The sequence below is a fragment of the Chlorocebus sabaeus genome, chromosome 2 (assembly GCF_047675955.1).
Source record: "Chlorocebus sabaeus isolate Y175 chromosome 2, mChlSab1.0.hap1, whole genome shotgun sequence".
In the NCBI taxonomy this organism is placed as follows: Eukaryota; Metazoa; Chordata; class Mammalia; order Primates; family Cercopithecidae; genus Chlorocebus; species Chlorocebus sabaeus.
The window spans coordinates 36551781-36623173 of NC_132905.1; the positions used below are offsets into that span (position 1 = coordinate 36551781).

General features: G+C 46.5%; 2 protein-coding genes across 5 annotated transcripts; one reads left to right on the forward strand and one right to left on the reverse strand.

Annotated features, from left to right (window-relative positions):
- Positions 1-10266: 10266 nt before the first annotated feature.
- C2H20orf96 (chromosome 2 C20orf96 homolog) lies at positions 10267-35728 on the reverse strand. Of its 4 annotated transcripts, XM_073007523.1 has the most exons (12): positions 35535-35727; positions 35207-35255; positions 34503-34620; positions 28539-28657; positions 23906-24064; positions 23235-23334; positions 22133-22290; positions 21951-22052; positions 21698-21784; positions 20873-20991; positions 11112-11186; positions 10267-10869 (listed from the first exon to the last, which is right to left on the reverse strand). In XM_073007523.1, exons 1-12 carry the CDS (start codon positions 35552-35554, stop codon positions 10770-10772), a joined length of 1206 nt encoding a protein of 401 aa, XP_072863624.1. In that variant the 5' UTR covers positions 35555-35727; the 3' UTR covers positions 10267-10769. The 4 variants fall into 4 exon arrangements, with proteins under 4 accessions (XP_072863624.1, XP_072863619.1, XP_008017994.2 ...); XM_008019803.3 differs by lacking the exons at positions 10267-10869; positions 11112-11186 and adding an exon at positions 15795-16186 and having other exon boundaries at positions 35535-35721; XM_073007525.1 differs by lacking the exons at positions 10267-10869; positions 11112-11186 and adding an exon at positions 19749-20175 and having other exon boundaries at positions 35535-35725.
- An 11628-nt stretch (positions 35729-47356) lies between these two features.
- ZCCHC3 (zinc finger CCHC-type containing 3) lies at positions 47357-50340 on the forward strand. Its single transcript, XM_008019788.3, has one exon. It carries the CDS (start codon positions 47625-47627, stop codon positions 48831-48833), a length of 1209 nt encoding a protein of 402 aa, XP_008017979.1. The 5' UTR covers positions 47357-47624; the 3' UTR covers positions 48834-50340.
- Positions 50341-71393: the final 21053 nt, after the last annotated feature.

A 71393-nucleotide genomic window follows, 5' to 3' on the forward strand; every position in this document is an offset into this window, starting at 1 on the left:
GCCGGGCCTCCCTGTGCTCTTGCGGGTGCTGGGAGCAGGCGGCAGCCCCGCCCTTTTTGATGTAGCTGCAGGTGCCCAAACCACGGCTGCAGAACCAGGCATCTCTACACTCTTGAGGGTCAGGGAAGTCCCCATTGCCCTCACAGGTTTAGAAGTGCCTGCTCCCATAGCCTGGCATCTCCTTGCTGTCGGTGCCGGCTCTAATCTTGGAGCAAAGTCGAGGCCAAGCCCAGGTGCTGTCATAGCCTGCTGGGTGTGCACACACTTGGGGCAGTGCTGACATACCAGCCCCCTGCCACCTCGGACCCCTACAGACTTTGGGTGCTGATGAGCATAGAAAGGAAGCCCCACTTCCTTTCTATGGGCTGAGGGCAACTTGGCATTGGCTTATAGGTGCCCCTTGGCACCTACAGCCTGGGTGCCATGAATGGCAGTAAGAGTCTTCTCAGTTCTGTCTCCTTCCCTTCAGTGTGGATGAAGGGGTAGAAACGAGGTATAGCATCTCTCTTTCCCAGGGGTCGAGTTGCATCTTTTAATGGTTTACCACTGACAGTGCCACCAACGATTTGGGGATTGTGTCTCTAGGAAGCAATTTACCTAAATTTCATGTATCAATGAAACTGTTTCTCCTTATCGTTTTATTTATTTATTTATTGTGTAAAATAAATATGCTTTTAATGTATACTGAAAGCCTGTTGATGTTAACATGCAAGGATTGAAAGAACACCTTGTTGGACTGCAAGATGGCTCCTCCCTCTACCCTCAGCTGCAGCTGGCCTGTCAGCCAAGCTTTGATTTCCTTGGCAGAATATAAAAGAATTCCTCTCTGTGGTGGTCCAGGAGACCAAGGGAATTTGGGGAGGTGATAGAATTGCACCCTGATCATGCTGGTGGTGAAAACTCGTGCAACCGTACACCCAAATGTTGTCGTTTTTACTGTATGTTAATTTTAGAAATCAAAAAGTAAAAGATACAATCACAAAAATATCATTTGGTGGGGCAAACTTATTCAGTATATGAAGATAATAGAGAACTTTTAATTTATACAAACATGGCTCTTATAAAATAAAATATTAATATAAAATATTAAAATATAAATTCTCAAGAGCTATAACTTAAACTTCTATGTTAATTTAGGTAAGCAATTCTCCTATGAAAAGACTTAAGGATTCTTTCCTTCTCTTTTCCTGTCTTTTCATTTTTCTATAAGGAACAGCATTAAAGCCGACTGAAACAGTTACTGTGACCAGCATGTAATGCTTGAAAAGATGAAAATCGAGCTTTAAATATGCTCAATCTCAATAACTTTTTTTTTTTTTTTTTTGAGATGGAGTCTTGCCCTGTCGCCCAGGTTGGAATGCAATGGCACGATCTCAGCTCACTGCAACTTCCAACTCCCAGATTCAAACGATTCTCCTGCCTCTCGAGTAGCTGGGATTACAGGCACCGGCCATCATGCCCAGCTATTTTTTGTATTTTTAGTAGAGATGGGGTTTCACCATGTTGGCCAGGCTGGTCTCGAACTCCTGACCTCATTGTCTGCCCGCCTCAGCCTCCCAAAGTGCTAGGATTACAGGCGTGAGCCACCACGCCCAGCCTCAGTAACTTTTTAATATTTGTGTGCTTAGTTTATTCTTGTTTCTTTGCTAGTTTTTTTCCCTGCAAAGAAAAAGAAGAAAAATAATTTTAAATCTTATTTGAAGGATGACTGTACACTGATTGTGTTCTTGGCCTTTGAAAGGAGAGAAGGAGGAAAAGGAGGAGGAAAAGGGAAAATATCTCAAGAGGTTGTACTGTTAATCTACTTCAAGGCAGATTTTAACCACTAATGCTAAAATGCTATTATGAAATCGAATATTTCAACTGAATATTGAAAATGGTCTACTGGTGCTGGGCGCAGTGGCTCACGCCTGTAATTCTAGCACTTTGGGAGGCCAAGGTGGTTGGATCACTTAAGGTCAGGAGTTCGAGACTAGCTTGGCCAACATGGTGAAATTCCATCTCTACTAAAAATACCCAAAAATAGCCGGAAGTTGCTTGAACCTGAGAGGCAGAGGTTGCAATGAGCTGAGATCATGCCACTGCACTCCAGCCTGGGCAACAGAGCAAGACTCCATCTCAATAAATAAATGAATAAATAAATGAAAATGGTATAGTGACTTGAAGATGCAGGGGCCTGTGATGAAGAACGTGGATGGCCCCTAGAAACTGAAAGCAGCCCCCAGGTGGCAGCCAGCAAGGAAGTGAGGTCTTCAATTCTACACCTGCAAGGAACTGAATTCTGTCAACAACCTGAATGAACTTGAAAGCTGATTCTTATCCAGAGGCCTCAGATAAGAACTCAGCCTGCTGACACTTTGTTTTCAAATTCATGATACCCTGAGTATAGAACTCACCTGAGCTTGCCCAGGCTTCTAAGTTAACAAATAGGTAATGTTTTAAGTTGCTAAATTTGTGGTAACTTGTTATGCAGCAATGGCAAACTAATACAGATTTCCAGCTAAAATATGTTTTGATTTCATGAACTGGCACCTTACAAATTTTGCTTCAAACAACAGAAGGAATGGAAGATGACAAAGAGGTTTTCATCACACTCCTTTTAAGAGACCTCCCCTAGTCCAGGCACAGTGGCTCATGTCTGTAATCCCAGCAGTTTTGGAGGCCAAGGCAGGAGGATCACTTGAGCTCAGGAGTTCAAGACCAGCCTGGGCAACATAATGAGACTTTGTCTCTACAAAAAATACAAAACTTAGCTGGGCATGGTAGCATGCACCTGTAGTTCCAGCTATTCGGGGGGCTGATGTGGATCCTTTGAGTCCAGGAGGTCAAAGCTGCAGTGAGCCATGATCCCACTGCTGCACACCAGCCTGGTCAACAGAGGGAGACTCCATCTCAAAAATAAATTAATTTTAAAAAGGGAAACCTTCCTAAAAATTGCATATGGCATCTTTGTGCATACCACTGGCCAGAACTTAGTCACACGGCCACACTAGATTTAAGGGAAGCTAGAAAATGTCTTTATTCCTAGAGGCAGTGTCCGGATAAAATTTGGAGGTCTGCCCTTTTCTCTAAGATCTAGAAAAAAACAAGGATGCCCACTCTCACTGCTTCTATTCAACATAGTATTGGAAGTCCTTGCCAGAGCAATAAAACAAGAAAAACAAAAGGCATCCAAATAGAAAATAAAGAATTGAAAATATCACTGCTGATGACACAATCTTTTATGTAGAAAACCCTAAAGATTCCACCAAAAAACTGTTAGAACTGATAAATTCAATAAAGTTTCAGGATACAAAATCAATATATGAAAGTCAGTAATGCTTATCTACACTAATAATGAGCTTTCCAAAAATGGAATCAATAGAATAGTTCCATTTATGATAGCTACCAGAATAATAAAATCCTTAGGAATAAATTTAACCAAGGAGGTAAAAGACCTGTACACTGAAAACTATAAAACATTAATTAAAAAAAAATTGAAGAAGACACAAACAAATAGAAAGATACCCTGTGTTCTTGAATTGGAAGGCTTAATATTGTTAAAATGTTCATATTACCCAAAACAATACACAGATTCAATGCAACACCTGTCAAAATGCCAATGTTATTTTTCATAGATATTTTTAAAAATCCTAAAATTCATCTGGAGCCTCCAAAAAACTCAAATAGCCAAGGTAAACATAAGCAAAAAGAACAAAGCTGGAGCCATCACACTACCTGATTTCAAATTACACTACAAAGCAACAGTATTTAAAACAGCATAGTACTGGCATAAAAATAGACACATTGAGCAATTGAACAGAATAGAAAGCCCAGAAATGAACCCACACATCTACAGCCAATTGGTTTTAAACAAAGGTGTCAAGTATATGCAAAGGAGAAAGGACAATCTCTTCAATAAATGGTGTCGGGAAAACTGTATATCCATATGCAAAAGAATGAAACAGATCAATGGTTGCCAGGGGCTTGAGAAAGGGGAAAGTGACTTTAAAAGTGTAACTCAAGGGAGTTCCAAAAGGCTAAGTGATTCGGTGAATCTAATAAACATGTTAAAATGCATAAAGTTCGGGTGTGGGGGCAAGGGGAGGGAAAGCATTAGGACAAATATGTTCTTTTCTGGGTTCTGGCCAGGAGGCTTCTTGATCAGTTCAAATTGTTACAAAGTTCAGCTGGAGGTTTCCTTCTCCCTGTGGCCTCTCTGGGCCTCTGGCAGCCCTCCTCAAGGAGCAATCCGTTTCCTTCAGAGGGTCTGTGGGTTCTCTTGGCTTTCCTAATGCGTTCCTACAGTCCTTCCGAAGCAAAACTTCATGATGCGAGCCTCCACACGCTGCTCTGTCCATCTGAGTGGGAACTGCAGTCTAGTCCTGCCTCCCATCTGCCATGATCCCTGGTGGTTTCTGACCACAGTTCAATTATTTTAGATTCCATATATAAGTGAGAACATGAAGTATTTGTCTTTCTGTGTTTGACTTATTTCACCTAGCAGAATGTGTAATAAACATTAAAAAAATGAATGTGTAAAATCAGGTAGTGATCATAGCTACAAAGAAAATAAAACAGAGTGATACATGGAAAATGATAGGGAGGAAGAACCTCGTTAGAAATGGTGGTCAGGCAAGACCTCTTTAAGAAAGGAAAAGAGCTGATTGCATGATGAGCCAGCCACGTGAAGACCTTGAGGACAACATGCAAAGCCGGTGACCCACCGGCCCTGCAAAGGCCGAGCAGGAAATAAGCTTGGTTGGCGCGAAGAAGGAAGGCTGGAGGGAATAGAAATGGGGACAGAAGATGAACGCTGGGAGAGGGGGCTCAAAGCCAGCTCGTGTAGGCAGGGGCCGGGCACCAGCAAGGCTCGCAGAACAAAGGCCTCTCTCTCTTTCGCCACACTAAGGGCCAAAATGGTCTTCTCCAATTGCAAATTCTGCAATAAAATGCGCCCTTGGCGACTTACAACCAGGATGCATTCCACACCGCTCCCCCACGCCCTACAGCCCGCCCTTGAAGCCGTTAGCTGATTGATTTGCGTCAGTCTTTACTGCCATCTGCCGGCAGTACTCGGTATACCCGCGCCTTGGCGGTCGCACACGTAGGCTAAACGCAGGTACACCGGACTGAAGGGGTCGGACCCCACTGTTCAGGGCCTTGCCAAAGCCTTCCCAATGTCTACTGGTGTCCCAGACACAAGAGATCCAGGTCAAGACTCACACTTCACAAGACATACAGACGTGGGCCTTAGGGAACAGGAAATTCCATGGAACGTCCATTTACCCAATTAGTCAGACTCACTGAGCCCCAGAATAGGGTTTTCAATCAACTCCTGCTAAAATTAAAAAATAATGTGTGGTGGCCGGGCGCGGTGGCTCATGCCTGAAATGCCAGCACTTTGGGAGGCCGAGGAGGGCCGATCACGAGGTCAGGAGATCGAGACCATCCTGGCTAACACGGTGAAACCCTGTCTCTACTAAAAATACAAAAACAAAAAATTAGCCGGGCGTGGTGGCGGGCGCCTATAGTCCCAGCTACTCCGGAGGCTAAGGCAGGAGAATGGCGTGAACCCGGGAGGCGGAGCTCGCAGTGAGCGGAGATCGCACCACTGCACTCCAGCCTGGGCGGCAGAGTGAGACTCCATCTCACCAAAAAATAATAGTAATAGTAATAACAATAATGTGTGGTATCGATTGGAATAATAGACATTGGAGGCCACAAACGATGGGAGGGTAAGGGGGGGCGGGGGTTCAAAAATTACCTATTGGATGCAACATTCACTATTCGGGTAATGGGGCACTAGAAGCCCGCTCCACCACTATGCAATATATGCACTTGTACCCCGTAAAACTATAAAAATAAAAAATAGATTAAAAATAATAATAATGTCTGGTCATCTAAATAGTACTTCTACAGCTTATTAAGTCCTCTGCAGATGCCCCAGTTGCCTGTCCTTCCCATTAAAGGTGATACCCAGTGCTGATTTCTCCCTCAACCTCCGGGTTCCCATAAACCTCTTCTTTCTCACTCCTGCTGCCCTCCGGTACTCCAATAAAGAATGATAGACCGGCGGCGCGGTGGCTCATGCCTGTAATCCCAGCACCTTGGGAGGCTGAGGCGGGTGGATCACCTGAGGTCAGGAGTTCAAGACCAGCCTGGCCAACATGGTGAAACCCCATCTCTACTAAAATGCAAAAATTAGCGGGGCATTACGGCGGGCGCCTGTAATCCCAGCTACTCGGGAGACTGAGGCAGGAGAATTGCTTGAACCCGGGAGGCGTAGGTTGCAGTAAACCGAGGTCGCGCCATTGCACTCCAGCTTGGGCAACAAGAGTGAAACTCCATCTCAAAAAAAAAAAAAAAAAGAATGGTAGATGAACTGAAGACAGACATTAGAGCACCCCTGACCCTGGCCCCTCAACACATATACACTCCTATGGCCCCAAGCATGCTGATTTAGAATCCCAGTGATCCTAATTTGCCTAGCCAGAATCTTCGCCTGAATTTCATTAGTACATGGGGCAACACAGAGCTGATAATAATGATGAGCTTTTGCTTGTTTGTTTGTTTTTTTGAGACAGAATCTTGCTCTGTCACCCAGGCTGGAGTGCAGTGGCACTATCTGGGCTCACTGCAACCTCCACCTCCTGGGTTCAAGCAATTCTCCTGCCTCAGCCTCCCAAATAGCTGAGATTACAGGCAGATACCACCATGCCCAGCTAATTTGTGTATTTTTAGTAGAGACGAGGTTTCACCATGTTGGCCAGGCTGGTCTTGATCTCCCGACCTCGTGATCCACCCGCCTCGGCCTCCCAAAGTGCTGGGATTACAGGCGTGAGCCACCGCGCCAGGTCCATGATGCGCTTTTACAAGAGGTAGAGGTAATTGTACCCCTGCCTAACAAACAATAGGGTGTAGATAGTAACAGTGATTAAGGGGCAGAGTAACTTAAAACCGACACACATGAGAAACATCCTTAAATAATATGACATTGGACCCTCTCCACAAAGTAGTGTCACCCTGGTCTACACTCCTGTTAACCCATGGGCAACTCCTTGTGCCCTTTGCCCCCTTCCTCTGAACCTGACAATGGTGGGGAAACGGGGGATTCTGCCATAATGGCCAAGATTGTGAAATGTCATTACATGGCCTTTTTTTGTTGTCATTGTTGTTGAGACAGAGTTTCTCTCTTGTCTCCCAGGTTGGAGTGCAATGGTGCAATCTCAGCTCACTGCAACCTCTGCCTCCCGGGTTCAAGTGATTCTCCTGCCTCAGCCTCCTGAGTGTCTGGGATTACTGGCGCATGCCACCATGCCCAGCTAATTTTTGTATTTGTAGTAGAAACAGAGTTTCACCATGTTGGCGAGGCTGGTCTCAAACTCCTGACCTCAGGTGATCCACCCACCTTGGCCTCCCAAAGTGCTGGGATTAGCAGGCGTGACTGCTGGGATTACAGGCGTGAACCACTGCGCCCGGCCGCATGGCCTTTTTGCCATGCTTGCCTTTGTTGATGCTTATTTGGTTCCTGAACTGGGTACCCACAGAGAGCTCTTAGGTGGAAATTAAGACACTCCCATCCAAATCCCAAGTCCACTGGTTCATCTTTTGCCCTCACTAACATCAGGTCTTGGCCAGGCACAGTGGCTCCCACCTATAATCCCAGCACTTTGGGAGGCCGAGGCAGGAGGATCACTTGAACCCAGGAGTTTCAGACTAGCCTGGGTAACATAGTAGGAACCTGTTTCTACAAAAAAATTATTTTAAAATTTGTTTTAAAATTATTTTTAAAAGTTAGCTGGGTATGGTGGCACATGCCTGTAGTCCCAGCTACTTTAGATGCTGAGGTGGGAGGATCACTTGAGCCCAGGAAGTCAAGGCTGCAGTAAGCTATTATTGCACCACCACACTCCAGCCTGGGCAAAAGAGCAAGACTCTGTCACAAAAAAAAAAAAGACAGAGACATCAGGACTGGCCCCTTCTAGAACCAATTCTACCAGATAGATGAGCTCCTCTCACACACACTAGATCACCTGACAAGCTTGAGTGCAATGCCTGAGATTCCCCATACAAGAGCTCCTTAGGGCGAGGCACAGTGGCTCATGCCTGTAATCCCAGTACTCTGGGAGGCCAAGGCAGGAGGATCACTTGAGCCCAGGAGTTCAAAACCAGCTTGGGCAACATGGTGAAACCCTGTCTCTACAAAAAATACAAAAATTAGGTAGGCGTGGTGGCATGTGCCTGTAGCTCCAGCTACTCCAGCTGAGGTGGGAGGATCACTTGAGCCTGGGAGTTCAATGCTACACTGAGCCATGATCACACCACTGCATTCCAGCCTGGGTGACAGAGTGAGACCCTGTCTAAAAAATAGAGCTCCTTAAAACAGTAACCTCCCAGACTAACGAGAAAGCCATTAATGCACCGCATTGTGCCCGAGTCTGTGACTCTCTATCTAACAAGGTTTTGTGCCTCAATGTCCTTTAAAAAGACTGATTCCCACTGGGCGCGGTGGCTCAAGCCTGTAATCCCAGCACTTTGGGAGGCCGAGACGGGCGGATCACGAGGTCAGGAGATCAAGACCATCCTGGCTAACACGGTGAAACCCCGTATCTACTAAAAAATACAAAAAACTAGCCGGGCGAGGTGGCGGGCGTCTGTAGTCTCAGCTACTTGGGAGGCTGAGGCAGGAGAATGGTGTGAACCCAGGAGGCGGAGCTTGCAGTGAGCTGAGATCTGGCCACTGCACTCCAGCCTGGGCGACAGAGCGAGACTCCGTCTCCAAAAAAAAAAAAAAAAAAAAAGACTGATTCCCATTATTTTCTCTGCCCCTGGGTCCAATCAGATCCAAATAACTGAGATTTGGGATGTGTCCACCTTCACACCTAAGATGGTGTCGCCTCTGCATAGGATTTCACCTGAGATGACACAACCCCTCCAGAAGAGTCCACGAGACGGCATTGCCTGGAACCCTCACCATTATCTGGAATCCTAACTTGGACTTTAGCTTAAAGAGACCCTGCCTCACAAGCTCCCTGTGCATGCCCCCTTCCCTCACAGGATCTTCTGCCTGTTGGACTTGCCCTCCCGATGACCCTCAGGGACAACTGCAGCCATTAGAGCATACAGGGGCTTTCCCCAACCAATCTAGGTTTGTCCGATATTGCTTGCAATGGAGAATGGCACTCACCACATGCCAGCACAAAGACATTCAATTAAAACAAGTAGTGTCCAGGCACAACTGTCTTACAACCCTGCTGCCTAATGTAGTGACACAGGTGGGTCAGATCATTATAAATTTAAGCTTTAGTTTCTGCACTTAGCTTTTGACTGTATGCTTGCCTGCCCACCCAAGGTACCTCCTTTCTTTTTAGCACCTCTTCTGTGCAGCAGAAAAGCAGAATTCCCAAAGGATGCAACACCACCTAGGCAAAGACAGTAAGAGAAAACAAGCAGACCAATCTGGGATAATGACTCCCTGCTAAAGAGCTTTACACAAACCCACAAGACCAGAGGGCTTTAAAATGTTTGGGGGCAGGCTGGGCGCGGTGGCTCATGCCTGTAATCCCTGCACTTTGGGAGGCCAAGGTGGGCGGATTACTTGAGGTCAGGAGTTCAAGACCAGCCTGGCCAACATGGTGAAACCCTGTCTCTGCCAAAAATACATTTAAAAAAACAAAAATTCAGCCAGGTGTAGTGGCGAGCACCTGTAGTCCCAGCTACTCGGGAGGCTGAGCCACGAGAATCGCTTGAACCCAGGAGGCGAAGGTTGCAGTCAGTCAAGATCGCGCCACTGCACTCCAGCTGGGCAACAGAGCAAGACTCCACAAAAAAAAAAAAAAACAAACAGAAAAAAGAGAAAAGATGTGTTGATGAGGATATGGGGGAGGATATGGAGAAACTGGAACCCTCATGCATTGCTTGTGGGAATGTAAAACAGTGTAGCCACTGTGGAAAACGGCTTGTTGGTTCCTCAAAGATTTAAACAGAATTATATGATCCAGCAGTTTTGCTCCTAGATATATGTCCAAAAGAATTGAAAGCAGGGACTCAAACAGATATTGTACACCAGTGTTCATAGCAGCATTATTCACAGTAGCCAAAAGGTGGAAATAACCCAAATGTACATCAACAGATAAATGGGTGAACAGAATGTGGTATATTTATGCAATGGAATATTATTCAGCCATAAAAAAGAATGAAATTCTGATAACATGCTACAACTAGATGAGCCTTTAAAACATCATTTCAAGTGAAATAAGCCACACACAAAAAGGGAAATTTGTATAATTTTACTTATATGAGGTACTTAGTATTGGCAAATTCACAGAGACAGAAAGCAGAATAGAAATTACTGGCCGGGCTTCCACGCACTATGACGGCCAGCACAGAGCTGCGGGAGCCGTGCCCGGAGTCAGAGTCATGGTGACCAGCTGCAAGCATCCGTGTTGCGTCCTCCTCGGGAAGAGAGGAAAGGCTCGGTTGGAGTCAGCAGTTTCCAACTCCCTGGAGGTCATCTGGAATTCTGTGAGACCTGAGAAGAATGTGCTCAAAGGGAAACCTGGGAAAAAACAGCTCTTCACCTGAAAAATGTTCGCTTTGCCTCAGTTGTGAATTCTTTCATTGAGAAGAAGAATTACCATTCTGTTACTATATTAACGAAGGGAGAAGTGGATGTGACTCATGATTCAGAATGAAAGAATATAGACTCTGAAAAAAATGAAAGTTGGGAGTGGGTTCCTTGGGAAGAATTTCCTCCTCTGGACCAGCTTTTCTGGGGACTATGTTGTTTAAAAGAACAAGGCTTTGATCCATTTGTAGAAGAGTTGAACCATCTGGTGGGATACAAAGGAAATCATCTCTAGGTGGCTGAGAAGATTTCTCGATTTTCTTTAAAAAGACAAAAATAAGGTCTGGTTAAGGAATGAAAACTATCTACATTTCAGAACAACTCCATTTTATCTTAAAAAAGTTCCTGTGATTGCCAATTTATTTGCAGTCTCTTAATGTACCCACCACCCTTTCAGCTAGTACTTGAGAAAAATTTTCTGAAATATGTTATTAAATTGTATTCCAGACACAGAATATATGATAAATACTGATATTATGGGTAATTTGCTTTCCATATTTACCTATGATATGTACTGTGCGGTTTGTCATTACTAGCTTGCATGGAGCAGGATGCAGTCAAATTTGCCTTAGTATTTCTGTTCAAATAGAGACCCAAATTCAAATATTGTAGTTTAGATTCAAACACAGTATGCCTGTTGCAAAATTTACCAAGTTTGTTGATTACCTCTTTTATTAAAGAAATGGTGGGGAGGGTAATATATTGTGACAATCTTTGCAACTTACAGGGAATAGGACAGGTCATTAGGGTATATTTCTCAGGTTTTCAATTGAGAACCTAAACCAAGAGAAGTGAGACAAACCATCTAATGTCTGTATCCTACTATTAACAGGCTGTGTGATGTTGAATTTCTCACTTACTCTCTCTGAGGTCCATAGTCCTTATATGTAAAATGAAGAGATTCGTCTAGAGCAGTTCTCAAAGTGTGGTCTGGGGCCCTCAAGAGCTTTTCAAGGGTATTCTAGGTCAAAGCTATTTTTATAACACTAAGACATCATTTCATCTTTTATTGTTTTTCTTTTTTTTTTTATTTGAGGAGTCTTGCTCTGTTGCCCAGACTAGAGTGCAGTGGCACGATCTCAGCTCACTGCAGCCTCCGCCTCACAGGTTTAAGCAATTCTCCTACCTCAGCTTCCTGAGTAGCTGGGATGACAGGCACCCGCCACCACACCTGGCTAATTTTTGTATTTTTAGTGCAGACGGGGTTTCACCCTGTTGGCCAGGCTGGTCTGGAACTCCTGGGCTCAAGTGATCTGCCCACCTCAGCCTCAAAAAGTACTGGGATTACAGGTGTGAGCCACCATGCCCGACCATCGTTTATCTTTTTCACTCTCATTTTTTCATGAGTGTGCAGAGGAGTTTTCAAGAGGCTGTCTGGTGTGATATTGTAATAGGCTGAATGCAAAAGCAGATGAGAATCCAGCTTTCGTCTGTTGTCAGACATTGAAGAGATCTGGAGAAAGGTAAAGCAGCCGTACTCTTCTCACTAATGATTTTTGTTGTTGTTGGTTAGAAAAATGGTTATTTTTAGTGGGTTTTAATATGTGAAAAAAATAAAAATAGCTATTTGTCAAAAATGTTATTTATGTGTTAATACATATTGGGTTTTTGTTACTTGTGATTAATAAAAATTTTAAGAAATTTAAAAAAAGAAGAAAGTACTGGCCAGGCATGATAGCTCACACCTGTATTCCCAGCATTTTGGGAGGCCAAGACAGGTGGATCGCTTGAGTCCTGGAGTTCGAGACCAGCCTGGGGAACATGGCGAAACGCCATCTCTACTAAAACTACAAAAAAAATAGCAGGGCATGACGGCACCTGCCTGTAGTCCCAGCTACTCATGAGACTGAGGTGGGAGGATCACCTGAGCCTGGGAAGTTGAGGCTGCAGTGAGCTGTGATGATGACACCGCACTCTAGCCTGGATGACCGGAATGAGGCCTGTCTCAAAATAAACGAAAAAATAAGTTACCAAGGGGCTGGGAGCAGGAGGAGGAAATGGGAAGTTATTATTTAATGAGTGCAAAATCTCTGTTTAGGATGATGAAAACTTTCTGGAAATAGATAGTGGTAGTGGTTACACTACACTGTGTATGTACTTAATGTGATTGAATTGTACACTTATCATGGTTTAAATGATAAATTTTGGGCCGGGCGCGGTGGCTCACACCTGTAATCCCAGCACTTTGGGAGGCCAAGATGGGTGGATCACCTGAGGTCAGGAGTTGGAGACCAACCTAGCCAACATGGTGAAACCCCATCTCTACTAAAATACAAAAATTAGCTGGGAGTGGTGATAGGCGCCTGTAATCCCAGCTAATAGGGGGGCTGAGGCAGGAGAATCACTTGAACCCAGGGAGCGGAAGTTGCAGTGAGCAGAGATTATGCCACTGCACTCCAACCTGGGTGACAGAGCAAGACTCCATCTCAAAAAAGAAAAAAAGAAACAGTCCCAGGATGCATCCATGTGCATGTGCATGCAGGTGTATCTGCCTGTGAGAGCTGCACACACGGCTCTGAGTACCTGGGAAGATACCCATGTGCAGTTGCTGTACATGTGTGGGGTCACTCTCTGGCACATTTGGAGGCATGAGGGCTACATGCAATGTGAGGGAATCTATGTCCAGGCGTCCTTTCTTGGTTTTCCTCCTCTGAACTTATGCATCCCTTCACAAAATGTCCAGCTCCTGGCTAAAAACCTATGTGTGATTTTTCAGCTCAACCACAGGCAATGACAGGTTTTACCTGGCAGGCCTCACAGCTGAGTTGTGCACAGCGGATGCATTGCAGTCTTTAAAGACCGTTGCAGGCACAGACTCAAGCCTCCTGGACAGTCGACCTCTCACACACATCTCCGCTCCTACCCCAGGTCTTCATTCAGATACGTCTTCATTGCAGTGGGGTAGGCCTTTGGCCACGACCTCCTTATCATGGGGAGTGGGGAATCCTTGAAGACACTTTCCTCCATGCTGACTCAGAACTTTTCCCACTCTCCCTTCCCCACCCCATCCCTGGCCCCCAGGTCTGTACAACTGCAGGAGCCTTTTGTTGGAAGCTCTTCTGCAGTGAGACCAACCCCACACCTGTGCTCATCCACCTGACCCCAGATGGCATCATTCTATGAGGAAATGAGAACAGGGTGGATCTGCGTTGTACAAAATAAAACAAACCGGGTTCTCTGGTTTAGCCTCTTCCTTGTACTGTAATAATAAGAGATTTGGGGCTTGGCTATTGCTTTCATTTTGACTCTTTTTGTTGTGAGACAGGGTTTCACTCTGTCACCCAGGCTGGAGTGCAGTGGTGTGATCTCGGTTCACTGCAACCTCTGCCTCCTGGGCTCAAGCAATCCTCCTACCTCAGTCTCCCTAGTAGCTAGGACTACAGGCGCATGCCATCATACCCAGCTAATTTTTATATTTTTTATAGATACAGGGTTTCACCATGTTGCCCAGGCTGGTCTCAAATTCCTGAGATCAAGCAATCCACTGGCCTCAGCCTCCCAAAGTGCGAGGATTACAGGCATGAGCCACCATGCCAGGCCATCATTAATCAGCTACTCCAGCACTTGGCAGTTCAGCTCTCTCCTGCTCAGCTGAGCTCCTGATTATACAGAGGTTAACAGCAAACTGCCTCTGCCACTTAGTAACCTGGTGACTTTGGAAAAATCACTTTGCCTTTTCATCGTTTGGTTTCTTCATCTGTAAAATGAAAATAACAATACCTATTTCATAGGGTTGTTGCTGTGAGGATGTAGTGAGTCAATATATGTAAAGCATAAAGTAGGTTCTACTGAAGTGTTTGCTATTGTATTCAACATGGTCCATTTCTGCTTGGAGATACATATGACTCTGGGGAGTATCTGTTGGCTCAGCCTAGGTCACATGTTCCACCTTAATCATCCCTTCCCTGCTCCAAGGTAGAGCTGGTGACCTGAACTAAACCAGCAGACACGCTCCACCTCCAAGACCGGCTCAAGATGGGCATGTAATATAAGCTGGTTCAATTAGAGTGAATCTTTATTTTCTTTTTCTTTTTTGAGATGGAGTCTCATCCCATCACCCAGACTATAGCGCAGTGGCACAATCTCAGCTCACTGCAACCTCTGCCTCCCAGGTTCAAGCGCCTCCTGAGTAGCTGGGATTACAGGTGCCTGCTGCCATGCTCAGCTAATTTTTGTATTTTTAGTAGAGACAGGGTGTTGCCATGTCGGCCAGGATGGTCTCAAACTCCTGACCTCAAGTGATTCATCCGCCTCGGCCTCCCAAAGTGCTAGGATTACAGGCGTGAGCCACTGTGCCCAGCCCAATTATAGTGAATCTTAATACACTGGCTAAAAATTCTGGGACACAGTCTCTCTCTTTCCAACAGGACATGTACAAGGACCTGCACAACCCTGGGAGATGCTGGCATATTGGGGCCACAAGCGGTGCTGACCTTAAGGAAAGGGCAACACCTCAGAAAACAAAGTAGATAAATAGAAATCAAGTCCTTAGTGCCATCACTTGATTTCTGGATAAAGCCTCATCTAAGCTATTTATTGACCTGAGTCCTTCATAGTTTAGGCCAATGTGATTTGGTTGTTTTGTTACCTGTAACCAAAAGTCTCTTAACACAAAGTGGATCTGTGAGTGACCGGAGTCTCTTGGGGGTTGTAGCAACCTAGATCCCCAGAGAGGCCAACTCTGAGATGGAGTGTAGGGTGTACAACGTTGATCATTGAGTGCTCTTGGAACCAACAACTGAGGAAGGCAGAAGCATGCAGGATTGGGCACAGGGAGAAGTCCAGCTGCAATGCAGGCCCAAGGGTAATTGCAGCTGAGCCTTCAGGAAGTTCTGGAGCCACAGTAGCCCTTCTGAGTTGTTCCAAGCACTGAAGGCCTAGCAAGTTCCCAGGGGTATTAAACTCAATAAGCGTGTCAGCCTCCACAATGCCCGCAACAGGTCTGGGCACAGATTGGAGAGAAGCTGGGCTCCCAACTGGAGGGAGTCCAACCAGGAGGGAGTGGCCCAGAGCCACAGAGCCATGGAGACTCAGGCAGGGGGTTGCTCCAGCACTTCTTCTGGAGAAGTTTTGAGCCCCAGATGCAGTTAGCACAGCTGCCCGCCCCTTATCTTAAGACGAAGTTCATTGCCAACGTATCTTCTGCAAGGCCCAGCTGGGGACCCCAAGATACTGGCAAAAAAGCAAATGTAAATCCAGCTTTATTGGTAAAAAAGGAACAGCAGATTTAACTGGAAATTCCCACCTGGCCCAACAGCACCAACCAGAAAGAAGGAAAGAAGAGAGGAAAAAACTGCAGGAAGGAGAGAAAGGAGGGAGGGAGGGACAGGAGGAAGGAAGGAGGGAGGGAGGGAGAAAGGGAGGGAGGGAGGGAAAGAAAGAGGGAGGAAGGGTACAGGGAGCAGGGAGACTGTAGATCAGGGTCTGAATGGAGACTCGGTCCTGGAAGTAAATGATCCAAGGCTCCAGGTGCTGGGGAGAGAGCAGGAGGGGATGGCAGCCCATAGCACTGCCATCTAGAAGGGTAGCGGCTCTTCCACAGGAATGTTGAGGACAACATCCATGTCTGGGGTGCACCTGGTGGGAGGCAGCACAGAGGGCCATGAGAGACCAGAGGTGGGGGTATGGGAGCACCCGCTCAGGGGAGCCCTGCTCTTTAGAACTCTGGTACTTACTTGGGTTGGGGGGCAATCCCAAAATACAATCTGTGACCTATCTGTGACCTCAAAGCCCAAATGTGCATACACAAGCATGAACACACACACACATCAAAAATGGAAAATAAATGAGTTTGGCAGGACGAATGTTCCCCTGACAAGTCTGAGGTCAAGAGGCAGCAGGAACTCAGCTCTGAAATGCTGGGGGCCCTCAAGATAATCACTGGCTTTGGAGTGAGGATGACAGATTTGATAATTTGACTCCGTGTCACCTTGAGCAAGCTATTTCTACTCTCCCAGCCTCACTCCTTCAGTTGGCACTTAAGTGAAAAGCACTCTTGAAGTGCCAGACCCCAGGTGAGCCTCAGTTTCGTCATCTGTCAAATGGGTTTAATATCCTAACCTCAGTTGGCCGAGGACAGTGGCTCACGCCTGTAATCTCAGCACTTTGGGAGGCCGAGGTGGGTGGATCACTAGGTCAGGAGATCGAGACCATCCTGGCTAACACAGTGAAACTCCGTCTCTACTAAAAATACAAAAAAATTAGCTGGGCGTGGTAGCAGGCGCCTGTAGTCCCAGCTACTCGGGAGGCTGAGGTAGGAGAATGGCATGAACCCAGGAGGTGGATGGAGCTTGCAGTGAGCCGGGATCATGCTACTGCACTCCAGCCTGGGTGACAAAGCAAGACTCCGTCTCAAAAAAAAAAAAAAATCCTAACCTCAGTTACGGGTGGAAAGATTAAATGAGACCATGCCAGCATATAATAAGTGTTCAGTGAATGTCAGGCATTATTATTTCCATGAAAGTAGCAAGAGAGATGGATGCCCATCAGCAATATATTCCCCATCGCAGGGACCAGCACAAATATTTAAGAGGTTGAAGAATTACACTCTCTTTTATTCTTTCTCTCTTCCAAGGAGACCATCCTCTCTTATAGTTTCAATAATCTACTGATACACATGAAGTATTTAGGCAGGAAATGTCAGGATACTTGCAATTTACAATACCATTCACCAAAAAAAAAAAAAAGAATGAACATGAAACCAATATGGGGGGGAAAAAACAATTTTTAAATCTAGATGGGCAAAACTGGCTATTCATTATATCATTCTCCCTACTTTTCTTTATATTTGAAATTTTTCATAATAATAGTTTTATAAAAAAGGGCATCTCTATGCTGGCAACACCTAAATTTCTACTTCCAGCCAATATCTGTCCTCTGAGGTCTACACTTATCTTGTCAATTGCCCACCCAATGACTCCACCTTGATACCTCATGTAAACCAAACTTACTGTCCAAGTCAACTGTATGGTTTTTTGTTTTGTTTTGAGACATGGTCTCACTCGGTCACCAAAGCTGGAATGCAGTGGTGCGATCACAGCTCACTGTAGCCTGGAACTCCTCAATCAATCCTCCTGCCTCCCAAATAGCTGGGACCACAGGCATGTGCCACCACATCTGGCTAATTTTTTTTATTTTTTGCAGAGGTAGAGGTCTCACTATGTTGTCCCCTGGTCTCGAACTCCCAGCCTCAAGCGATCCTTCTTCCTCAGCCTCCTAAAGCACTGGGATTACAGGTGTGAGCCACCATGCCTGCCTCCAAGTAAACTTTTGACTGTGCCTACATACACATCCCTCACCCCATCCCAGCCTTCCCAATCTCTGCATTTGACACCACTACCACCCCATTACAAAAGTCAGGAACCCAGGGATTATTCTTGATATCTCCCTTTCCTGTACGTCCCAAGTCATACAAGTCCTTCTTACCTTCCTAAATATTTCTCCAATCCATCTATTTCTCCCACCTCTTCTGCCACACACTTGGCCAGGCCACTCCCCATGTTCCCCTGGACAACTGCCCTCACACCCAGTAGAATTCCAGCTGCCACTCTGGCTCCTTGCCAAGCTCATCCCCATGCTCTTTTATTTTCTTTTAAGAAAGAGTCTTGCTCTATTACGCAGGCCGGAGTGCAGTAGCACCATCTTGGCTCACTGCAATCTCTGCCTCTAGGACTCAAGCAATCCTCCTGCCTCAGCCTTCCATGTAGCTGGGATTACAGGCACACGCCACCATGCCTGGCTAATTTTTGTATTTTTTGTAGAGATGGGGTTTCAGCATGCTGCCCAAGCTGGTCTCGAACTCCTGGACTTAAGCAATCCTCCCACCTTGGCCTCCCAAAATGCTGAGACTACAGGCATGAGCCATCACACCTAGCCCACCATGCTCTTTTCAAACTGACTTTTTCGGAATACAAATCTGATCATGTCACCACGTGGCTTAAGATCCTTTGCTTCTGGGATCAGGCAGAAAATCTGGCCCTATAGGGCACTGCACAGAGGTCCCTGGGGCTGAGTTGCCCTGCTCCCTTCCCGCCACTCTCCCTGTCACTCTTCGTTCCAACCACACTGGCCTCACCAGCTCTGTGTCAATGCCAAGTTCCTTCCAACCACAGCTCCTTCACAGCTCAAGGCTCAACATGTGGTTGGTTCATAGAGCAGTAGCATAAGCATCACCCGGGAGCTTCTTAGAAATGCAGAATCAGGCTGGGCATGGTGGTGCACACCTGTAATCCCAGCTACTCAGGAGGCTGAGACAAGACAATCACTTGAACCCAGGAGGTGGAGGTTGCAGTGAGCTGAGATGGCACCACAGCACTTCAGCCTGGGAGACAGAGTGAGACTCTGTCTCAAAAAAAAAAAAAAGGAAAAAAAGAAAGAAATGCAGAATTGTGAGCCCAACTGAGACCTACTGACTTGGAATCTGCTTTTTAACATGATCTCCAGGTGTTTCCTGGGCATGTTCCAGTTAGAGACGCTCTGGTTAACAGCGTGCCATTTCCACTTTTTAGGAGTGAAAATCTGCTTCTTTACTCCTAGTGTTCCCTTCCGTGTGGACGGGCATCCATGAGTATATTGCTCCTGGCCTCTCTCTGCCCCTTCATATTCTGCTTTTGGAAAGCGGGTATGACCACCAGAATAGTGAGTGTGAGGAGAGGAAGGGGACACAGGGAGCCCAGTCCCTTCCTCTCTCAGCAGCGAGCAACCCAAAAGGACTCCACTCTTCTCTGCCCCAAGGCCTGGCTCCACGTGGGTCCAGCTCCACCACGACTGGGTGGTTCAATTTGCCTAATTCTGGGTTCACTATTCAGAGACCAACATGCCTAGAAATATAAGCCACAGTCTCTAAAATCAGCTTCACCCGAACAAAGGTGATAACCTGGCCTGCATGCACCTTACCTCTTTCAATCTCATTCACTGTGTTCAGAGCTCAGGTAAAGACAACAGGTGACTATACATCCCCTGGAGACCCTAGCACCATTCCCTAGAATTGCTCTTCCTTCAGCTCCCCCATCAGTCTCCTTTGCCTAGTGAGTTTCTATGCATCCTTCAGGCCTCAGTTCAAATGTCACATCCTCAGGAAAACCCTCTTGACTGCCCAGACTCACTGTCCTGAGTCACTTTTATTTTTTTGGAGATGGAGTCTCGCTCTGTCGCTCAGACTAGAATGCAGTGGCACAATCTCGGCTCACTGCAACCTCTGCCTTCCAGGTTCAAGCAATTCTCCTGCCTCAGCCTCCCAAGCAGCTGGGACTACAGGCACCCGCCACCACGCCCGGCTAATTTTTGTATTTTTAGTAGAGACGGTGTTTCACCAACTTGGCCAGGCTGGTCTTGAACTCCTGACCTCATGATCCACCCACCTCGACCTCCCAAAGTGCTGAGATTACAGGCATGTGCCACCGCACCCGGCCCCTAAGAGTCACTTTCACAGTGGCATGTACTCTACTCTGTAGCTCCAGGCTCCGCTGCAACTCCACAGTTACTTGCGGCTCATTATCGACTCACGTCCAGTTCCCTCTTTGGCTCCATGAGGGCAGGGCCGAGAACTGTTTTCATTCACACGGTGCCTGGCATTCAGAGGCACTTCATAAATCCAATAGCATTTTGTTTTGGGGTTTTTTTTTTTTTTAGAAAAAGAAGAAAAGGAAAAGATGGCAATAGGAGAGTAGAAGGAAGGAAAAGGATAGGAGGGAGAGATAGATACAGACGAAGAAGAAAAATTAAAGAATTTGCAAATGCTAGGCTCTGCCACACATGGTCCTGTGGTGTCATCATGGAGAGGTAAGCCTGGGGGACCCCCAACCCAATCGCAGAGGGCTGGCCCCAAGGGAGGGTAGGCAAAGAATTGGTTTCTGGGGTCCAAAAACCTGCCAAGTGAAGAGGACATCCTTCTCTCCTTGTGGAGTGTCTTCCAGGCTATTCTTCCCTGAAGCCAACCACCCCACTCAACTCTGCCTTCCTCAAGAACCCAGAAGTGAAGGGCTGCACCCACTTGGTTGATACATGGAATCTGGGAACTAGAAGAGCCCTTAGAGATTACACAACCCAGCCTGCTGTGTACAGATGGGAATCGGAGGCCTCTGCAGAGATGGGAAAGGTCACATCTGCCCCTGGTCAGTGGCAGGTCCAAGGTGGAAACCTAGGCCCCTCCCTCCCTGTACTGGGTTCTGCCATCCACACCAGGCTGCCTTCCCCAAGAACAGAGAGCCTCTGTGAGCTCAGAGTGTGGCTGGTTTAAGAGGCAGTGGCAAAAACATCACATACTTGGGTCTCCGAAGCAGAACATCCTCAAACACGACCTCTCGGGGTTCCCGGGTCTGGGCTTGGAGCTCTTCCACCTCGGCCCTTAATACGGGCATGTTCTCCTCAAACTGGTCAATAAACTGAGAGGAAATGCATAGCAGGGGAGAAGGGGAGAAGCCAAACGCCCCCCAACCAAAGGGAGAAAGGTCAAAATGAACAAGGAGCAAAGCTATCTGGGGAAATGGTATGGGCTCTGTTACTGGGACTTGCTGGACTCCAGAGAGGGGACCTCCCCATGCAGGGTGGGGCTGGCTTCCAAGTGAGTGACAATATTCAGTGGTGCTGAAACAGGTGAGGGATCATGGAGAATGGAGACAGGTTACAAACTGGCTGAGAATGCTCAATCATGGGAATAAATGGAGGCTGGCAGAGATAGCGAAGGGCATGCACATTAAAAACCGATGAAGAGGCAAGATAATGAAAATTAATTCAAGAAGGCAGTGATGGTGAAGTTCATTAACACTGATAATGGGTGGTGGGCAGTGACAAGAAGCAAGGGGTAAAGATGCAAGGTGGCTAATGGCTGAATAGGTGATGCTTGATGATGTTGCAAATGGTTCATAGCCAGCGATGCAGGCTAACGAGGCAAGGCCTAGGTCGGTGCCAATCACCTTCCCAGATGAAAGACAAGTGACAGTAATGGCACCGGCAAGGAGGCAGGCCAACACCAGAGTTAGAGACCTCCTGAGCGCCATTTCAGAAGAAGCCTGATCCATTCCCACAGGCTGTGGGGACTGCCCACCCACTGCTCCCCTACAGGGACCACCACCTTCCTCGCCCACGCACTTCTCTGAACCTTTGCATGCATTTCAGGAAGTCCTGGTTTTCCCATATCTTCTGTAGGAGAGCCTCCTCATAGGGACGCTGGGTTTTCTGTGGAGGAAGAAGAGGTCTGGCCCCCAGGTGCCTCTTCCTGGGCAGCAAAACATGGTAGAGACCAATAGGGCTGCAGTGGGCCTGGAGGCAGAGGATGGGGAAGAAGGGGGGGTGGGAGTGGGACCTGGATCCCCCGCCTCCCACACAGCAACTGGCTACTCACTGCCACCACAGAACTCAGAATTTTTTTCTTCTTCTTCTGAATTTTGTCAGACAAGGATTCCAGGACCTTTCTGCGCATCTCACTGAGGTCATCCAGCTCATCCTGGGATCCAGCAGAAGGGTGTTGGCCACCAGCCCGGACTCCCACACAGTCTGGTGGGGGAGGGGCAAGGGGTCCCCTACCTGCTGGCTGTCCTTATCCTGCTGCAGCTGGCGCACAAGGGTGGAGATCTGGATAGACTTGATGGAATACTCACGGTCCATGTAAGTGCTCAGGAAGTTCACTTCCTCCTGGGTCTTCTCAATCTTGGCATTCAGCTGCTCCGCCTGCTGCTCTAGAGCTGGGGAGGGGTTAGGGAGGTCGGCAGGGAGAGGAGACAAGACCTTCCCTCAAGCACCTGGGCCCCAGGAGGCCCAGGAGGCAAGGTCTCCTTGGCCAATAACTGGGGTCTGGGCTGAGGCGAGCTCACACAGGGCAGGGAGGTGGTTAAAAGATAAGGCTCTAGAGGGTTTTCCACCCCTGCAGGAGAAGAGGCAATGCTGGGTAGGAAAAAGGAAGGGAATTGGTGCACGATCCCTAGACTAGTCCCCACTCTGCCACTGACTTGCAGTGGGGCCCTCACCAAGACTGTCCCTCTCCAGACTTCAGTCTCCTCAGAGACACACTCAAGGAAGTAAGACCAGGCAGATGGGGTGACAGTGGCTCCCAAGACACAACCCATGGCAGGATTAAGACAAAGTCTATCCTGTCTTCCTCCAGAGAGAGATCCCCAATGTCTGGGGTTGCCTGATCCACTGCCCCTCTGCTCAGCAGCTGTGTAGTCTGCTCAGGGAAAAGGAACCACAGGCCAGGCAGGATGGAAGCCAGGAGACCTAGGTTCTAGCCCAGCCACTGACTCCCAGAAGGACCTTGGCAGGAAATGGAGCCAGGCTAGAGTTGGATTCTGGCTCCTAGCTATAAAACCTTCCACAAGCTACTTCACCTCTCTTAGTCTCGGTTTCCTCACCTGTAAAAAGGACAGTTTCCCTGCCTCCAGGTAGTTGCAATGACTGGGTGTGTGCCTGTAACAATGCAGACATTGGTAGAGACTCAGACATGGAGCCTGGAAAGACCTAAGTGCTGGGTAAGTAGGCTATTCGCTCTGTATCTTAGCCTTCCCATCTGCCTAGAAGAGAGACGATGGGGCTGAGGGTTTCTGAATGGCAAGTACAAGATGAATGCTGTGCTGCTAACTTCCCCAGGGTGCCACGGGGAGGGTCACGGAATTCGCCCAGGGATTCTTACAGCTCATCTTGCATTTCTTCTTTTCTTCCCACTCCTGAAGCTCAGACTTCAATTGCTGCAGCCTCTTCTTGTTTGAATACTCCAAGATGTCGATGATGGTCTGTGGGAGGGGTGGGGTCAACTCACCCACAGGCTCTGCTGGCTCTCAGAAGCGGCCACCCAGCACTTCCTGAAAGGAGTCCCGAATCCCAACCTCACTCCCAGAAACCTGACCAGAGGCTAATCAGGACAATAATAGAGTCTACCCTTAGGATTGTTGTAAGGACTATATAAATACATACAGATCGCTTGCTATTACACGTAGAGGTGTTTGCAAATGCTGGTGGTGGTAGCAGCTACCTCTTGCACGGGTACAATATGTGCCAGGTAAACCCCTTCTGGGACGGGTGCTATTGTGCCGCATTTCACAGAGCTCAGGGAGGCAAAGTTAACTCAAAGTCTCCTGGCCAGTGAGTGCTGGCGCGTTGGGATGAAACTCCCATCTCCGTCCTCTTGCAAAGCCCAGGTGAGGGGAGTGAAGTTGAAGAAATGCGTCTTCCAGTTGGAGGAAGCAGCATGTGCAATGGGCAGGGAAGGGCAGGAGAGGGCGCACGAGCACGTGGAGGGAGGGAAGGAGGGCGGGCGGATGCCGCGGGCACTGCCGGCACCGAGGACAGAGGCGCGGGTCTCACCGCTAGGACGTCCTGCTGCTGCAGCAGGGCCCGCACGTTCAGGGTTGTGCTGTTCTCCATGTCCTGGATGGTCTCGATCAGCTCCTCGTTGAGCTTGGTGAGGAAGTTCTCATGGCTTTGGAGCTCTCGCAGAGCAGTCCTCCCGTTCCTGAGCATCATCTGCGGGCGGAGGGAAGAGTAGAGAGGCGGCGCAGCGCCCTGCCCGGCCGGAGCCTCCAAAAGCCGGTGGACCGCCGCCCCAACCCCGCCAGACTCCCGCCCCCTTGCGGCCTTCTGCTGGTAAATGCGGCCCAAGCTGGGCGGCCGTTCCCCATTGTCTGCGCCGCCCGGGAACTCCAGCACTCTCCTCCGTTCGGAAACGCACGTGTACCCATCATTTCACATCCCTGAGGTGCGGGTGCATCTTACACTTGGTGGCGTGTCACCATATAATCAACAAGTACATTATTAGTGGGTAAATAAAGATGTGCCTTAGTATCAATGGCTTCTCAGAATCAATGAAATATATAAATAATAATAAGGGCCGGGCAGAGTGGCTCACATCTGTAATTCCAGCACTTTGGGAGGCCAAGGTGGGCCGATCACGAGGTCAGGAATTCGAGACCAGCCTGACCAACATGGTGAAACTACGTCTCTACTAACAATACAAAACTTAGCCGAGTGTGAAGGCGCATGCCTGTAATCCCAGCTACTGGGGGTGCTGAGCCAGGAGAATCACTTGAACCTTGAAGGCGGAGGTTGCAGTGAGCCGAGATCGTGCCACTGCACTCCAGCCTGGGTGACAGAGGAAGATTCCATCCCAACAATAGTAACAAACGCCCCAGGTAGGTAAGAAGGTGGCAGAGCGACCACCATGTCTGGAGGAGAAGTAGGGGAGGCAAAGTGGATGATAAACGTCAGCATTTCCTGGCAGGCCGTGGAGCTAATGAGTACTCTCATTTCACATAACAGCCCCCTATGGAACAAGGAGAGTCTGAGAGTTAAGTGACTCCCCTAAGATTACACCCAGCAGGTGCATAAAATCTACAGTAACAATAACAATTGTTGAGGGCCCTCTACATGCCAGGCCAGTTGCCATGCCTTGCTCCGCACGTGGCACATGGTATCGGTTCACCTGCCAACAGCTCTACGTTTACCAACTCTGTGTTGTGGATTAAGTGGAGGCTCAGAGAGTTTAATGACTTGCCCAGTGTCACACAGTCAAGAAGTGGCAGGGTTGGAACTGGAAAGCCAGACTTCTGAGTCCCTATGTCTGTCTTTCCACTATGCTAAAACAAGAACTGGGTAGCCTTAAAACTGCAAGGCATGGCTGAAACACGTAGTGACTAAGACTTGGATGTTGAACCTAGACACACCTTGGTTCAAATCCCAGCTCAGCCACTTACCATCTAAAAGAATCTGGGCAAGTTAGTTAATGTTTCAGAGCCTCCTTATATTCATTCTAAAGGTAAGGAAACTAATACCTGTTTTAGAGAACTGCCATAAAATATAAATGAGATTGGACAGGTGTGGTGGCTCACGCCTGTAATCCCAACAATTTGGGAGGCCCAGGTGGGAGGATCACTCAAGGCCAGGAGTTCAAGACCAGCCTGGGCAACATAGTGAAACGTCATGTCTACAAAAAATAAACAAAATTAGCTGGGCGTGGTGGTGTACGCCCACAGTCCTAGCTACTCAGGAGGCTGAGGTGGGAGGAATGTTTGAGCCCAGAAGATCGAGGCTGCAGTGTTGAGACTGTGCCACCACACTCCAGCCCGGGTAACAGAGCAAGAACTTGTCTCAAAAAGTAAGTAAATAAATAAATAAAAATTTTAAAAAATTAAAATGTTAGCTGGGCATGGTGATGTGCACCTATAGTCCTAGCTACTTGGGAGGCTGAGGCAGGAGGATCTCTTGAGCCCAGGAGTTTACGGCTGCAGTGAGCTATGATTGTGCCATTGCACTTCAGCCTGGGTGACAGAGCAAGACCCTGTCTTTAAAAAAAACAAAGAATAAATAAATAAATGAGATGAAATTTACAATCAAGCCGCTTAGTGAGAGTGCATTCATATGCACTCAGTGAACAACAGGTGATACTTCTGGCTCTAACCCTCTACCCCTGCCATAAATATTTGCTCTTTTATTTATTCCTGTTCTTCCTCATTTCTCTATCCTTTACTAAAAACTACCCCTACCTACTCCTCAGCTCCTTTATTTCTCATATAACAGTAATCATGCCGATGTATTGAGTGCTTACTATGCGGCTGATACTGTGCTAAGCACTTCATATGCACTGCAGCACATCAGCACATCACCCTCACAGCAACCCTAAGAGATGGGCACTATTATTAGGCCAACTTTGTAAAAGCGGACAGCACTCAGGCACAGTGGTTCACACCTGTAATCCCAGCACTTTGGAAGAGGAAGGTGGAAGGACTACTTGAGCCCAGGAGTTAGAGCCTGGGCAACAAAGGGAGATCCCATCTCTACAAAAATTAGCTGGGCATGGTAGTGCATGCCTATAGTTCCAGCTACTCTGAGAGGCTGAGGTGGGAGGATCACTTGGGCTTGGAAAGTCCAGGCTGCAGTGAGCCATGATCATGCCACTGCACTCCAGTCTGGATGACACAGCGAGACCCTGTCTCAATCAATCAATGTGGATACTAAGGATTAAATTCAGTGACTTATCCAAGGTCACACATAGCAGAGCTGTCATCCTTGAAGTCCAGGCTCCTAGCCACTCCACTATCTTGTCTCCACATCACCAGACCAAAATACCCAGAAGTATCTTGTGAAAAACATTATTCTCCAAGTCCTGGGCCCACTGAAACAGCAGCACTAGGGTTTCAGTTCAAATGTCACCCACCTTAGCAGCCTCTCATTAGTACCCTACCTAAAACAATTACTGCCACACTCTCCTCCGTGCCTCTAGTCCCCAACCTTATTCTTAGGTTTCTCTTTGGCTCTTATCATCACTTCAAATATCTTTCTATTGTTGATTGTCAGTCTCCCCTATCCAATAGAATGTAAGTTCCCTAAGATCAAAGGCCACATCACTGGTGAATCCTCCCACTCAGAACAGAACCTGGCACATGGTAGGTGCTCAATCAATATTTGTTGATTCACTAAATGAATGAAAGATGGTAAGAGACAGTATTAAGAACTGGACTGGTTAGGAGCACAAGTTTTAGAGCCAAATTGTCCAGGTTCAGCTTTTATATCAATCAAAAACACATAAACCCCTTTAAAGTTAGGATAAAAATAACAGAAATGGCCAGACACAGTGGCTCACACCTGTAATCCCAGCACTTTGGGAGGCCAAGGCGGGCAGATCACCTGAGGTCAGGAGTTGGAGACCAGCCTGGCCAACATGGTGAAACCCCGTCTCTACTAACAATACAAAAAATTAGCTGGGTGTGGTGGTGGGCACCTGTAATCCCAGCAACTCAGGTGGCTGAGGCAGGAGACTTGCTCAAACCTGGGAGGTGGAGGTTGCAGTGACCTGAGATCTTGCCACTGCACTCCAGCCTGGGCAACAGAGTGAAACTCTGTCTCAAAAAAAATAAAAATAACAGAAATATGAGTTCCTCCTTTAAGAATACTGGGCCACCTCTAAACCATTTTGCAAGATAAAAGGTTAAAGGGGAAAAAAAAGTTTCAAAGCAAATTATATTTTCCCTTGTTCTTTATATAGTAGTCATTGTTCATTGAGCTATTAAAAACTTTGTTGAAGAATTATTCTATAGTATTTTGTAGTCTTTATAATACTTAGTATTTTACTTTCTGCTATGTATGCTAAGGACTTGTCTTCCTTTAGGCATTTCAAATACTTTGAAACATTGTTCAGATAATTCCAGAAGCCATAAAACAATGTATAGCAAGGAAATTAATTATCTACAATTGTATCGATTGATGTGAAAATTTTAATTGTCAGTTTCTAAGGCTTGCTTCAAACTACACTGTATGAAAGTTTAATTTACTGGAATTTTTGTTTTATTTTGTTTTGTTTTTTTTGAGATGGAGTCTCACTCTGTCCTCCAGGTTGGAGTGCAGTGGCACCATCTCAGCTCATTGCAACCTCTGCCTCCCAGGTTCAAGCAAGTCTCCTGCCTCAGCCTCCTGAGTAGCTGGAACTACAGGTGTGTGCCACCACACCCAGCTAATTTTTGTAGTTTGAGTAGAAATGGGGTTTCACCATGTTGGCCAGGCTGGTCTTGAACTCTGACCTCAAATGATCCACCCACCTAGACCTCCCAAAGTGCTGGGATTACAGGCATGAACCACCACACCCAGCCAAGTTACTGGAAATTTTAAGATAAAGAAGCCACTAGATCCTGTTCCTAATGCAACAAAATAACAAGCAATTCTGATAATTTCTTGAGTCTTAAACAGAACAGCAAATGCTTTGTATAATTGGCTTTGACCCCTGATCCGGCCATTTCCTGACTGTGTGACCTGGTGCATGTCATTTATCTCCCTGCACCTCAGTTTCCCAGTTTGTAAAATAGGAACGAGGATAAGCGTGCTCGCACGGTTCCTGTGAGGAAGAAATGAGTCAAGTCTGGCACCCACAAAGTTCTCAGCACATGTTTGCTAGAGCCATCATCCCCGTCCCCGCCCTGGGCCCAGTGTCCAGGGAAGATGTGCCTCATACCTTCATTAACCGGATTTTGGCCTGCATCTTCCCAGGGTCCAACTTCCACCTTCTATGTAGTTCTCGTGGATTCTTCGGCTGGTGGCTTGTCACCACTCTAGTGGGCTTGGAGTGGAACACTAGGGGTAGACAGGAAAGGACAGGGAGAGAATGAGGGTACAGGCAGGCCTGAGGCCAGGTTCCCGGGAGCGCACCTTTAATGAGAGGCGGGCCAGGCCCCAGCTCCACCCTCTGGCTGCCTTATAATGTGACACTAGACTGAGAGTGAAATTCACACCCTTCATTGAGCTACCAGGACCTACTCTGGGCCTCGATATAAGGGAGGGACAAGCCCATGTGAAAGAAGTAACTATGAGCATGGGCAGAGGGGAGGGCGGGGCAGCCAGGAACCCCGCTCCCAACTGTCCAGTCAGAAAGAGAGTCGGCAACTCCTACTCCTTGTGTCTTTCCAGTAGCTGCTGCAATACAGGACAGCAGAAAGACCACAGTCTAGCAGGCCTGAATCCAAATCCCTGCTGTCCCACCAACCTGGCGAACAGAAGGCCTGATGGGGTAGGGGTTAAGAACAAGAACTAATGAGCCAGACAGTCTAAGTTTAAATCCAGGCTCTTGGCCAGGCATGGTGGCTCACGCCTGTAATCTCAACACTTTGGGAGGCCAAGGCGGGAGGATCACCTGTGGTCAAGAGTTCAAGACGAGCCCCGCCAACATGGTGAAACCCTGTCTCTACTAAAAATACAACAAATTAGATGGACATAATGGTGGGCGCCTGTAATCCCAGCTACTTGGGAAGCTGAGGCAAGAGAATCGTTTGAACTCAGGAGGTGGAGGTTACAGTGGTGCGAGATCGCACTCCAGCCTGGGCGACAGACAGAGACTCCATCTTAAAATATATATATATATAATCATAAAAATAAAATTTTAAAAAATCCAGGCTCTGCCTTCTATTAGCTGTGTGACCTTGAGCAAGTCAAATGACCTCTGTGTCCCTCCATTTGTCCACCTATAAAATGGGAATAATCATCATGCCTACTTCGTAGGGTCTTTGTGAAGATGAAAGAAGAAGTTACTATACCTTAAAGGTGTTTGGAATAGTGCCTGATGCATATTCAGTGCTGGATACGCATTACCAGTTGTTACTCTTACTTCTGGTGACCTGAGAAGTGGGACCTCAACACCAGACAAAGGCACAGTGGCTATGCAAAACTCCAACTGGCTGTCTCTGAAACACTCTAAGAGCTGTGGTTCTGCCAGATAGGGAGTATAGGCATCTGGGGGGCATATTCTTAGAATCCCTGTTTCCTCTCCGCCTGTCATGCAATGACATGAGACAAATCACCCAGGTGGATCCAGCTCTACTCTCAGTCGCCACCGAAATCCCTGCTTCAGGTACAACCCAGCTCATCTGGGAAAGATATTAATCTCTTTAATAGATCAATGTCCTTCATCTTGAGAAATGGTGGCATTAACTATGGAGACGATTAAGTAAATTAATTTTGTGTTTAATTTATAAATTACCTGTACATATCCAGTTTTTAGTTGTATTGTATAAGAGATAGAATGATTAATAGGTTAATCTTGTGATTCTAATTTTAAAAGTGTAAGTGGGATTTTGATTTAGATTTAAGTTGAAAGGTTTAAGACACTCTTATTAAATATGTATAAATTACTTTTATTATTTAAGAGAACATAAGATTACCTATATTAATTTTTTTTTTTTTTTTTTTGAGAAGGAGTCTGGCTCTGTTGCCCAGGCTGGAGTTCAATGGCGAGATCTTAGCTCACTGCAACTTCTGCCTCCCAGGTTCAAGCAATTCTCCTGCCTCAGTCTCCCGAATAGCTGGGATAACAGGCGCCCACCACCACACCCGGCTAATTTTTTTATTTTCAGTAGAGACAGGGTTTCACCATGTTGGCCAGGCTGGTCTTGAACTCCTGACCTCAGGTGATTCAGCTGCCTCAGACTCCCAAAGTGCTGGGATTACAGGTGTGAGCCACCGCGACTGGTCAGATTACCCAAATTTAGAAGTTTAAGTATTAGATATACAAGAATTATGTAAATACCCAAGGGGTTTTTGTTAATCAGATAAGTGAACTATTTGAAAATGAAAATGAATACATTAAATTTTAAGATGTGGTTTAAAAGGTTTAGGAGAATTTAATTAACCAAGTTCCAAAACCCCCTTACAAGTATTTATAAAAATTGTAAGATTAAGTTGAATTTAAATGCTTAAGGAAGATTTGCAGTTTTAATAATATTTATTTTCATCATTGGTAGTAGCCCTGATTTATCTTTTTTTTAAATTCAACCTTTTATTTCAAGATAGCTCAGATTCACAAGCAGTTTTAAGAAATAATACAGAGGGGGCCGGGCGCAGTGGCTCACGCCTGTAATCCCAACACTTTGAGAGGCCGAGGCGGGTGGATCACAAGGTCAGGAGATCGAGACCAGCCTGGCAAATACGGTGAAACCCTGTCTCTACCAAAAATACAAAACAATTAGCTGGGCATGGTGGGTGGGGGGGGGGGGGGTGCCTGTAGTCCCAACTACTCAGGAGGCTGAGGCAGGAGAATGGTGTGAACCCGGGAGGTGGAGCTTGCAGTGAGCCAAGATCGTGCCACTGCACTCCAGCCTGGGGGACAGAGCGAGACTCCGCCTCCAAAAAAAAAGAAAGAAAGAAAGAAAGAATACAGAGGGGCTGGCTGTGTGGCTCACATCTGTAATCCCAGCACTTTGGGAGGCTGAGACAGGTGGATCACCTCAGGTTACGAGTTCAAGACCAGCCTGACCAACATGGGGAAACCCCATCTCTACTAAAAATACAAAAAATAGCCAGGTGTGGCTGTGCACGCCTGTAATCCCAGCTACTTGGGAGGCTGAGGCAGGGGAATCGCTTGAACCTGGGAGTTGGAGGTTGCAGTGAGCTGAGATCACACCACTGCACTCCAGGCTGGGTGTGAGAGAGAGAGAGACTCTGTCTGAAAAAAAGGAAAGGGGAGGGGAGGGGAGGGGAGGGAAAAGGAAAAGGAAAAGTGAATGAAAAAGGAAAGGAAAGGAAACAGAGGGAGTCTATGTACCCTTTACCCAGTTTTTCCCAATGTCAACATCCTGCAAAAGTACAGTACAATATCACAACCAGGAGATTGACATTAAGATGGGCAAGATATAGAACTTTTCCATAACCACAAGGATCCTGCCTGTTGCCTTTTACAACCACACGTACTTCCCTCCCCTTACCACCCTCCTCACAACTCTGCCCTAACTCCTGCAATCACTAATCTGTTCTCCATTTCTATAATTTTGTGATTCCCAGAAGGTTATATAAATGGAATCATCCAGTATGTAACGGTTGGGATTGACTTTTTTTTTACTTGGCATAATTCTCTGGAGATTCATCCAAGTTGTTGAATATATCAGTAGTTCTTTCCTGTTTATTGCTATATAGTTTTCCATGGTATGGATGTACCATAGCTTGTTTAAACATTCACCCATTGAGGGACTTCAAGGTTGTTTCCAGTTTTGAGGTATTATGAACAGGGCTGCTATGAACATTCACATACTGGCTTTTGTGTGAATGTAAGTTTTCATTTCACTGCAATAAATGCCCAAGAGTAAAACTGCTGGGTCAGATTACTAGAAAATACATGTTTAATGTTGTTAGAGACTGCCACACTCGTTTCCAGAGAGGCTGCATCATTTTACCTTCCCACCAGCAATTGCGCACAATCTGATTTCTCCCCTTTGCTAGCATTTGGTGCTATCACTATTTTTTCATTTTAGCCATTTCGACAGGTATGCAGTGATATCTCACTGTGGCTTAATCTGCATTACCCCAATGGCTAACGACGTTGAACATCTTTTTAATGTGCTTATTTGACATCTGTATATCTGCTTTGGTGAAATGTCTCTTCATTTCTTTTTCCATTGCCTAACTGAATTGTCTGTTTCATTGTTGGGTTTTTAGTTACTGAGATATTCTACATAGTAGTCCTTTGTCAGATACATGGTTTGCAAATATTTTCTCCAAATCTATAGCTTGTCTTTTCATCCTCTTAAAAAGGTCTTTCATCAGCCGGGTGTGGTGGCTCTCGCCTATAATCTCAGCACTTTGGGAGGCTGAGGCAGGCAGATTACTTGAGGTCATGAGTTCGAGACCAGCCTGTCTCTACTAAAAATACAAAAATTAGCCGGGCATGGTGGAACACGCCTGCAGTCCAGCTACTCGGGAGGCTGAGGCAGAAGAATCACTTGAACCCGGGAGGCAGAGTTTGCAGTGAGCTGCACTCCAGCCTGGGCAACAAAGCGAGACTCTTTCTCAAAAAAAAAAAAAAAAAAAAAAAAAAAAAGTTCTTTCACAAAACAAAATTTTTAATTTTGATGCAGTCCAATTCATCTATTTTTCTTTTATGGGTCAAGCTTTTGGTGTGATATCTAAGAACTCTTCACTTGGCCCTAGGCCCCAAAGATTTTTCTCTCCTGTTTTCTTCTAAAAGTTTTTCAGTTTCACATTTTACATTTAATTTCTATTTTATTTTATCTTTGAGCTAATTTTTATATTTGTTGTTAAACTTAAATTTTTTGTTTTTGTTTTTGTTTTCTTGCCTATGGATGTCCGATTGCTTCAGCGCCACCCGTAGGAAAGGCTTTCTTCCTCCACTGAATTGTTTTTCCACTTTCTGAAAAACCCATTGGGAATATTTGTACGGATTTATTCCCGTTTTCTCACTGGGAAGTGCTGGCAGTGTCCAGCAGGGAGCTGATCCTTCATTCCCTGCTTGGTGGTGCTGATTCCACAACTGGGATAGTGCCGGCAGGAATGAGTGGAGAGGTCATCTTCTAATCCCTACCTGGCAGAAGAAGGTAGTGCTCTGACTCTCTCTCTAGGGTAGTGTCAACAGAGTCCAACAGTGACAAGATTTCATGAAGTGTCATGAGGTGGGACTGGTCACCTCTGGACTTCACTCCACTCCCCCAGCCTACCTATGTCAGTAGAGCCTGGTGGGAGCCTGAGCCTATATCCCTATCCAGCATCAGTGAGGTAAAATAAGGTGGTGAGATGCAGGGCAACTTGGCATTCTACTCTCCCATCTCCTTTTTGTGTTTCAGTGTTGCCCACAGGGGAGCTGATCTAACATTACTTACTCGGAGGCAATGAGGTGGTATGAGTGATTTTATACATAGGTGTATACATAAGTATGCTATATTGTCTATGAAGTTCATTTCTGGATACCAAAGAAATATTACAAAATATTTGCTATTAATTCTTACAACAATCCTATGTGGTATTAGCGTCCCCATTTCACAAATGAGAAAACCAAGGCTCAGAGAGATGAATGATTTTTCCAAGTGAGTAAATGGCAGAGCCAAAATCTGACCCCATGTCTGCCTGAGCCTGACCCAAGGCCTCAGAATTCCCCTGTAAAGCATGATAATGATGTGGCAGAGATTATTCTGAGTTCACCAAACCTTGTTTTCTTTTCTTCCTGGAAAAACAGAAGGACTACATTTCCCACCTTCCCTTGTGGTTAGCAGAGGTCATGTGGCTAAATTATGGCCCCTGAAACATGAGTAGGAGTAACATTTGTCACTTCAAATCTGGACCCCCCCCCAAAAAAAATGCCCATATAATTGTCCATGTTCTTGTTCTCTCTCTTCCCTCTATGCCAGTTGAATGCAAAAGTATCCAGCAGAAGACTTCGAGACCTTACAAAATGTCAGACCCACAAGGTCAAAGGAACCTGGATCCCTGAATGACCATGTGGAACAGAATCTCTCCTTCCTCAGATCCACAAATGTACTGTGACATAAATGAGATATAAACTTCTATATCAATACTTGCAATTTGGGCATTGTTTATTATATCAGTTAGCCTACCCTAATATAAGTGGTGTCACCAAGAGCCAAGAGCAGCCACTCTATCCTGTCTCCAACCTCCACACCAGCTCCCAGGTGCCTCCACCTACCTGGTTGGACCCTAGTCAAAGTCTTCATTTTGTTTATATGAAGGCTGTTGGCTTGTTGGACTGGAGGCAGAGTAGATGGCTTGGTTTCCTGCTTGGACTGCTGCCATGGAACATAATCCTACAAAATATACAATCAGTCACATAGCACCATGAGTTCATATCCCAGCTCCACCCTTTTCAGATATCTGTAATCTCAAGCAAGTGACTTGACCTCCCTGAGCCTCGATTTTCTCATCTGTAAAGTGGATCTAATAATAAAACCTACTTCTGCCTGTTGGCACAAGAATTCCGAGAGATATTTATGAAGCATGTGGTAAGTGCTCCATAAATGTTAGCTATCACTTTTTTTTTTTTATCAGCCAGCCAGAATTTACTAAGCACATCCAGGCTGTGAGGTGCTAAGAACTGTGAGAAACAGAAGGCATGGAAAAGACGCAACATCCACCCTCAGGAAACCAGAGTAGCAATCAGATGAATAAGAGAGCAGTATAATACACCCTTACATTCTGATAAGACAGTGAGAGGAGAAAAATGAGGTTCTGAGGCTTGCTCTGGCTCCCACAGCAAAGTGTGTGACCCGGCTGGGACTGGAATTCGGGTCTCCAGTCTATATCTGTGGAGCAGTCACAACCGTGAGAGTGGAGGGCAGGTGGACTGCAGGGCCAGCGAGCCTCCCACCCCAGCCCTAGTCCCCCAAGACTCACCGAAACCTGGAACTCGTAGACTGTGGAGTGAGTCCCAGAGTGGCTGGGTCTGGAAAGAGTTGGGAAGGGAAAGAACTTCCATTATCCCCAGCCCAAGGGGCAGCAAGCAGCAACTCAAAACAGGATTGGCATCTTGAACCAAAAACTGCAGTTCACCGGGTACAATAGCGCCGCGGGAGTGGGGTGGGGCCAAGGAGATGTGGGCGGGGAGAGGGCGGGGTCAGAAGACTGAGGGCCGACCTCTAGGCGAGGGCGGCACAGCAGAGGGGTGTGAAGTACTCATGCGCATTCCGCCTTTCTTCCAATTTTTTTTTTTTTTTTTACCTACTTTTGTAAGACATGCGCCATTGGGGAAAATGGAAGAGAAGCTGCGAGTCTGTGAGACACTGATCTTCTAGAATAACCACTCGGCTTTTCCAACTTCCTTGTCTCAGTGTAGATCGCGCAGTAACCCAGTTAAATGTTGAGTAACTCACTCAAAGGTCCGGAGACCCGATGCTTTAGCCAGCGTCTCGGTCTCCAAGGAAACGCGACGCCGGCTACCGAGCGCCTAGAGGGACCAACCTCTCAAGGCAAAATCTAGTTCGGCCCTCTTTTCAATTTTCAAATTCCCTTCAGTTTGCTCTGCCCATAATCCTAAAATATTATATCATATTTCTCCACTCTCATCAAACTTCCACCACTTCCTTCGCTATCTTCACTTTTGACTAATGAGTTTGCTTCCAATTTTACTAAGGAAATTTTGGGAATCAGTAAACCCACTAGTTCACAGCACCATTTACTGGCCTACTTGCCTCCTTCCTGTAACTACGTATAAACTGCCTACTAAGACCAATTCCTACATTTGTGCACTGAATCCTATCCTCTCACATTTTCTCAAAGATATTGGCCGAGCAGTTCTCCCCGTTTTTTCCTCCTCTTTTCCCTCTCCTTTGTATCATCAGTATACCAACGTATTTTTAAATTTCTTCTATTTAAAAAGCTTCACCACAGCGGGACACGGTGGGTCACGCATATAAGCATGAGAGCACTTTGGGAGGCCAGAGGTGGGAAGATCGCTGGAGCCAGAAAGGTCCAGGCTGCCTTGCCGTGAGCCATGATCCAGCCACTGCATTCCAGCCTGGTTGACAGAGCAAGACCCTGTCTCTAAATAAACAAACAAACCACTTCCCCTCCAGCCAGCTCCCATGTCTGCTTCATTTTAAAGCAAAACTCCTAGGTTTGCCTATTCTGTTTCCCATTGTTTTCCCTCCACTCAATCAGGCTTTCACTCTCCACTGAAACTGCCCTCATCAACATCATTGGTGACCTCCACTTTGCTAAACCCTATGGTCACTTCTAGGTCCTCCCCTTATTTGGCCTGTCTGCAGCATTTGACACAACAGATCCCTCCCTCCCCTGAAACACTTTCTTAGTATCCAGGAAACCACCCTTCAGTTGCTTCCTGCCTCTTTTTCAGTCTCCTTTGCTGATTCCTCCTCTTTTCCCTTCATTATTATAGTATCCCAGGACTCAGTCCCAGGCCCCTCTCTTCCAGTCTCATGGTTTTGAATACTATCTGTACCCAGATGCCTCTCAGACTCATGTCCAGCCTCCTCCTGAATTCCAGTCATATAATAATGTGCAATATTTTTCCAGAAACATTTTTCCCAAACTCAAAATAGGGCAACTCTCTTCTTGGAATCATCCTTAACTCATCTCTCATCCCACGTCCATCAGCAGATCCTGTTGCAATAACTTCAACATATATCTGGAATAGGACCACACACACACACACACACACACACACACACACACACACTCCTCTTTCCTTTTGTACCCCAACTAAAGTACTAGCTGCCACCCTTGCCCTACACACCAGATTTGCTAGATAGAGCAGGGATTTAAAAGTGAATTCCAGTTTAAAAGATAATTGGGAGGGCGCAATAATTTTAAATCACTTAAACTTCAATAGGGGAACATTACTATAGAATACCATGTCAGAGCTCCCAACCTTTTCTGCCTCTTAAAAATCACAGGAGAATGTGTTTAAGTGCACTGTGGTAAATAGAAGCAGATTCTAGGATAAAAAGCAATTAACCCGGGTACTCTGGCTATTCAGGCCCCTCCTGGCTGACCCTGGAGCTGAGGGAATCACTATATTGGGTACCCTCATTTGCAGAGCACACCATATGACAGCATTCTTGCCGGGAAACTCTGTACCAGGAAACCATTAAAAATTAAAAGATAAAGGCTGGGAGCGGTGGCTCACACCTGTAATCCCAGCACTTTGGGAGACCGAGGCGGATGGATCACCTGAGGTCAGAAGTTCGAGACCAGCCTGGCCAACATGATGAAACCCCATCTCTACTAAAAATACAAAATAGGATTAGCCAGGAGTGGTGGCAGGCGCCTGTAATCCCAGCTACTGGGGAGGCTGAGGCAGGAGAATCACTTGAAGCAGGGAGGCTGATGTTGCAGTGAGCCAAGATCATGCCACGGCACTCCAGCCTGGGCAACAATAACGAAACTCCATCTCAAAAAAAAAAAAAAAAAAAGTAAAAGATAGGAATACATGACAGATCCAGGTAGTGACTTACTCAACAGCCATTCCTCCCTGTCATCACAGCTATTGGATCCTGATCTTGTCCATGTATGCACTTGCCTTAAGGGAGGCAGGCACCAGGCCCAACCCTAGTCCTAGTCCCAGCTTCCATAGTCATGACTGTTGAGGCTGGGCTTGGTGGACCAATTTCCCTTTCCAGTTAGAGACCGAGTCATAGACACATGATGGAAGTCTGGCCAAGGAGACAGAATGAGAAATCTACTCAGAGGCTTTTGGGAAAGGTTTTCATCACACTTTTAAAAAAAGGCATTGCAGAAAAACATTCCTTCGTCTGCTGGTAGACATTGTCATATCTGTGTGGGATTCCTGGAATTGTGGAACTGTGAGGGGAGTTGGCCAAAGAGGATACACTGTGAATGGTAGAGAGGAAAATGTAAAAACCTTCTGCCTTGAAAGCACTGTCGAGTCATTAAATTAACCAACCCTAGCTTGGCACAATAGTATCTGCCTATAATCCCAGCTACTTGGGAAGCTGAAGCAGGAGGGTCGCTTGAGGCCAGGCGTTTGAGATCAGTCTGGACAACATAATGAGACCACATCTCAGGGAAAAAAGAAAAATTTTTTTGTTTTAATTAGCCAGATGTGATGATGTGCACCTGTAGTCTCAGCTACTTGGGAGGCTGTGGTGGGAGGATTGCTTGAGCCCATGAATTTGAGACTGCAGTGACCCATGATTGTGCCACTGCATGCCAGTCTGGGCAACAGAGTAAGATTCTGTCTCTATAAAAAATTAATTAATTAAATTAACCTGTCACCTATCTAGAAATTACTTGAGATTAAATAAGAAATCACATTACTGGGTGAGCAAATTTGAGTTGAGTTTTCTGGTACTTGCAGACCAAAAGCATTTTACTGAAATCTGCATCTAGAGGAACAAGATAGAAGGAACCTGGGTCCCTGACAACCTTGCAGGAGACAGTCACCTACCTGTCTTTACTGCCTGCCAAATTCCGAGCTGCTTCATCAAAGAGAAATAAACCTCCACCTTGTCTGAGACCCTGTGTTTGAGAGTCCCTTTGTCACAGTATCTTAACCTGTACCTTGATTAATACAAATAAGAGCTTGTCCACTGTCACACAGCCTTCCTTATCAGACGTGCTGACCCCAGCATGGACACCCACTGAGAGCTGCCTTTGCCCCATATCTCAGGTGCTTAACCAGTAATATTACTGCCTCCCACTTCAATTTTTTTTTTTCTTTTTTTGAGACAGAGTTTCGCTCTTGTTGCCCAGACTGGAGTGCAATGGCGTGATCTTGGCTCATCACAACCTCTGCCTCCCGGGCTCAAGCGATTCTCCTGCCTCAGCCTCCCGAGTAGCTGGGACTACAGGCATGCACCACCACGCCTGGCTAAATTTTGTATTTTTAGTTGAGACGGGGTTTCTCTATGTTGGTCAGGCTGGTCTCGAACTCTCGACTTCAGGTGACCCGCCTGCCTCGGCCTCCCAAAGTGCTAGGATTACAGGCATGAGCCACCGCGCCTGGCCCCACTTCAAATTTTAAAATAAATACTCAAAGACATTTGCAAAAATGCTGCCACTTTAATCAAAGCCAAAACACACTTGAGGGGCCACCGACAATCACTTGTAACAAAACTGTTGGAACTGGGACTGAATAAGATGGGGTCCATTTGCACTTACACCTGTTCAGGTGGCATTTCTGTGTTCATGAACACCTGATGGAACTTCCTGCCCCCAGGATAGGTGGGCAAGACAAACTGCCCTTTCCTTCCTGCACATGTGAGGTGATAAATGTGATAGAGGGCCTCTCAGGCCTGCTTGGCCCCAGGCTCAGCAACAGCAACCTGGGCTCTCATTCCATCAGCATCTTGCTGAGAGGTGGACTAGGCTGAGCAGGCAATCTCAGGTTTCCATCCATGTCATTCGATGTGCTGACTTTGTGGCAAATGTGCACACCATCCTAAACCCACAATCCCTACTGTCGTCACTGGGTAAGATGCCATGGTTCTTGTGGAGACACCTGCTACACTCGACATAACAAGATCCTAGACATTCCTTCTTACCATCTGCGCAGCACTCCAGAGCTGCCTGCTCTTCCATCCTAAGACTCCCCCAACTGAATTCACTGCTAGGCCCCAGCACACTGTTGTCTTCCCGCTGTGTATGGATGCTGCTCTTCAGTTGTCCTTGTGCCCTCTTGCAATCCTATTCAGTCCTGATTGTGAGCACAATTTCATCCCGTAACTTGGAGGTGGCCAGGCCAACCTTGACTTTGCTGTTAAACATGGCTTCATGGGGGCTGTGGCAGATAACCTTGTGGTAAGTCGAGTTTTTCATCATCTGAATGCACTACAGATCCTGAAGCCAATGATGTGTGTCATTGGTCTGTATCCAGGTAGTCAGCATGTAGTGTGTGTACTGGGTTGAATAGTATTTCCAAAAAATGCATGCCATTCCCAGAACCTTATTTGGAAATAGAGTTGTTGCAGATGTAATTAGTTAAAATGAGGTCGTACTGGAGTGGGCCCTTAAAAGACTGGTGCCATTATGAGAAGAAGAGAAGACACACAGAGGCAGACACAGTGAGAATGCCTTGTGACGGCACGGGCAGAGATTAGAGTGATGCATCTACAAGTCAAGGAATGCTGGCAACACCAGAAGCTAAGGGAAAGGCATGGAACAGATTTTCCCCTAGGGCTTTCAGAGAGAACATGGCCCTGCTGACACCTAGATTTCAGACTTTCAACCTCTAGAACTGTGAGATAATAAATTCCTGTTGCTTTAAACCACTCAGTTTATAGCAGGGGTCCCCAACCTTTTTGGTACCAGGGACTGGTTTCACAGAAGATGATTTTTCCACGGACGGGGCTCGGGGGTGGTTTCGGGATGAAACTGTTCCACCTCAGATCATCAAGTATTAAATTCTCATTAGGAGCATGCAACCTAGATCCCTCGCACGTGCAGTTCACAATGGGGCTTCCACTCCTATGAGAATCTAATGCCACTGCTGATCTGACAGGAGGAAGAGCTCAGGTGGTAATGCTCGCTTGCCTGCCACTCACCTCCTGCTGTGTGGCCTGGTTCCTAATGGGTAGACCCAGGGGTTGGGGACCCTGGTTTATAGTTTGTTGTTATAGCAGCCCTAGGAAACTAATACAGTCTGCATGATTCCATTGACTCCCACCACAGAGCTCTGTCCGTGTTCATGAACCATCTTCAGCTGAGTTAGCTCCCCGACAATCTGGATGAAGAAATACCCTCAATGGTGTCTGCAAGACACTGGGCGCCCTGAACAGTGAAGATGTCCTACAGGATGTCCTCCTGGAGGCACCTAGAGGTCAGAGGATATAAGACAAACTTGGTCGGCCAGGCGTGGTGGTTCACGCCTGTAATCCCAGCACTTTGGGATGCCGAGGTGGGTGGATCACGAGGTCAGGAGATTGAGACCATCCTGGCTAACATGGTGAAACCCCGTCTCTACTAAAATTACAAAAAATTAGCCGGGCATGGTGGTGGGCACCTGTAGTCCCAGCGACTCAGGAGGCTGAGGCAGGAGAATGGCGTGAACCCAGAAGGTGGAGCTTGCAGTGAGCCGAGATCGCGCCACTGCACTCCAGCCTGGGTGACAGAGCTAGACTCCGTCTCAAAAAAAAAAAAAAAAAAAAGATAAACTTGGTCAAGTGGTCCTGAAGAGCCAGAATAAATGTGCACAGCCTGGCAGGATTTGCTTGCATGCTGATGAACTAGACTTGGTATCTGCTGCTGAGCACCTTGGAAACCAATCAGCTTGGACATCAAGCCACAGTTAACAAGGTGTTCCTTTGCTGGCAGAGTCTGCAGAGTCAGGTAGAAACCGCTGCTATCACAGGAGATGTCCTTGCAACTGTGCTCCAGCTCCTTCCTCATGCACATGCACCTGCCGTGTCCAGTGCAAAGAAGGGTCTCAGAAAAAATGTCAAGGAGTTTATCCACATGGATGTAATACTGGACTTCTGATGATATCTCCTTCATGGACTCCACCAGCTTCTCATTCCCAGGGGGTTGGGATGATGTTGATCCAGGCCAGACACTGACAGTCAAGTGCCTCTTTCTTCCCTTGGCCTCAGCCTCCTTCTGTCTCCGGGGTCAGCTGGCTTTACTTCCCTTTGGTGAAGAGATTGCAGTTTGTGGACTTGCTTTCTAACAGCTACTGCAAGTAGCCAAGAAGCAACACACACATGTGGCCCCACTGCATCCTGGCCTTGGAAAGGCCAGTATCTCCTCCCTCTGACATGATCACAATGCCAGACAGTAGGCGTCCAGAGGCAGATTCCAGTCCAGGGAGTGGAGACACTTGCTAATGGCATACTACTGAGTGAGAAGGAAATCAATGAGAAGCAGCAACACTCACAAAAGACAATTCCAATGAAAAGGAATAGAATACTGTGGGTCAAACATGAGTCAAGATTCTAATCCTAGCTTACCCTTAAATTGCTCCACCTCTCCGAACCTCAATTTACTCAACAGTAAAATAGGAACAATAACGCTTACTTTACTGGTTTGTTTTAAAGATTAACTAGGCCGGGTATGGTGGCTCATACCTGTAATCTGAGAACTTTGGGAGGCCAACGCAGGAGGATTTGCTTGAGGCCAGGAGTTTAAGACCAGTCTGGGCAACATAAAAAGACCCTTTCTCTATAAAAAATTTAAAAATGAGCTGGCCATTGTGGCACAAGCCTATAGTCCAAGCTACTCAGGAGGCTGAGGCAGGAGGATCACTTGAGCCCAGGAGGTTGAGGCTTCAGTGAGCCATGATCACACCACTGCACTCCAGCCTGGGTGACAGAGTGAGACCCTGAAATAAATAAATAAATAAATAAATAAATAAATAAATAAATAAATCTTAACTAACACTATCGTAGCAGAGATTGCTAATACCCTCCCACATCCACTCTACACTTCTGTAGTATTAGAATTTTTATTGGGCACATGGGCTGCCCATCTAAAGACCTCATTTCTTGGCCAGGCACGGTGGTTCATGCCTGTAATCCCAGCACTTTGGGAGGTCAAGGCAGGCAGATCACCTGAGGTCAGGAGTTCGAGACCAGCCTGGCCAACATGACAAAAGCCCGTCTCTACTAAAAACACAAACATTAGCCGGGGGCAGTGGGCATCTGTAATCCCAGCTACTCGGGAGACTAAGGTAGGAGAATCACTTGAACTCGGGAGGTGGAGGTTGCAGTGAGCCGAGATCATGCCACTGCATTCCAACCTGGGTGACAGAGAGAGACTCCTTCTCAAAAAATAAAATAAGATAAAATAAAATAAAATAAAAACCTAATTATCCGGCCTCCCTTGCAACTAAGGTGGCTGCATGATTAAGTTTTAGCAAATGTGATGTGAGTAGAAGCGTGTGCAAGTTCTTGGTCATGCCCTTAAAAGCAAAGGAGCCTAGCTTCTGTGCTAATACAACTACAAATGCAAGTTATCAATAAATAGTAACCTTAATGTAGGCATTATCTCCATTTTATAGACACAAGGCAGAACTGTATAAGTGGCTAAGCATATAAGCCTTGGAATCCTCTTGACGTGGTTCACTAAGCCACTACTAGCTTTGTGACATTGTGACATTGGGCAACTCACTCTACCTCTCTCAGCCTAGTTCCGTCATCTGTGAATAGAAGCAATAATTCTAACCTCATAGGTTTGTTTCTGTATTGCTTTCCAAAACCTACTTCTTCTTTCAAGGTCCATCTCAAACCATGCCTCCATCTCCTGACTCTCTAAAGGTCACTTCAAAAATAATGCAAATCCAAAAATTCATCATTAAGAACTTGGACTGAGATACAGATAGGCTTGATCAAGTTCTAGTCAATGGAATATAGGCAGAAGTGCAACATCCGCAAATGTCCTTATACAGGAAGTGGAGGAGACATGCCATTCTCTTCCACTTGTTCCTTTCTGCTGCTGGAATGGAACCTCATAGTTGGAACTCAGCAGCCATTTGGGCCATTAAATATTGTCAGAAATGTAGGTCATATATGGCAGAACATAAAGACAGAAGGAGCCTGGATCCCTGACACTATGCAGCCACGATACCGGCTCTGAGATGCCTACCTCCAGACTTATTCTATGAGAGAAAAAATAAACTTCATTTGCATATGTTACCATTATTCTAGAATTTTCTGTTATTTAGCTATTCCCAACTAGCATTAGCGAGTTTCTTTTCATTTTTAAGACAGAGTTTCTCTCAATCTGTTGCCCAGGGTAGCATGGAGTGATCACAGTTCACTGCACTCACTGCGGCCTCAACCTCCTGGGCTCAAGCAATCCTCCCACCTCAGCCTCCCTAGTAGTTGGGACTAGAGGTGGTGCCCCATCACAGCTGGCTAATGTTTTTCATTATTTTTGGTACAGATAGGGTTTCACCATGTTGCCCAGGCTGGTCTACAAACTCCTGGACTCAACTGATCTGCCCGCCTCAGCCTCCCAAAATGCTAAGATAACGGGTGTGAGCCACCATGCTGAGCCCAGTTTCTTAACAATTCAAAAATCAAAAATCAAAAATCAGCTGCCATTTACTAAGTGCTTACAGAGCACTGGGCAATTGTGTTGTCTTTTCTTTTTTCTTTTCTTTCTTTTTTTTTTTTTTTTTTTTTTTTACAGGGTCCACTTTGTTACCCACAGCTCACTGCAGCCTCAACCTCCTAGGCTTAAGTGATCCTCCCATCTCAGCCTCCAGAGTAGCAGGGACTATAGGTGCATGCCACCATACCTGGCTAATTTTAAAAATTTTTTGTAGAGATGAGGTCTATGTTGCCCAGGGTGGTCGAGAACTCCTGGGTTTAAGCAATCTCCAGTCTTGGCATCCCAAAGTGCTGGGCTTACAGGCATGAGCCACCTCACCAGGTCAGTTGTGTTGTCTTCACAGCAATTGTCTGTGAAGACAGACAGCAAGACGTGCCCCAGTTATCAAAGACCTCACAGATGCTCCTAAGACAAATCCCTTCACCTCTCTGAGCCTCAGTTACCTCCTTTGTAAAGTGAGGATAATTGTGCTTAAGCCAAAGATGGCAAATTAGTTGGTCAGGTCTATTCTGAACACATTTGTCTGTCATGTTATTTTTTTAACTAGAATGACTGAGTCAGGCATATTCTAAGCAGTTTACATGATAGTGACTTGGAGAACAGGTGAGAGTGGTCAGATTGGGGATATATTTTGGAAGAATTGCCATCAGGATTTGCCAAAAGAATGGATGTCAGGTTTGAGGGAAGAAAAGGAGATAGAAATACTAAAAAGGAACACAGGTGGAAGCCAGCACACTAAAGACATAAGAACATAAAGAGGCCTCACAAGACAGACTCTAGACCCTCACGTGTTCAAGCTGCTGAGCTCAGGCCTTGTTCCAGGCAACCAAACACTGGATTTCCGATCTCTCTTAGAAAAGCAGACATCTGGCAACACTGGGCCTGTGTCCCTGTGTGACAATAATCTGCCAGAAATGAATAAAGGCTGCTCTCTTCATATGGCCTCAGTGCCCATCCGGACTGCTTTCCTTGCAGGGTACCTGCCTGGCCCCTGTAGCTCCTGATTTAATAATCTCTGCAAAATTTGACCTGGAAAAAATGAAACTGACCAAAAGGATGGCCCTACACATACCAATGAAATCTTACAAAAGAAGAAGATATGGTTAGTAAAATTGGACATGGAGCCAGAACATAATCCACAAGTCAAATATTTTCAAAATACAAACAGATGCCTTTAAAGTCTGACACAAAACAAAAATGCTCAAAATACATTGATTATATGAAAGTTCCTGACTAGTGCAGCAAGACAAGAAAAAGTGTAAGATCTGAAAAAAGAGACAAAACCTTCATTATTCACAGACAATATGATTGGCAATACAGAAAAGTAAAGAGATTCCAAAAACCACTGGAATTTTTTAAGGTTTCAACTTTGGTGCCAAATATGGGGTCAGTACACAAAATTCAATCGTGTTCCCTCTAAAGGACACCAAGAAACAATATATAACTTCTGATTTACAATAATTTCATTTACAATAGCAGTCAAACCATGTGGTACCTTGGAATAAATCCCCCAAAGTATGTAAGACCTTTATGAAGAAAACTATATTTTATTTAAATGCATAAAATAAGACGTAAATAAGTGAGAAATCAAGTGGGGTCATTGATGGAAAGATTCAGTGTTATGAAGTGGCAATTCTGTACAAACGCAATGCAGCTCCAATTAAGATCTCATAGTTTTCTGGAACTTAGTAGGCAGGTTGTAAAATTTATATGGAGGTTCCAAATATAGCTGGGACCATCTTAAAGAAGACAAGAGAGAAGAATGTTTCCCATAAAAGAACAAACTGGAGTTCAAATTTCTCTTTGGAAACTGAAAGATCTGCCCACAGTGGACCCTCACTTCTGGAGAGGAATAATCAGCTAGAGTTGACCAGCAGTTGCCCCTTCAGATAGAATCTTCGATCTCCAGTTCACCCAGTATATCTTCTACTTAAGGTACCTGCCTGACCCTTGCAGATATTTGATTATGTGATGGTTACCTGGAATGAGGGCTTAAGGTAAGAGGAATGGAAGAGATTGTTTAAAATACATATATTCTTTGGTTGTGTAAGTATTCTCCTCATGGTGAAACTTGACCAGGCAAATTGAAAGAGTAACAGAGAAATATGTGAATCTCTAAGACTTGGATGTTTCTGGTAATAGTGAAGTTCCGAGTATGATCATGGGAATGCGTGGCTGAGAAGGGATGAAGGAAAGGGTGTCTGAGGATATAAAGTGAAAGGACTGGAAAGTGCAAACAGCACAAGAGTCAGGGATGGTGGCTCCCCTGAGACCAATACCAGGAGTTGGGGTGAAGGGAATCTGCCTGTTGACAAGGTTTCCTAGAGTCTGATGCACAGTTCTTGATCCACAGCGTCAGAAATAGTGGTTAAAGAAATATAAGCTACCTATACATGGGGCTGCCTATTAACTCCGCCAAGTGACTTAATTCCTGCCTCCTTATCTGTAAAATGGGCATAATTACGGCATCGTTTTTGGAAGATTCCATGTAATAAAGTCTGAAGTGTGCTTAACACAGTACCGGGAACATAAGAAGCACTCACACTTCATCCTAAGTACGACGGAGGTCTTTTCAAAAAAGTAAAAATAATGCAATATGACTTACTTGGAAATGTATCAAAAAATAAAGACCGATGAATGGATCGAGGTGTAGTGTGATAAAGCAGAGTAAAATTTTAGTGATAAAAAGTTAATGGTAAAATGTTCACTGTAAAACTTTCAACTTTTCTGCTTGAAAATGTGCATAATCCGACGTGGGAAAAAAATAATGCATTGCAGTCAGTTCTGGGGAAAAGGAAAGCTAAGTTTTAATTTTGCTATTGTTTTTGCTTTTTTAACAGAAAAAGTACAAAGAAAACAACAAAATGGGGGAGATGTTTCTGAATTCGTTCCGCCTGTGGGCTGTGGGCCGTTAGCAAAGCTGCTTGCATGAAATCATCGAGCACCGCTTGCGAAATGCCAAATCCTCGAGAGAGAGGCCGGAGGCTGCCAAACCCGCGCTGGGGAAAGGGACGCCTCCGGGCGCCCCATCCCTCTGCGGACCGAGGTGAGGTTGGAGCGAGCGCTGGCGGAAGAGAGGCTCAGCAGTTACCAGGGAGCGCAGAGCCGGCGCTGGCTAATATGCGCCGCATGTGAATACCTTTGAGGGAGCGGCGGGGGAGGGTAGCGTCAAATTTCAAAAAAAAAAAAAACAAAAACCAAACCCCCACAGCCCCGGCGGGCGGGCGCGCGCGATGGGCGCCCTTTGGCTGCGGGAGCGAGTGGAGGATGCTGGGAAGGAGGTAAAATGGCCACCGGCGGCGGCGCGGAGGAAGAGAGGAAACGGGGGCGGCCGCAGCTTCTGCCCCCCGCGCGGCCCGCGGCCCGGGGCGAGGAGGCCGACGGCGGCCGCGAGAAGATGGGCTGGGCCCAGGTGGTAAAGAATCTAGCCGAGAAGAAGGGCGAATTCCGCGAGCCGCGGCTACCGCGGCGGGAGGAGGAAAGCGGCGGCGGTGGCGGGAGCGCCGGGGTCGGCGGCCCCGCGGGCCTAGCGGCGCCGGACCTCGGCGACTTCCCACCTGCTGGCCGCGGGGACCCGAAGGGCCGCCGGAGAGATCCTGCCGGCGAGGCGGCGGACCCCCGCAAGAAGAAGGGCGCTGCCGAGGCGGGCAGGAGAAAGAAGGCCGAGGCGGCAGCGGCAGCCATGGCGACCCCGGCCAGGCCCGGCGAGGCTGAGGACGCGACCGAAAGGCCCCTCCAGGACGAGGCGGCGGGGGCGGGACCGGGCAAGGGTCGCTTCCTTGTCCGCATCTGTTTCCAGGGAGACGAGGGCTCCTGCCCGACCCGGGACTTCGTGGTAGGAGCGCTTATCCTGCGCTCCATCGGCATGGACCCGAGCGACATCTACGCGGTCATCCAGATCCCCGGCAGCCGCGAATTCGACGTGAGCTTCCGCTCGGCGGAGAAGCTGGCCCTGTTCCTGCGCGTCTACGAGGAGAAGCGGGAGCAGGAGGACTGCTGGGAGAACTTCGTGGTGCTGGGGCGGAGCAAGTCCAGTTTGAAGACGCTCTTCATCCTCTTCCGGAATGAGACGGTGGACGTGGAGGACATTGTGACCTGGCTCAAGCGCCACTGCGACGTGCTGGCCGTGCCGGTGAAAGTGACCGACAGGTTTGGGATCTGGACCGGGGAGTACAAGTGCGAGATCGAGCTGCGCCAGGGGGAGGGCGGGGTCAGGCACTTGCCAGGGGCCTTCTTCCTGGGGGCCGAGAGGGGCTACAGCTGGTACAAGGGGCAGCCCAAGACATGCTTTAAATGTGGTTCCCGGACCCACATGAGCGGCAGCTGCACGCAGGACAGGTGCTTCAGGTGCGGGGAGGAGGGGCACCTGAGCCCTTACTGCCGGAAGGGCATCGTGTGCAACCTCTGTGGCAAGCGAGGACACGCCTTTGCCCAGTGTCCCAAAGCAGTTCACAATTCCGTGGCAGCTCAGCTAACCGGCGTGGCCGGGCACTAAACACCCGCCTGCCTGCCAGGGTGAACACACAGCCAGCTTACCCCTCTTAAGTGCCAAAACTTTTTTTTAAACCATTTTTTATCGTTTTTGAAGGAGATCTTTTTAAAACCTACAAGAGACATCTCTCTATGCCTTCTTAAACCGAGTTTACTCCATTTCAGCCTGTTCTGAATTGGTGACTCTGTCACCAATAACGACTGCGGAGAACTGTAGCGTGCAGATGTGTTGCCCCTCCCTTTTTAAAATTTTATTTTCGTTTTTCTATTGGGTTTTTGTTTTGTTTCTTGTACTTTTTCTCTCTCTCCCTGCCCTCCCCGCCCCATACCTTGTCTTCCCCTGGATTTTCACCCTTTGGGCTGCCTTGCTCATCTTTATGCCCCAGCACTATGTACGGGGCCCAACACGTGGTAGGCACTCCATCAGTGTTTGCTTAATTGAAAACATTGCTGACTGTGGCTTCTATCAGAGTGTCTACCTTTTGCAGCTCTTCCCCTCCCTCATTTAATTTGCTGCTTTTAATCTACGTGGTCAGAATTTGTGAAACCAGTGTTGTTAGAAGTGTATATAATCTGAATCAATAAGCTCTGAATGGTGGCCAAGGGCCTCTCTTTATGGCACAAAAATGCATGGACTTCATGACAGCTCTTTTGGTGGCTCAGAAGCCATTTTTCATAGAATCATGGAATCTAGAATATTCCTGCTGGAAAGAACCTCAGAGTTGGTTTAGACCAATTCCCTGGTTTTCCAGCAGATGAAACAGGCCCAAAGAGGTTAAATGACTGGGTGAAAATCACATAGCTGTCTGGTGCCAGAGCCAGCCTATAGTAGAGTCCCCTGACCCCAAGCCCGGTGCTCATTCCACTACCTCTCACACTTCACAACAATTTCCTCAACACTTGAGGGCCCAGAAAGTCTGATCTCTCCAGAATGTTGAGCCCAGAGGAATGCTGAGAAATCATCTGGAGGAGGGAGCAGAAAGAGAAGGTTTTAAGGAGGGGTTTTCTGAATACTTGGGAGATACGGAAAAGACCAAGGAACACACTCCAGGGTGCATGCATTGCTCCCTGGGGCACCACTTCTGGATTAAAGTGTGCCAGGTCCTTTGGAGGCCCTACCCCTTCCCCATTCATTGTCACCAGTGAGAAATGGGGGTGACCCTGTGTAAAGAAACCTACCAAAGGTTTACATTTGCACCTTAGCCTCAATAACTAGGAACCCTAGAGAAGCAGCTAGCTGGAGCTCATCTGCAACTCCTGACTCAGGAGAAAGATGGATTTTAACCCAAAATTATGAGTGAGCTGTTAACTCTAAACTGTACTTGGGAGATAGGCCAAGCGAGAGGTCATGGGCCAACTAAGTGTTATCAAGTAGAAAAGACAGTACACTGCTTTTCTTTTAGTGTTTGCTTTTCCTTTGCTATATGTTTTGCTATTTCCTTGTGGCTTAGAATGTAAAATTGATTGTTAAAAGTTTGTTCTGAATAAATATTTATCTTTTGTATTGCTAACACTGGTGCATTATTTCCTTTCCAAGTGTTAGATGCACAGTTACCCAGATCCAGACCGTATTTCAATCCCATGTCCCCTACACTCCATTTGTTTACCGTATTTCAATCCCATGTCCCCTACACTCCATTTGTTTACCCTGCTAAATTCATTTCCCACCCCTGGAGGCAACACTTAGCACCTACTACGTCGTGCGGGTCCCTTTGCATCACATCAGTTAGCACACTGTTAAAACAGGTTTTAAGTCCTAACACAGCTCCAAGAAATCAGAATCACTGTTAGAGGAAGTGAAACATTTTAGTTAATCATCAAGCAATTCTGATGGGCAGCCAGGTTTGAGACCAGGGTGTAAGATGTGTGAGCTGAACCCGCCCTCAGGGAGATTACAGACCTGTGGGAAAGAGGGAAGTGGTTTGCCAGCTTCCTGGTCTTTCTGTTATTGTAAGCACCGTGGATGGGATGCAAAATATTCTTGGGTTCTGGGAAAATGCTGTTTCTTCCAGCTGTTGAAAAAGAGAAGGGGGGAGTCCAGGGAGCTGACTTACTTATCCAAGTTAGCCCCCCCGGAGACTGGGTCTGCAGGCAGAATAGGGTCAAGATCTCTGGACTTTGGGTCCAGTACCCTGCAGACCCCAGGTACAACCCTCTGACGGATTTTCCAGCTGGTGATGTTAGGATGATCTGATCCTAAGAGTTAAACATTCCCAGTATATTAACTCTCAGATTCAGTGATTTGAGGATATTTCCAGAGCTGATCTGGAGTTGGGTTCTGGTAGGCTCTTGGGAATCCTGTCTTTCAGAGCCAGTTCAGCCCCTCTCCTTGTCTCCCAAAGCAAGCAAGACTCTCCTCTTTCCCTCCCTTCCATCCCTCTTTCCCGTCTTTGCCAGCAGTTTCCCTCCCTCTCACAGAGCTGGAGGCCAGGGGCCAGGAGAAAGCCTGCATTCACCATGCTCTCCACCCCGTTCCTCAAAGCAGGCACTGTGCCAGGGAGCCTCCTAGAAGGAACCTTCCCTCTCCTGGCCCCATCCCCCCACTCTCCAGGAGGGAGCAGAGGAAGAAACTGTTTCCCTGCCCATCCCCCACAGGATCTGCTTCAAGGCCTCCTGCCTGGTGGCCCAGGGACAGCCAGGGACTGGAGCTGAACAAACTTCCCCCAGCTTCCTTTCCTGATCAAGCAGCCCTCAAATTACAATTCTTCACTGTGTTTGGGCTTCTGGAAAGTGTGCAGAGATGCCCGGACTGAGGCTGGTTGAGTAGAGGACATTGAATCATTCAACTTCAGCAAATACTGAGGGCATTAGAGCTGGGCCCCATGCAAGGCCCTCTCCATAGGCTGCCTTGAGCAAGACAGTGCACTTAAAATGGAAGGTACAGATAAGTAACAGCAGGCAATGTTTACAATCATATATTTAACAATATTTTTTTTTTGAGACAGAGTCTCATTCTGTTGCCCGGGCTGGAATGCAGTGGCATGATCTTGGCTCACTGCAACCTCTACCTCCCGGATTCAAGCGATTCTTGTGACTCAGCCTCCCAAGGAGCTGGGATTACAGGCACGTGCCACCACGCCTGGCTAAGTTTTGTATTTTTAGTAGAGATGGGGTTTCAACATGTTAGCCAGGCTGGTCTCAAACTCCTGATCTCAGGTGATCCACCTGCCTCAGCCTCTGAAAGTGCTGGGATTACAGGCGTGAGCCACCGCGCCCGGCCAACATTTGTCCTGTATAGAATTGTCTGAAGTAAAAGTTTCCCTAAAAGAGAAAACATCTTGCTGAAACCTGCAAGATGAGTAAGAACCAGGCTAAGAACGAAGAGACACCCAAGCAGCAGAAATAGTAGATGTAGAGACCTGGAGGCCAGAGAGCACACAGCACGTTTGGACTGGCTGAGAGGCAGGGGAAGATGTGTTTGGGAGAAAATGCCGAGAAGAGGTGTCACAGGGCTTACCAGCCATATTTTAAAACGTGGATTTTGTCCTCAGAGCCTCCATTCTGACCTCCTCCATTCCATTCATTCTTTCAACACATGCCTGTTGAGCACCAACTCTATAGGGGCCTTTGCTAAGCAATGGAACACAGCACTGAGCAGGATAATCAAGTCCCTGGGGCTCAGATTCTAGAGTCACACAAATACATAATTATAGATGATGATGATACACTAAAAGAAACATAAAGGGTGAGATCCCTGTTTAACAAGGAAAGCTGATCCAGTCTTAAGGGTCAGGGATAACTTCCCAGAGAAAATGTTTGAACTGAGATGGAAAGGACATATAAGGAGTTAATCGAGAGATGGGGCTGAGGGTTAAGGGATAGCAAGGGTATTAACCTAGGCCAAAAGGATAGCAAGTAAAACAACCCTATAGTGGGAGGAGGCATGACCAGTTCTAGAGACTAAATAAATCAGTCTGAATTTAGAAACAGAAACCACTCTAGCTGTTGAAGAAAATGCTGGTCCCTAGGCTGGGTATTAGGAATGACTCCTAGAACACCACAGAACTGACCTGCCAAGGCAGTTACTACCTCTCGCAGTCAGAAAGACAGAAGCCAGGAGGCCACCACTGGAAAGGCTGAGCATGAGGACACAGTGGTGAAGCTGCTACCCAAAGACAGGATCCTGGGATCAGAAAGTCACTGCCAATGCCACTGGCAGGACAATGAAATGCCAAGTCCTTTCCCTGCCTCTACAAAGCCAGGGACTGTGCACTACTGTCTCCACAATCATGTTTACAAGTAAAAACAGCCCAAACCATCTGGTTGGCTTCTGCCTCCCTTCCATCTTTTATGCAAATACATCTAAGTGCTAGAGCCTGAGCTGCAAGGGAGTTGGGCGATGTTTTAGCTTTCCAGCATCTGTAGCATAGGAAGGCATATAGAACGGGGATGGGTGCTGTCTGTCAAAAGACAATATCCAGCACAACAAATGTGACTGCAATGCAGAGAAGGGGAGGAGATTGTGGGGGCATCCGGTAGGCCATGTTAAGATTGTGGGTCTAAGAACAATGCACCATTGAAGGACTTGTAAGCAAGATAGTAACATGATTAGATTGGTTATGTTTTACAAGTATCATTCAGGGTGGTTGGTGGAGACTGGGTCAGAGGAGAGCCCAAGTGGAAATACAGTATAGTTATCCCAGGTGAGAGATGAGGACATCTTAGGCATGGAAGGCGGAGATGGACGGAGAGAAACAGCAGGGTACAGAGATCTTTTGGAGTTTAAGTCAACAAGATTTGGAGCTATATTTGACATGGGCTGGGAGAAAGTTAAGTACCAAGGATGATGCCCAGATTTCTAACTTCTGCAGCTGGATGGATGGTGGGGCTTTTCCCTGAGATGCGAAACAGAGGAGAAAATCCAAGTTTAGGGTGAAGGGCTTGAATTTGATTTTGGATATATTGGGTTTAATGTCTCCATAGAGGGTATCTAAGAGATGTGGAGTAGGCGGTTGGACACACACAGATCTTACATTCCTAGGAGAATTCTGGCCCTGAGAAATAAACAGAGGAGTTGTACAGCCATGGCTTTCAAACTGTTTCACCACATCCCACAGTAAGATACTATTTTACATTGCAGCCGTCATACATATGCATGTGTGTATTTATATCTAAATCTGAAATAAGCTTCCTCAAACAGTATTTACCCTGTGCACGATGCACTTTGACACTTTCTATTCTGTTGCTTCATCATTTTGTCAATGCTTATATGACGCGTTAAACTGATTTCACACTCTCCTAATGGGTCAAGAGAGAAAGCAGAAGGATTATACCAACTAAGATTGTGCCTCGAGCAACTTTGACACACAGTTTTCCCTGATGGAAAAGGAGATGGTGAAAAACTAGTAAGGGACAGCCAGAAAGGGAGAAGGAAAACAAGAATGTGCAGAGACACATAAACCAAGGGAGGACATTTCAGGTGGGAGGGGTTCACAACTGTGTCGAGGGCTGCAAGAGATCAAGTAAAATCGGCTCGAAGAAATGTCAACTGAGGCCGAGCGCAGTGGCTCATGCTTGTAATCCCAGCACTTTGGGAGGCCGAGGCGGGTGGAACACGAGGTCAGGAGTTCGAGACCATCCTGGCTAACACGGTGAGACCCTGTCTCTACTAAAAATACAAAAAATTAGCCGGGCGTGGTGGTGGGCGCCTGTAGTCCCAGCTACTCAGGAGGCTGAGGCAGGAGAATGGTGTGAACCCAGGAGGCGGAGCTTGCAGTGAGCCAAGATTGAGCCACTGCACTCCAGCCTGGGCGACAGAGCGAGACTCCATCTCAAAAAAAAAAAAAAAAATCAATTGAGATCAGAACTGAAGAGTGCCCTAGGATTGAGTAGTGTGGAGGTTATCAACAAGGGCCTTTTAGAGGAAAGTGATGGGGGCAGATTAAGGAGCAAATGATCTTTCTAAGATGTCAGCCTAGCACACTGACCATTTTATTCCCATGTCACATCCTCTGGGACTCCCTCGTGCCCTTGGAACTCAGCCTGGCCCGATCCCTTTCCAACCTTACTCTCAGCCAGATTACCCATTACATCCCTTTATGGCAACTCCAGTTACAGCTGACAAACAGCAACCAGAAAGAATTTTGGAGTATAGAGTGCTACAAGACCAAGCTAAGGGGCCGGGTGCAATGGTTTACACCTATAATCCTAGCACTTTGGGAGGCTGAGGCGAGTGGATTGCTTGAGGTCAGGAGTTCAAGACCAACCTGGCCAACATAGTGAAATCCTGTCTCTACTAAAAATACCAAAAAAATTAGCCAGGTGTGGTGGCATGCACCTGTAGTACCAGCTACTCAGGAGACTGAGGCAGGAGAACTGCTTGAACCTGGTAATACAGGAAGGGAAGTGCTGGGAAGGGAAGGGCACAGTCCCTTTAAATGACACGGAAGGGAGAAAGAGCGTGGTCCCTGGCTGGGGCTCCATCCCAGCCTGTGCCCATGGACCTAGGTGAGGACAGGCATTTTTGTTTTCCTGCCCAAATGTTGCATTTCCCAAGACCACCCTGGCCTGCCACACCCCCACCCCGTGCCTATAAAAATCCTAGCAGGCAGACACACAGGTAGCTGGACAGCTAGAGGAGCACATCAGTAGAGGAACACACAAGCAGCTGGACGTCAGAGGAATGCACCAACAGGCAGCGGCACACCAGCACGCCACAGGCCACCGACCAGCAGAACGATGCGGAGTTTGGCTGGAGCAGTTGGAGGGGAGTCTGGGCCAACTCCAGGGGAAAACCTTCTCACTCCATCCCCTTCTGGCTTCCCCCACCTGCTGAGAAATACCTCCACTCAATAAAACCTTGCACTCGTTCTCCAAGCCCAGGTATGATCCAATTCTTCTGGTATACCAAGGCAAGAACCCGGGATACAGAAAGCCCTCTGTCCTTGCAACAAGGTAGAGGGTCTAATTGAGCTGGTTAACCCAAGCCACCTATAGACAGCAAAACTAAGAGCATAAGGTAGCACAAGCCCAGTGGGACTTCAGGAGCTGTAAACATCCACCACTAGGCACTCATGGGGTCGGAGCCCCACAGCCTGCCCGTCTGTAAACATCCACCACTAGGCACTCATGGGGTCGGAGCCCCACAGCCTGCCCGTCTGTATGCTCCCCTAAAGGCTTGAACAGAGGGACACTGAAGAAGCAAGCCACTCCCCTGTCATACGCCCTGGGACGGGGACAAGGGAACTTTTCCCGTTTCAGTGGGAGGCAGAGGTTGCAGTGAGCCCAAGATTGTGCCACACTGCACTCTAGCCTGGGCAACAGAGCAAGACTCCATTCTAAATAAATAAATAAATAAATAAATAAATGGACCAAGCTAAGGGTGAGGAGGGGTCAGATCATGCTGAGTTGAGGGTGGGGGCTCCACAGGAGTAAACCAAACGCGTGTACAAAGGCACTGATACATACAGCCCCATATGCTGGCTTGTCAGTGTGACTAAGATTTGGGGTGAGACATAGTACAAGAAAATGTTTTTTGTTTTTTTTTTTTTGAGACAGAGTCTCACTCTGTCACCCAGGCTGAAGTGCGGTGGCGAGATCTTGGCTCACTGCAAGCTCCACCTCCGATGCTCACACCATTCTCCTGCCTCAGCCTCCGGGGTAGCTGGGACTATGGGTGTGCACAGAACAATTTATATGTATTAATATGAAACAATCTCTAAGATACATTATAAAATTAAAAAAGCAAGATATGGCATCCTACAGTTTACATTTTTTAATGTTGGAATAAATACATACATACGTTCAGTACCATAGGAAAGATTTTTTAAAAGAAAAAAATATATACTTATGCTTATTTATGTACAAAATAACACTGGAAGGATATTAATGAAATTCATAATTTGTAACTTTGGAGAACTGGATATTTGGGGTTTGGGATAAAAGGAAAGTTTATTTTCCACTGTGTATCCCTGCTTTAAAAAAAATTTTTCATCTATTATCTCTAATAACAACAAAAAGAAATTTTAACAACAAAAATAAATGCAAAACACAAGACTTCAACAAAATTCCTATAGACTTTACAGAGACAGGAGTCCTTTTCCTCTATCTTTAAAAATAAAGGCCAGGCTTAGTGGCTCATGCCTGTAATTCCAACACTTTGGGAAGCCAAGGCAGGAGGACTGCTTGAGCCCAGGAGTTTGAGGCCAGGCGGGGCAACATAGGGAGACCCTGTCTCTACAAAAAAACAAAAAAATTCGCTGGGTGTGGTGGTACATGCCTGTGGTCCCAGCTACTTGGGAGGCTGAAACAGGAGGATCACTTGAGGTTGAGGCTGCAGTGAGTCATGATGGCGTCACTGCACTCCAGCCTGGGCCACAGAGTGAGACCCTGTCTCTAAAAATAAAATAAAATAAAAATAAAAAATAAGAACTTTGATGGATGAGTTTAAGAAATTTTATAGCAGACAACACATTGGTCTCCCTGTTTCCAGGCTCCCTCTCCTTCCAACCATGGAATCCACCCTAAAACAAAATTTGATCACATTACTCCCCTGCTTAAAGACCTTCAAAGATTTTGTGTCCTCCCTGGTGCTCACCAGGGCCTACCTGACCAGCCCTGCCTCCTCTGGGCCTCCTCTCTTGTTGGGCCTCACCCCCTTTCCCTGGCTTGGCTTCCCTTTCTGCTCCAGCTGGTCATTCCTGGAAGCAGACCTCTTCCTCCCCTACCCATGGTTAATCCTTACCTGCCTGGGGCACTCAGCTCTAATGCTGCTTCCTAACTAGAGCCTACCCTAACATCCTGTATCAGACCCTCTTACACCATCCCCTACCTCCCTGGCCTCTCCTTCAGCAGTTACTCGGGTGCAATGATATACTTATTTGTGCCACGGTTTGATAGATATCTACCTCTGCCTCTCAACTTTGAGCTCCCTGAGGGCAGGAACCAGTCTCTTTTGGCTCACGGTTATAGCTTCAGCAATTAGCACTGTGCCTGGCACAGAGTAAAGCCTAATAAATATTTATTGCATGCATGATCTAGAATTACTTGGCTGAGGTTACAGATTAAGATACGTGTCTACGGCCGGGCATGGTGGCTCACGCCTGTAATCCCAGCACTTTGGGAGGCCGAGATGATCACAAGGTCAGGAGATCGAGACCATCCTGGCTAACACGGTGAAACCCCATCTCTACTAAAAATGCAAAAATTAGCTGGGCATTGTGGCGGGCGCCTGTAGTTCCAGCTACACGGGAGGCTGAGGCAGGAGGATGGCGTGAACCCGGGAGGCGGAGCTTGCAGTGAGCGTAGATCGGGCCACTGCACTCCAGCCTGGGCGACAGAGCGAGACTCCATCTCAAAAAAAAAAAAAGGACACGTGTCTACTTGTCCTTCTTTAATATACCTAACATACCTTACCATTCTGTCATTGACTGCATACTGAAGAAGGGCTTATTCATTCATCTTTTAAAAGCTAACTCACTGTTTTAGTTTTCCCACCTCTGATAAGGGAGGATAGGAACTGGGAGGTCAGGCCCTCGGTTTACTAGCTCATCCTCCTCTATTTCTCTGAGGGCATAAAATCACTGGAAGTCAGCCAGCATGCCCCATGGCACTCTGAGGCACAGGGGAGAAGCACCAGGCTCCTGGATTCTGAATGCCAGGGTTTGAAGCCTGGCAAGAGTGGCCCCTTCCCTGAGTCTCCCATCACCCCTCCCCATGGGGCAAGGATTCTGCAGGCATGAGAAGTGCCCACCCAGAGTCTGTGCCTGTGCCTTCTAGAACACGCTCTGATACCCCATAATTCCCTTCCAAAATGTCACTAAGTTAATTCACAGGGCCCTTCGTGGGCCTCATCCCCAGGCTTCATCTCACCTGAGGGCAAACTATACTGCCTGATGCATATCTTATAGACCTGAGCCTTGGGCCTCAAGATAGCTGTTTGCAGGTGACAGCTAGGTGCCGACCCATGCATGCTAGCTCCATCACTGATGGGATGAGAGGTAGCTGGCTAAGGGACGGATAGAGGATCCAAGGGACAGGTCTCCTTGGGCCTACACATTCTGCCACATAACTCCAAGGGTCTTAGAATTCTGAACATGACCTGCCAAGTTGTTTGAGGATATATCCATCAATGAAGAAAACAGAACATATTTAACACTTGCTGGACTGTTGTATAATTTCTAACTATTAAGATATATGATATATGGGCCTCCAACTCTACCCTTGTTCTGAGCCCCACAAATGCCCATTTGGTTCTGTCATTTCTTTGCATAGACAAGCTACATAACCTCTCTGAACTTCAGTTTCCTGAGCAGAAAAGTGGGTCTATGGTAATAACTACCTTATCAGGGCTGGTGAGAAAATGAAATAAAATAATCCATGTCAAGGGCTTCACAAGAGTGCCAATCCCTCAGTATATAGTTGCCAGCATTGTTATTTTATCCTTTATTTTATGCCCTCTGGCTGTCATCTCCTATGACTTTCTATATGATCTCCAAACTGGTCTCTTCTGTAGGGTTTCCACACTGCTGCTCCCTCCTGCCTCCTTACCCACAGCCAATAACCTCCCCATTCTCTCCACCTAGTCAAATCCCACCCTGTCTTCAATTATGATAATAGCTACTGTTGATCGCACGTTTACTACGTTTCAGACATTGTATTAAGAACTTTCCATGCACTACCTCAACTCAGTTCTGACACCAACTCAATGAAGTAGGCACTGTTTAGTATTCCCCAAACACAAAGACACAGGGATCTGGAGACTGGAAGCACTGGCGGCTGCAAGTGGCAAGACTAGCGGGGTGTGAAGCAAGGGAGGAGTCTTTCTGCAAAGTCAGGACTCCCAAATCCCGGGATGGAGTCAAGGAGCCTTTGGCTGTCCCACCTTCTTTCAGTGCCCCAGCGACCCCTCCTCCTCCAAGCCCCCAAATCCAGGCCTGTTATATCCTGTCAGCTCTACGGGTCTGCCTGTGACTTTCAGCCCAAGGGGGCGGGCACTTCGTGTCACGCCACGTTGTCCACATCATCGATCCTCCCTCTCTCCCCTTCCTTCCTTCCCTCCCTTTCTTCCTCCCATTGAGTGCCAGTTCTGTGCCAGGCTTTGGTGTTCAAAACGTTACGAGTGGAGAAGTCAGAGGAGGACGGAATTACAGGTTTTTCTTCTTCATACCTTTCTGTTTGGCTGATTTTTTTCAAATGAGCACGCTAGCCCGGTTCCTCAAACCCACTTCAAATGTGGCATTGCTGGGTTGGTTTGGTCCAAGGAAAGCCCTGTCTCCTTAACTCCCAGCCCCCACGCCTCCTCCGCCGGCCCTCAAATCCAGGCCGCCCTGCCCCCTCCGGAAAGGGGAGTTGGGGGCGAGAGCCGAAATCTGAGTGGCTCTTTCAAGCCTCCGTTGCCATAGAAACCGGCCGCACAGGCCTTGGCTGTCCATTACACCATCCTCCAGCCACGCAGCCTATGGACTCCGAGCTCCACCGCCAGAGACCCCGCCCCCCAGCTCCTGGGAGCCCACCAATCAGCAGGTTCCGTGGCTTAGAGCCCTGCCCTCGGCACAGGGACATGACCAATGCGCTTCGACCCTGCTCTCCCTCTCTTCGGTGTAACAAGAAGACGCGATTTTTTTTTTTTTTTTTTTTTTTTTTTTTTTTTTTTTAAGGAATTCTCCAGATTAGAAGGAACTGGCAGTAAAGCCTCTGTCAGCTGCACCCTGAATAATCTTTGGCTACTATTTTATTTAAGGAGAGCAAAACTGTTTCAATCATGCAACAATATATACCATTCTCTACTAAAACAATTTTAGGAAATGAAAATTTAGGCAATGGGACGATATATAGTCTGCTCTATGTGAATGTCTTTCATTGTAGGTATTTTAACTTAAAATGATCAAGGAACTAGTCATCTTTCCTTTGTATTTCAAATACATACAAAATTAAAGATCCCAAGTGTTGTGATGCAGAGTTCATGAGACATTGACTTAATTAGTTGGTAGACAACTTTTACTGAACCATCTAATTCCTGGTTCAGAACATTATAACTGGAGGATAAATGAATATTTCTCTTAATCCGTGGAAGAAATTCTGTATTTGAGGCGGGCTACGTACATGGCTCTGACACTCTGGAGTCTAAATAAACCAAATGTGTTTTTAAAACCTGTTTGCCATTACAAAAAAAAAAAAAAAACCTTCATTTTTTTAAAACACTTTTAGATTTACAGAAAAATTGTTAATGTAAAGTTCCAGTATACCCCACCCACCCACCCTGTTTCTTTTTTTATTATTATTGAGACAGGGTCCCGTTCTTTCACCCAGGCTGTAGTGCAGTGGCGCAAGCTCGGCTCACTGCAACCTCTGCCTCCCGGGCTCAGGCGATCCTCCGACCTCAACCTCCCAAGTAGCAGAGACTACAGGGGCATGCCACCATGCCCAGCTAATTTTTGTATTTTTCATAGAGATGAAGTCTCGCCATGTTACTCAGGCCAGTGTTTCTACTATTAACATCACATATGGTATTGCAGACGCATGGTACATTTCTTCCAATTAATAAACCAATAATGATACATTATTTATTAATTAAATTTCACAGTTTATTCAGATTTCTTTCGTTTTTACCTAATGTTCTTTTTCTACTCCAGGATCCATCCAGCATGCCTCATTGCGCTAGCTGTCATGTCTCTCTGGGCTCCTCTTGGCTGTGGCAGTTTCTCACATATCAACATGACATCACTGTTGATGCTGAGTCAGGTTTCTCTACTGGAAAGTCAGTCTTCTTTTGCCCCTTTTCATACTGTACTCTTTGGAAGGAAGTCACTATGCTCAGGCCACGCTTAAATGAGGAGTTATGCTTTGTCTCCTTAAGGGTGGAATATCTATATAGATTATTTGGAATTTTTCTGCACTGAAGATTTGTCTCATTTATTCAGTAATTTATTTATATCAATATGGATTCATAGATAATTATTTCATACTTTAGGTTATAATCCAATACTATTTAATTTTGTTGCTCAAGTTGTTCCAGCTCTGGCTTTTGGGAGCTCTTTCAGTTGACTCCCTTGTCCCTTTGACACACCACTATTTTTGTGGGGTTTTCTTGTTGCTGTCAAGCACTTCCTTACTTTCTGGCACTACAAGATGCCTCAGGTTCATCTTTTGTATTTCCTGCCCCAGTCCTAAAATCAGCCATTTCTCAAGGGCTTTTATTGTTTTGGAGAAGGGTATTTATTAGAAACCAAGAACTGGGCGCTAGGTGTGCTCATTGCTACTAGGGTCCCTTCCCTCACTTCTCCTCCCCTTCCCTCCCCTCCCTTCCTTTTTCAGACAGGGTCTCACTCCATCAGACATGCTTGAGTGCACACTCATAGCTGCTCTTTCTTTCTGAGACAGGGTCTCACTCCATCACCCACGCTGGAGTGCACACTCATGGCTGCAGCCACGTAGCCATGGTCATGAAGCCATGCGCTCATGAAGCTTCCAGTTTACACAATTGGAGGGTTAATTACAAAGTTGCCCAGCACTCTGCAGTGGGCTGTGTACGCAATGAGGAGGTATCTTATCTGCAGATAATTTAAAAACAATAAAAACTGCAGCCTAGACTTCCTGGGCTCAAGTGATCCTCCCTCCTTAGCCTCCTGAGTAGCTAGGACCATAGGTGTGTGCCACCACACTCGACCAATTTTTATTTTTAATTTTTATTTATTTATTTTTGTAGAGACAAGGTCTTGCCATGTTGCCCAGACTGGTATAACTCCTGGCCTCAAGCCATCCTCCTGCCTTGGCCTCCCAAAGTGTTGGGATTACATGTGTGAGCCACCACACCTGGCCTTGGGGTATCATTTCTTTTAAGCCTTCTCAACTGATGGAACAAAGAAATATATCTGTACACACATATATATACACACACACATATCTGTAACTATTTCCATTTGTAACCATCTGTTTATATATTAAGCTAAACATGAGTTCCTATTTATATTTACCACTTGAATCCATGGATCATTTGGCTTGCATAAATTCCCACTCCAATAGTGGGAAACCTGGTTCCCATCATCTGCATCCACCATCCATTTACTTAATTGTTCAATTCCAGCGTACATGTGTAGGATTATCAAAATTGTTAACCCATACCCCTGTGGGAAACTTTATCAAGTAGAGTACAGTCTTCTGAACACTTTCTTTTGCCTTTAGTCTTACAGCAGATTCCACTCATTTCTTTTTTCATTTCCTTCTTTTTTTTTTTTTTTGAGACAGAGCCTCACTCTTTTGCCCAGGTTGGAGTGTTGGAGTGCAGTGGCGCCATCACAGCTCACAGCAGCCTTGACTTCCCAGTCTTAAGTGATCCTCCTGCCTCAGCCTCTCAAGTAGCTGGGACTACAGGCATGCGCCACTACACTCAGCTAATTTTTAAAATTTTTTGTAGAAATAGGATCTCACTATGTTGCCTAGGCTTGTCTCCAACTCCTGGGCTCCAGTGATCCTCCCGCCTTAGCCTCCCAAAGTCCTGGGATTAAAGGCATGAGTCACCATGCCTGGCCCACTCATTTCTAAAGTTACTTAGGTCAGCAAGTTTTCCTCTATCCTTTTCATGAGTTGTTTCATATATTTGTAATACAGTGAAGATTGTTTTGTTACATTCTGCATTACATTTTGGAATTCTCTAAATGTCCTGAATGATTTTTTTTAACTTTGCATGCATTCAGGTTCACTTTTTGTGCCATTAAGTTTAATGGATATCAACAAATGCATAGTCACATATCCACATTTCATCACCCTAAAAAAACCCCTGTGCTCACTTATCGAACCCTCTCCCCGCCAAACACTGGCAACCATACATCTGTTAACTGTATATATGGTTTTGCCTTTTTGTGCCATTATTTAAAAAAAAAAAAAGACGCACAATATTTTTGTTGTTGCTCTTGTCACAGCTGCCACCCATTGAATCCTTACTATGTCCCAGGTCCAGAATTACGCTGTCCCATTTTGAAGATGAGGAAACAAATGCAAATAAGTTGAAGTACTCCCTAGAGACTCATAACAAAAAACGAAGTTTGACTTCTATGATTAACTTCTGAGTTACCTCTGGGAATATTTGTAATACGTCTAATAGCCATACTTCTTTTGTTTGTTTTGATACAGGGGTCTTGTTGTTGCCTAGGCTGGAGTGCAGTGGCTACTCACAGGTGCAATCATAGGGCACTACAGCCTTGAACCCCTGGGCTCAAGCAGTCCTCCTGCCTCAGCCTCAAAAGTGGATGGGACTACAATGTGCGCCACTGTGCCCGGCTAGACTAGCCACATTTCAAGTCCTCGATAGCCGCATGTGCAGTTTATACTATTATATTGGTTTTTGGGTTTTGTTTTTAAGACTGAGTCTCGCTCTGTCGCCAGGTTGGAGTGCAATGGCATGATCTCGGCTCACTGCAACCTCCACCTCCCGGGTTCAAGGATTCTCCTGCCTCAGCCTACCAAGTAGCTGAGACTACAGGTGCATGCCACCAAGACCAGCTAACTTTTCTATTTTTAGTAGAGACGGGATTTCACCATGTTGCCCAGGGTGGTCTCAATCTCTTGATCTCGTGATCTGCCCGCCTCGGCCTCCCAAAGTGTTGGGATTACAGGCATGAGCCACTGCGCCCGGTTATATTGTTTTTTAAAAATGATCTCTTATTGTTTAGTGAAAAGAAAGGACCTGTAGTCTCAGTTACTCAGGAGGCTGAGGTGGGAGGATCATTTGAGCCCCAGAGTTTGAGGTAGCAGTGAGCTATGATTGCGCCACTGCACTATAGCCTGGGCGACAGAGGGAGATGCCATCTCACACACATACAAAAGAATAAGGACCTTATAACGCGCACACTATCATAATCTCTGATTTTTTTTTTTTTTTTTTTTTTGAGACACTGTCTCACTCTGTCGTCCAGGCTGGAGTGCAGTGGGGTGATCACAGCTCACTGCAGCTTCAACCTCCTGGGCTCAAGTGATCCTCCCACTTCAGCCTCCCCAGTGGCTGGGACCACAAGTGTGCACCACCACAACTGGTAAATTTTTTATTTATTGTAGAGATGGGGGTCTCAATATTTTGCCCAGGCTGGTCTCAAACTCCTAGGCTCAAGCTAGCCTCCCAAAGTGCTGGGGTTACAGGTATGAGCCACTGGCTTTTTTGGTTTGTTTTTGATACGGAGTTTCGCTCTTGTTGCCCAGGCTTGTTGCCAATGGCACAATCTCGGCTCACCACAACCTCTGCCTCCAAGGTGCAAGTAGTTCTCCTCCCTCAGTCTTCTGAGTAGCTGGGATTACAGGCTGCGCCACCACCCCCGGCTAATTTTGTATTTTTAGTAGAGACGGGGTTTCTCCATGTTGGTCAGGCTGGTCTCAAACTCTTGACCTCAGGTGATCCGCCTGCCTTAGCCGTCTAAAGTGCTGGAATTACAGGTGTGAGTGCCCCTGGCTGACTTTTTTAAAATCAGGAAATTAGATGAATGAAAAAACAAATTACCTTGTCCCTATTGTTGTCTTTTCATTATGAATGTCTTTGAGGACCATGCCAGTTGGCAAATAGGTATTTTGGAGCTAGACACAGGGTGAGTGGAGTAACATAACAGTGCCTAGAACAGCCACGCCCACACCTGAGTTGGCTTCATCCTGCCTTCAGGTATTATTAAGAACAGGTATTATTGGCCGGGCACGGTGGCTCAGGCCTGTAATCCCAGCACTTTGGGAGGCCAAGGCGGGCGGATCACGAGGTCAGGAGATCAACGCCATCCTGGCTAACACGGTGAAACCCCGTCTCTACTAAAAATACAAAAAATTAGCTGGGCGTGGTGGCGGGTGCCTGTAGTCCCAGCTACTCGGGAGGCTGAGGCAGAAGAATGGCGTGAACCTGGGAGGCGGAGCTTGCAGTGAGCCGAGATCGCGCCACTGTGCTCCAGCCTGGGTGAGAGAGCGAGGTTCCATCTCAAAAAAAAAAAAAAAAAAGAACAGGTTTTATTAAGAGCCTACATTGTGCCAGGCTCTGCTAGGTGCTGGGGATATGATGGTGAAAGTCAAAACCAGGTGGGTCTTCTGACCTCATGAAGCTTCCAGTTTACACAATTGGAAGGTTAATTACAAAGCTGCCCAGCACTCTGCAGTGGTATACCAAATGGGCTGTGTAGGCAGTAAGGGGGTATGTTATCTGCAGATAATTTTAAAACAATAATAAAACTGAAAGTCAATGTGCTTTTGTTTTTGTTTCTGTTTTTTTGAGTTAGGGTCTCACTCTGTTACCCAGGCCAGGCTAGAGTCCAGTGGCATGATCACAGCTCACTGCATCCTCGACCTTCTGGACTCAATCGATCCTCCCACCTCAGCCTCCCAAGTACCAGGGACTACAGGAGCATGCCACTATACCCGGCTAATTTTTGTATTGTTTGTGGAGACGGGGTTTCACCATGTTGCCCAGGCTGGTCTCTAACTGCTGGTCTCAAGCGATCCTCCAAAGTGCTGGAATTATAGGCATAAGCCACCAAGCCTGACCTTGAGGGTTTTTTTTTTTTTCCTTTTTTTTTGAGATGGAGTTTCGCTCTTGTTGCCCAGGTTGGAGTGCAATGGCGTGATCTCAGCTCACCACAACCTCTGTCTCCTGGGTTCAAGCGATTCTCCCACCTCAGCCTCCCAAGTAGCTGGGATTATAGGCATGCGCTACCACACCCAGCTAATTTTTTATTTTTTTAGCGGAGACAGGGTTTCTCCATGTTGGTCAGGCTGGTTTTGAACTCCTGACCTCAGGTGATCCTCCCGCCTCGGCCTCCCAAAGTGCTGGGATTATAGGTGTGAGCCACCATGCCCAGCGAATTTTAATAATATATTTGTAAGCTTCAAATCAGTACATTTTAATTACTTATAAGTAAATTTATTTGCTTTATAAGCTAATAAAATTATTCTCTACAGGGAAGTTAATTCACTCCCAGTTATGCAGTCAGCCCTAATACACATGGAGCAAGACTCAGCTACATGCCTTAGTTTTGAGAATAAGTTTGTAACAGTTTGAAATTGTTCAAGCATGTTTCTGCACAGTCCTGTTTGCAGCCCCTTTGGTACTAAATATGTCTGGGTTTAAACGATATATTCAAAATTAACAATGATAGCACAGTTATTTGAAGCTTAAGAACCAGAACTTGAATTGCTTCAATCCTGTCATTTTATGTGACTACTTAAAGCTTTTGTATTTAATTTTTTTTTTTTTTTTTTTGAGATGGAGCCTCACTCTATCGTCCAGGCTGGATGGAGTGTGGTGGTGCGATCTCAGCTCACTGCAACCTCCGCCTCCTGGATTCAAGCAGTTCTCCTGCCTCAGCCTCCTGAGTAGCTGGGATTATAGACGCCCGCCACCATGCCTGGCTAATCTTTGTATATTTTTAGTAGAGACAGGGTTTCATCATGTTAGCCAGGTTAGTCTCAAACTCCTGACCTCAAGTGATCCACCACCTCAGCGTCCCAAAGTGCCGGGATTACAGGCATGAGCCACCACGCCCAGCCTTGTATTTAAAATTTTAAAAGAGTAAAACAAAATAAACTGAAGAGGATGGTAGCAGCAAATTGCATAATTTAGTAAAATTACATTATTAGTGTTCAGTGATGTTATGTTTTACCAAATTTTAATACGTTTAACCAATGTTTAATATTGGAATTAGCTCTTATTTTTAAAGAGTTATTTTCTTGTTTTTAAACTGTAATTAACATAATTATTGCAACAGACCACCAGATAGGTATGTTTTATATTTTCTTTTTCAAAGAAATATATTAACGTAATTGAAAAGTATCAATCCAATACCCTTTTCCCTTTTTTGTACCATAACATGTACTTTTACTGACATGATTACACAAAGTTCAAAAAAAGAATATTTCCACTTTCTGTATTTCTTCTTTTTCTTTTTTTAACTTTTTATAGAGATGAGGTCTTGCTCTGTTGGCCAGGACGGTCTGGAACTCCTGCGCTCAAGCAATCCGCTCCCCTCAGCCTCCCAAAGTTTTGAGATTACAGGTGCGAGCCACCATGCCCTTCTGGCCATGCATTTCTTTTCTAGCCATTATCATTAGCATTATTCATGACGGGTACTCAGGTGGGAGGACAGCATGTATTTCATGACTGGTACTGAAAACGATGTCATTTAGAGGAGGTGTGTTTAAAACTATCTGCTCTGGGTATCAAATGAGCACAGTGCACTGAGGAAAAGAAACATGGAGGCTGATGGGCCAGCGTGGTGCCTCACGCCTGTAATCCCAGCACTTTGGGAGGCTGATGCAAGCAGATCACTTGAGGTCAGGAGTTCGAGACCAACATAGTGAAACCCTGTCTCTACTAAAAATACAAAAATCAGCCAAGCATGGTGGCACATGACTGTAATCCCAACTACTTGGGAAGATGAGGAGAGAGAATTGTTTGAACCTGGGAGGCAGAGGCTGCAGTGAGCTGAGATCATACCATTGCACGCCAGCCTGGGCGACAGAGCAAGACTCTGCCTAAAAAAAAAAAAAAAAGAAAAAGAAAAGAAGAAAAGAAACATGGAGTTAGGAGAGCCTCAAGGAGGCAAACAGAGGTAGGAGTTCTGGAAAGAGTGAGCGAAGGGACTGCAACACCCCCCTGTGTGGGTAGGCCTGGCTCATTCAACAAACTGAAAAGGGGCTGGTGTGGCTGGAAACTAGCAGGAGACCAAGAAAGTGGGAGAGGAGGTTGGATAGGTGAGCAGGGGCCAGACCAAGCCAGGCCTAATGGGCTAGGTGGAAGTCTGGTGCTTATCATCGAGAGTAATGAGAAACCACTGAAGGGTTTCAAGAAAAGAGGAGACACAAGATTTGTGACTCAAACATACCATCACTCTGGCTTCAAGGAGGATAATGGGATGGAAAGAGGCCTAGCAGGCCCAGGGGGACCCATAAAGATGCTGGGCAGGAGCCCAGATGAGAGATGTTGGTGACCTGGACCAGTGGGGTGCTCAGCATCTGTCTCCAGGAACCTCTCCCTCCACTACTGCAGTCTGGTTGGAAGCTCAATGGTGAGCTCAGCCTTGGACTCCTCGTATCTGCAAGGTTTAGATTCTGGGCACAACTTGAAAGGACTCAGGGTAGTCTGTATGCACTGATAACGACCACATCTTGGTGGCAAATGGGAGTTTGGGGTTTTGTTTTTCAACATTTTACTTCCTTCTCTTGGCTCCTGTAGGAATTTGAGTACACTCATGATATTTATAGAACGAATCAACATCACTGCTGTATCTCGACATTCCCAGGACTGCTCATTGCAACACTTGTTCATGAGCGCCAAACGTGGCAATAATCCAAATGTCCATGAACAGATAGGAAAATCCTAGGATATTCCTACAGTGGGAAATGAACAAGCCCTACATATGTATAATAATTTGGATGAATCTCAGCCCTATAACATTGAGTGAGAAAGTTGAAAGTGAGAAATAAATATACATATATATAAATATATTACTAATTTATTTATTTATTTTGAGATGGAGTCTCACTCTGTCGCCCAGGCTGGAGTGCAGTGGCACAATCTCAGCTCACTGCAACCTCCGCCTCCCAGGTTCAAGTGATTCTCCTGCCTCAGCGTTCTGAGTAGCTGGGACTACAGGCCCATGCCACCACGCCTGGCTAATTTTTTGTATTTTTAGTAGAGATGGGGTTTCACCATGTTAGCCAGGATGGTCTCCATCTCTGGACCGCATGATCTGCCTGCCTCGACTTCCCAAAGTGCTGGGATTACAAGTGTGAGCCACCACACCCGGCCATATATATATATTTTTTCCTTTGAGACAGTTCCACTCTGTCACCCAGGCTGGACTGCAGTGGTGTGATCATGGCTCACTACAGCCTGGAACTCCCGGGCCCAAGAGATCCTCCTGCCTCAGTCTCCCAAGTAGCTAGAACTATAGGCACACACCAACAGGCCCAGTTAATTTTTTTATTTTTAGAGATGGGGTCTTACTATGTTGCCCAGACTGGTCTTGAACTCCTGGGCTCAAGCAATCCTCCCAACCTCTACTTCCCAAAGTATTGGGATTGTAGGCATGAGACATCACATCTGGCCTATAATGGAATGTTATTTGGCAACAAAAAGGAAGTTCTGATACATGCTATAACATAGATGAACCTAGAAATCATGACGCTAAGTGAAAGAAGCCAGTCACAAAAGGTCACATGTATGATTCTCTTTACATGAACTGTTCAGAACAGACAAATCCATGGATACAGAAGCAGATTAATGGTGGCCTAGGGCTGGGGATTAGAGGGAAGGCAGAGCAGATGGGAGAGTGACTGCTAATGAGTACTGATGCTAATGGTTTCTTTTGGGGATGATGAAAATATTCTAAAATCCATTGTGGCAATAATTGCACAACTCTTTGAGTGCACTGAAAGCCACTGAATTGTACACTATAAATGACTGAATGGTGTGGTATGTGAATTATATCTCAATAAAGCTTTTTTTTTTTTTTTTTTTTTTTTAATGTTCTGGAAGAATCAGGATAGACATTACCTCAGGTGAAGGAAGGCAGGAGATGGGATGACAAAGGAATTCATTGGGGAAAGCAGGTTATTATCGGTGTTCCAGTTCTTGTGTCAGATTGCTGACTCCATTTTTATTTTTATTTTTATTATGTTATGTAAGAATAAATACACACAGGGCCAGGCATGGTGGCTCACACCTGTAATTCCAGCACTTTGGGAGGCTGTGGTGGGAAGATCGCTTGAGCCCAGGAGTTCAAGACCAGCCTAGGAAACACAGTGAGACCCCGTCTCTACAAAAAATATTTTTCGAAATTAGCCAGCCATGGTGGCATGCATCTGTAGTCCTAACTACTTGGGAGGCTGAGGCAGGAGGATCACTTGGGCCCAGAAGTTCCAGGATGCAGTGAGCTATGATCACACCACTGTACTCCAGCCCAGGCAACAGAGCAAGACCAGGTCTCTACAAAAAAACCCACATAAACATAAAGTGAGGGAATCACAGGCAACAACAAGAATGTGTCACAGATGAAGCGATTCTGTGTACCTGAGATAGAGGGGGACGGACAGGCAACAGCAGAGAGTGGTCAGGACAGTCCTCTCTGGGGAGCCCGTTTGAGCCGAAGCTAGGATGAGGAGATGCTCCAGCCCATGTGGTGATGGGGGTGAAAAGAGTTCCAGACAGAGGACACAGCATGAATCAGGGCCCTGAGGTAGGCCCAAGCCTGTTGTGTTTGGGGGACAGCCAGTTTAAACATCTGTTCTGTTATATTGTGGAGTCTCTGTGTGTGAATTTTTCCTAAAGAAATAACAGACAGGCCAGGCACGGTGGCTCATGCCTGTTATCCCAGCACTTCGGGAGGCTGAAGCGCGCAGATCATGAGGTCAGGAGATAGAGACTATCCTGGCCAACATGGTGAAACTCCATCTCTACTAAAAATACAGGCCGGGCATGGTGGCTCACACCTGCAATCTCAGCACTTTGGGAGGCCGAGGCGGGTGGATCACAAGGTCAGGAGATCAAGACCATCATGGCTAACACGGTGAAAACCTGTCTCTACTAAAAATACAAAAAAAAAAAAAAAAAAAAAAATTAGCCGGGCATTGTGGTGGGTGCCTGTAGTCCCAGCTACTCGGAAGG

Coding starts and splice junctions, on each gene's coding strand:
- ZCCHC3 (XM_008019788.3), top strand. CDS start 47,625: ATGGCCACCGGCGGCGGCGCGGAGGAAGAGAGGAAACGGGGGCGGCCG.
- C2H20orf96 (XM_073007518.1), bottom strand. CDS start 35,554: ATGGCGCATGTCTTACAAAA. Junction 23,335..23,905: donor AGCAGCAGGACGTCCTAGCG/GTGAGACCCGCG, acceptor CCCCTCCCACAG/ACCATCATCGACATCTTGGA. Junction 22,291..23,234: donor GAAGAAATGCAAGATGAGCT/GTAAGAATCCCT, acceptor ACCCCTCCCCAG/CTCTAGAGCAGCAGGCGGAG.